Source organism: Vulpes vulpes, chromosome 1 (assembly GCF_048418805.1).
Source record: "Vulpes vulpes isolate BD-2025 chromosome 1, VulVul3, whole genome shotgun sequence".
Classification (NCBI taxonomy): domain Eukaryota; kingdom Metazoa; phylum Chordata; class Mammalia; order Carnivora; family Canidae; genus Vulpes; species Vulpes vulpes.
In genome coordinates, this window is record NC_132780.1 from 64645884 (window position 1) to 64717972 (window position 72089).

Here is a 72089-nt window from a genome sequence, read left to right on the forward strand (position 1 = left end):
GCTAACTGCTCCTTATTCAGACTTTTCAGCAGACTATTCCTCTCTTCAGGCCCAGTTTTAGTACGTTTTTCAGGAGTATCTAGTCTTTAATTTCTGAACATTTCCAGAATTCTTTTGTATAAACTGATTAGTTTTTGTTGACTTCTTAGCCAAATTAGTTACTACTCATCTGTCCTTTTACTAGCTTTTAAATGTTGCTAAAATCTCATTAGCATTTACTTTTATTATTTTTATTCTTCTAAGTCATTTTAGTAGATTTTGAGAGACAGGTAATATAAATGTACATGGTTAGCCTGCCATATTGAAGCACAAAACCCCAAATACACTGTGCATTATCAGATTATGCCACTCTCCTATTTAAATATTCTAATAGTTTTCTACAAAAGCCTACATTATTTGGCCCCTGCCCACAACTCTGACTTCCCATAGTAACCACTCTTCCTTCTAATTTTTTTTTAAGATTTTATTTATTCATTCATGAGAGAGAGAGAGAGAGAGAGGCAGAGACACAGGCAGGGGGAGAAGCAGGCTCCATGCAGGGAGCCCGAGGTGGGACTTGATCCCGGGACTCCAGAATCACGCCCTAGGCTGAAGGCAGGCTCTAAACCGCTGAGCCACCCAAGGATCCCCACCACTTTTCCTTCTAGAACATTACACTTAGGTTACAAATGTTCTTTTTCCTTCAGTCTTACAGCCTTTGCTCTTATTTTCTTTGCCATGAATGTTCTACCTTCAGTTGGTGCAAAATTTAGCAGCACACTCAGCTCCTCAGACAGACCTTTTCTAACTATGTTAGTACTACCTATAAATAACCCAGTTTTATTTTCCCCATAGCACTTATCACGATCAGTTCGTTTAACTTGTTTTTTTCTGCCTCAAGAGCGTGTAAGCTTCAAATAGCCTGCATTTTGAGTATTTTGGTTACTGCTGCAGCCCTAGTTCCAAGCAAAATGCATTTCGAATATACACTCATTATATATTTATCGAATGAAATGACAACTGAGGCCTAAAAATAAGATGCATGTGATCTTGTAACCTGGAGGCAAGAACTTGTCTTAGTCATCTTCCAACTACAGCAGTTTGGACTTTGGCACATGGTAGCATCACAAGCCCTTTATTGATATACCGTGGTAGTCAGGCCCTAAGGCATTGTGGACTCGTGTAATGAGAATACCTCAAAACCTATTAAAAAGAGACAACTGCTAGTAATATTTGGGAGTATATGCCTTCAGCCTTCTTTATTCACAAAAACACACATACACTCAAAGGCAGTTTTACATAAATAGAATTGCATTAAAGATATTTTTTTTATTTATGATAGTCACAGAGAGAGAGAGAGAGAGAGGCAGAGACACAGGCAGAGGGAGAAGCAGGCTCCATGCACCGGGAGCCCGACGTGGGATTCGATCCCAGGTCTCCAGGATCATCGCGCCCTGGGCCAAAGGCAGGCGCCAAACTGCTGCGCCACCCAGGGATCCCCGCATTAAAGATATTTTTGATTTAAATGTTTATTCAGAAACTTGACATAGATATATTCGCCTATCAACAAATCTAGAGGTACAAAATCATCTTAAGAACTCTAAATTCCTTTATAGGAAAATATCATAATATATCCAGTCTTCCGTTGTGGATATTCAGGTTATTTTCGGCTTTTAACTACTGCATGGTACAAAAAATTTAAGGAATAGTGCCATGAACTTGTGCGTGTGTATATATATATATCCTTGCATTTGTGTGAGTCGTGTAAAGTATGAGGGTGAAAGTGCTGAGAGGATTGGATACTACCAAGTTTAATATGCGGGAAGGAGAGCATATTTGTCATTTTGGCTAATGCGTTGGTAGGATAGTGGAGAGAAGAAGGATGACTACATTTCCAGTGCCTGAGAGAAGGCGATTCCCTTGCAGTCTACAGGAGGGGGAGTCAAAGCCACCTGAGATACACGAGAGCCTAGGGGGGCTTCTAAACACCATCCTCCCGTGGTCCTTGCAATCGTTCTAAACAAACAAACAAACACACAAAAGAAAACAAACAAACAAACAAACAAACAAACAAACCGTCGTAGGATTTCATTCTGGAAATTCTCAGAGCCTCCTGCGCCTCTCATAGTACATTAGGAGTCAGCATCCTGAACGGAGGATGCAAAAGACTACGACTCCCAGAAGACACCACGACCCCGAGAAGCGTGGAGCAGTGCAGGCTGGGAGGCTTTTCCTTCCGGGAGGCGGGGACAGAGGAAAAGGCTCTTTGAATGTGGTGATGGAATTTCGAGTGTTTTGGAGGCGCTGATTCTTTTCTTGGTTAACTGAGAATCTCTGGGTGTAGGGAGGGCCTGCGTCAGTTCTTCCTTGGACGGGCCCTTCTGTGCGGGAGAGCCGGACGGCGCCGGCGGCGAACCCGAAGAGGAAGCTAAGCCTGGGGCAGTGCCGCGGCGGCCGGACCTTCGGGCGGGTAGGAACCTGCGGTCCCGTCCCCCATCCCCCATCCCCCATCCCCCATCCCCCATCCCCCATCCCCTATCCCCCATCCCCCATCCCCCATCCCCCGCTCCCCCATCCGCCGCGGCCGGACCTTCGGGCGGGTAGGAACCTGCGGTCCCGTCCCCCATCCCCCATCCCCCATCCCCCCGCTCCGAGCCCGCCGCTGTCTGGCCCCGGGAAGAAATGAAACTGGGCGTGACGTTCTTACCCCTGGTGGGTTGGGAGAATTTCCTTCTAGAGTCAGAAACTTGTTTTCACGTTTTTTTAAAAAAATTTTATTTATTCATGTGAGACACAGAGAGAAGCAGAGACACAGGCAGAGGGAGAAGCAGGCTCCATGCAGGGAGCCCGACGCGGGACTCGAACCCTGGTCTCCAGCATCAGGCCCTGGGCCGAAGGCGGGGGCTAAACCTCTGAGCCACCGGGGCCACCCTTCCTGTTTGTTTTCAAGCAGCCCTTGGCTGAACGATGTAGGAAGTTTGTGGCTGTGGTTGCTTTCTAAGGATTCTTAACAAAAATCGCCTTTTGTCGGTACCCAGTGCTTTCTTAGTCCATAAAACCCTAAAGTGCTGATTTTTGGTACAATTCATTTTATAGACCGAACCTCAAAGACGTGGATGCGATTGTCTTACGTAACATTTTGAAACCTGAGTTTGTAATCCAGTTGGTTCTAGAATCGGTGCCCTTTTCTACCATGGTTACTCTGTTTTGGTTTGTTTGTTTGTTTGTTTGTTTTTTCTTTCTCTCCGTCAAGAAAACAGCGTTTGGAGCCCAACCAAAGCCCAGCGTTTGGGTTAGCATTTTGGCTGACCATTTTCTGGCTTTGGTGACCTGACAAATCCTCCGTATAGGATGACGATAATGTTACTTAAATTACTTTGATAAATCTGAAGCTCTTTTTTTATTTTTTAAGAGTTTATTTATTTTTTGTGAGAGACACAGAAAGAGAGAGAGGCAGAGACACAGGCAGAGGGAGAAGCAGGCTCCCTGCAGGGAGCCCGATGTGGGACTCCTGGGACTCCAGGATCATGACCTGAGCCAAAGGCAGATGCTCAACAACTGAGCCACCCAGGTGACCAATCTGAAGCTCTTTAACTCCTGTACCAAGATGTGTTTATTTACACTCCCCATTGTTAACAACTTTAAGTTTCGGTATTTAGATCAGTTAATAAGATTTCTTATTACAGTTTTCTCATAACTGACTTGTCTTACTTGGGAAATTTTATGAACATTATTTTTTTTTTCTCTACCTCAGACGAGAGACACTTTTCTAAACATTTTAAAAGCTATTTATTTTTAAGTTGAACTATTATCGCCTTTATTTTGTTGAAACCATAAACTTAAAATTCAGTAGAGAAAGTTTGGTTGAGATTTATAAAATGAGGTGTGTACATTTGAGGAATAGTTAAGTACATCAGACTATCACCTAAATAATCCAGTTTTAAATATTTGTTAAAACTTTGTTTCAGGGGATCCCTGGGTGGCACAGCGGTTTAGCTCCTGCCTTTGGCCCAGGGCGCGATCTTGGAGACCCGGGATCGAATCCCACGTCGGGCTCCCGGTGCATGGAGCCTGCTTCTCCCTCTGCCTGTGTCTCTGCCTCTCTCTCTCTCTCTCTCTCTCTCTGTGTGTGACTATCATAAATAAATAAAAATTAAAAAAAAAAAAACTTTGTTTCAGGGGCAGCCCTGGTGGCGCAGCGGTTTAGTGCCGCCTGCAGCCCAGGGCTTGATCCTGGAGACCCTGGATCGAGTCCCATGTCAGGCTCCCTGCATGGAGCCTGCTTCCCCCTCTGCCTGTGTCTCTGCCTCTCTCTGTGTCTCTATGAATAAATAAATTAAATCTTTAAAACAAAACAAAACAAAACTTTGTTTCAGATTATTTTATAGAATGCATTTCTCTTCAGCCTTTCAAACTTAAAATAATGTTATGTTCTTTTCTAGCTACTGATGTACTATGCTTTCTTGTGATATTTGTGGTGAAACAGTAACCTCAGAACCAGACATGAAGGCTCACCTTCTAATCGTGCACATGGAAAATGAAGTTATATGTCCATTTTGCAAGTTGTCAGGTGTGAATTATGATGAAATGTGTTTTCATATTGAAACTGCTCACTTTGAGCAAAATGAACTAGAAAGAAGCTTTGCAAGGATCAATACGATACAAATTAGAACTTCAGATAACAGGAAGGACAACACCTTGCAGTGTAGAATGGAAGTTAATTCTAGTGTCCATTCAGCTTGTGCATCTAATCATCCAAAAACTTCACCTCAAACCCTGCCTAGTGATGACACTTTAAAACATAAAGCCTATTCGGAGAACTTAACTGAATCTAGAAAATTCCTTAAAAGTAGGGAGAAAGAGTGTGACCTATCTAAAATAAAAGGATCAATTTATGAAACAGTGTATAGTCCTCCCGAATGTCCATTCTGTGGAAGAATAGAAGATTGCAGTCAAGATATGGAAAATCATGTGAAAACGAAGCATGCCAATCTTTTAGACACTCCATCAGAAGGTAAGATGTTCATTTTATGTAATAAAACCGTAGTCTCAGTTTAATATATGGTGTCCTAAAAATTGGTTTGTAAATCAGATTACTGCAAATGTGGTTTTTTTTTTTTTTTTAAGATTTTATTTATTTATTAGAGACAGAGAGAGAGAGAGAGAGAGAGGCAGAAGCAGACTGCACGCAGGGAGCCCAATGAGGGACTCGATCCCGGGTCTCCAGGATCACGCCCTGGGCTGAAGGCGGCGCTAAACTGCTAAGCCACCAGGGCTACCCTGCAAATGTGTTTTTTAAATACAGTTTATAACATTGTTCATTTGCTATTATTGCAATCTAAGAATATAATTATGGAAAAGAATTTTGATTCAGTTAATGTTTCAACTACATTGAGAATAGTTTTAGAACCTTTCTGAGGAGGAATACACTCAGAGTCCATTTTTCAGAGGGCATGCTTTAACTTACCCCCAGCCCAATGGCATCTGAACTGTATTGGACTCTGGTTTTCTGTGGTTCTGAGATTGACTCTCTTATGATCAGAAAACACACTCTATGATGTTAGTTATTTTGCAAATATTTCTTCCAATCTGGATCCTGTCTTTTCATTCTCTTAACAGTATTTTTCATAGAGCAGAAGTTTTGACTTTTAATGGAGTGCAACTTACTTGATCTTTCATGGATTGTGCTTTTGATGTCATATCTAAAAATTCATCAAATCCAAGGTCATCTTTCCTATGTTATCTTCTAGAAGTTTTGTAGCTTTGAATTTTACATTTAAGCCTGTGGTTCATTAGAGTTAATTTTTTTTTTAAGTGTAAGGAGTATCTAGATTCATTTTTTTTTTAACTAATGAATGTCATTCTTTTAGAGCAGTTTCAGGTTCACAGTAAAATTAAGTAGAAAGTACAGAGAATACCCACGTGCCCACTGTCCTCATATATTCACAACCTCCTCCACTATCAATAACTGTCCAAGTGATAATCTTTTTTTTTTTTTTTTTTATAATCAGTGAACCTACTCTGACCCATCATTGTCACCCAAAGTCATAGTTTCCATTAAGGTTCACTCTTGGTGTTGTATGTTCTATAGGATTTAACAAATGTGTAATAACAATTACCCACCATTTTAGTTATCATGCAGAATAGTTTCACTTCTCTAAAAATCCTCTGTGCGCCACCTACTCACCACTCCCCAACCCTAACTTCTGGGGCAATCACAGATCTTTCTACTATCTCTGTATTTTTGCTTTTTTCAATGTCATTGGGAATCATGCAGTATATAGCTTTTTCAGATTGGTTTCTTTCACTTAGTAATATGCATTTAAGTTTTCTCCATGTCTTTTCGTGGCTTGGTAGTTCTTTTTTAGGGCTGAATAATATTCCATTGTCTGGACGTACCACAGTGTATTTATCTATTCACCTACTGAAAAGCATCTTGGTTGTTTCTAGGTTTTGGCATTTAGGAATAAAGCTGCTTTAAACATCCATGTGTAGATTTTTATACAGACAAATTTTCGATTCATTTGAGTAGATAGCAAGGAATGTGATTAATGGATTGTATAATGTGGTGTGTTTAGTTCTAATAAGAAACTGCCAAGCTCTTTCAGCAGTGATTGAGATTTCCTCTTGCTCCATATCCTCACCAGCATTTGGTATTGTCAGTGTTCCAGATTGTGGCTATTCTAATATTTGTAATGTAGTATCTCATCTTAATTTATTTTTTGTCTTAATTTAAAGTGCTATCTCATAAACGTAGCATGAATCTCTTTTTGTATGGTTACTTAACCATCAGTATATCTTCTGTGGTAAAATATCTATGAAGGTCTTCAGCCACATTTTAATCTGGTTTTGGTTTTCTTATTGTTGATTTTTAAGAGGTTTTTTTGTATATTTTGGATAACAGATCTATAGTACATGTATTGCATTTTCAAGTCACTTTTGTGAAGGATTTAAATTCTGAGTCTAGATTCATTTTCTTTGTATTTTGATGTCCACATGTTCCAGCACCATTTGTTGAAAGATTTTCTTTCCTCCATAATTCTGCCTTTGCTTCGTCAAAGATTAATTGGGCTATAAGTCTATTTCTGGGCTCTCTGTTCTGTTTCATTGATCTCTTTGTTCTTTTTTTTCAGTACTGCAGCTTTATAGTGTCTTGGAAGTCAGGTAGAACCAGTCCTTTGCTTTATTCTTCAATAGTAAGTTGGTTATTCTACATAGTTTGCCTCATTATATACATTTTAGAATCACTTTGTTGATAGCCACCAAATAACTTGCTGGGATTTTTTTTATTGGGATTGCCTTGGATCTATAGATCAAATTGGGAAGAATAGATATTGTGGCAATATTGAGTCTTCCTATCATGAACAAGAAATATCTCTCAACTTAGTTGTTTACTGATTTCTCTCATCAGAATTTTGTATTTTTTTCTCATGTATATCTTGTTATATATTTTATTAGGTTTTTACCTGGGGTTTGTTTTTTGTTGTTGTTGTTGTTTTTGGGGTAGTGGTGGTGGTATTAATTTACCTGATTGTGTCTTTCAAGGAGTTGGTCCATTTTATCTAGTTTACAAATTTGTGACCTAATTTAACTAACCTAGTATAACCTAATATAACTTTAACCTAATATAACTTTATTATATTTGGAATGTACATAGGACATGTAATAAGGTTCTCCTTTTTACTTCTGGTGTTAACAATCGGTGTTCTCTTTTTTCTTCTTAGTTTGGCCAGGGTTTCGTTGGTTTTTCTCTTATTTTTTGTTATCAGTTTCATTTATTTCTGCTCATTTTTAAAAAAAACATTTGGTTTCGTTGGTTTTCTCTTGATTTTTTGTTTTCAGTTTCATTTATTTCTGCTCATTTAAAAAATTTCTTCTGCTTTCGGTTTTGTTGGTTTTCTCTTGGTTTTTTGTTTTTGGTTTCATTTATCTGCTCATTTTTAAAAAAAATTTCTTCTGCTTATCTTGGATTTAACTTGTTCTTTTTCTAGTTTCCTGAAGTGGAAACCTAGATGATTATCTTTCTTCTTTTCTGATACATTCATTCAGTGTTACAAATTTCCTTCTAAGCAGTGCTTTTGCTGCATTGCATAAATTTTAAGTTGTACTTTAATTTTCATTTAGTTTAAAATATTTTAAAATTTCTCTTGAGATTTGATACATTAATTAGATGTGTGTTTAATTTCCAAGTATTTGGGGATTTTTTGGCTCTTTTTGTTAATTTTTATTTATTTCCTTTGTAGTCTGAGAGCAGACATTGTTTGACTTTAATTCTTTAAATTTCTTAAGGTTTAATGGCCTAGATTATGTTTTATGGCCTAGAATGTGGTTTGTCTTGGTGAATATTTTATATTTTATATGAGCTGAAGCAGAATGTGTATTCTGCTGTTGTCGTATCAGTTATATCCAGTTGATTGATGGTACCGTTGAGTCAAACTATATCCTTATTTTCTACCTACTGGATTTGTCCACTTCTAAAAGAGAAGGTTAAAAATTCTCTAACTGAAAAAAAAATTCTCTAACAGTATAATAGCAGATTCATCTGTTTCTTCTTATAGTTCTATTAATTTTTGCCTCATGTGTTTTAATACTCTGTTACGGGGATCCCTAGGTGGCTTAGCGGTTTAGCACCGTCTTTAGCCCCGGGCCTGATCCTAGAGTCCTGGGATTGAGTCCCACATCGGGCTTCCTGCATGGAGCCTGCTTCTCCCTCTGCCTGTGTCTCTGCTTCTCTCTCTCTCTCTCTCTCTCTGTCTCTCATGATTATATAAATAAAATCTTTACAAAAAAACTCTGTTAGGCTCATATACACTGAGGATTATTGTGTCTTCTTGGAATATTGAACCCTTTGTCATTATGTAGTAACATTATCCTGGGTAACATTCCTCATTCAGAAATCTGCCCTCTCTGAAATTAATATAGCTACTCCTGGTTCTTTGGTTTTGGTTTTGGGTAGTGTTAGCATGATGTATCTTTCTCCATCCCTTTACTTTTAATCTGTATATGGTTTTTTTTTAAGATTTATTCATTTATTTGGCAGGGGGGAGGGGCTTAAGAAGAGAATCTTCAAGTATATCCCCCCCCGGAGTGTGGAGCTCACACAGGGCTCCATCTCAACAACCCAAGAGATCAAAACAAGAGTTGGACGCTTAACCAACTGAGGCACCTGGGCATCCCTCTATATGTGTATTTATATTTAAAATAGAATTTCTTATAGACAGCATATAGGTAGGTCTTGTACTTTGCTCCACTCAGATAATCTGTTTTTTAATGGGTGTGTTTAGACCAGAGATGTTTAAAGTGACTATTTCTATAGTTGGATATTTGTTATTGTTTTCTATTTGTTGCCCTTGTTCTTAGCTTCTTTTTTTGTCTTCTACTTTTTTTCTGTCTTTTATGGTTTAATTGAGCCTCTCATATGATTTCATTTTCTATTGGGAAAAACAGTCATGCGTGTAGTCTTTTGACCCTATTTGGCTACATAGGAATGAGCCTTCGCCTGGAACACTTCCTTATCAAGAGATAGAGTCCTCACAGCCTGTGTTTGGAAATATTTTTCCCTGTTTCAGGCAATAACGTATACTCCTTTGTTTTGTGTAACCACTTGTGTCATCTGGCACCCGAACCAGCCTTACTACTGGATTTATCTTCTACCAGAGGTGGGATGGCATCCTCTGCCAGAAGGGGATGACATCCTTCATTCTGTGGCACAAGAGAGGTGTGTACAGACCAATTGCCGTATATTGGCTGCTAGAAGAGACCTATTGGTCATAGCAGGCTAATGTCTAATACTGAAGGTTATCTTGTTCTTTCTCTTCTGTGTGTGTTTCTCTGTGTTTACTTTGAGTAAAGGGTTCTCTCCAGTACTTGACTGCATTATGTTTTCCTTGGTGATTCTGATATCAAGATGCATTTGAACTTCTACTCCTGATACTAGGCAGGAGATGTCACTTGCTCACTACTCTTCCTTTCTTAACATATCAATTATACTTGTTCTTACTTTTTTTAGTGCTTAGCCTAGAATTTGCAGTGTATGTTAACAACTAATCCAGGTCTACTTTTGAATAACACTGTATCACTGTAGGAGTACAGACCTAGTAATAAGATATTTATTCCTAATTCCTCCCCATCCCTTGTGTCATTGCTGTCATTCATTTCAAGTAAATGTAAGCACACACACCCCCACATAATTGAATACATTGTTTCTATTTTTATTTGAATAAACTTTTATATCAATGAGAAAAATAAAAGTTTTTATTTTACTATTTCCTGTTTCTTCACTGATACTCTTCCTTTATGGATATCCATGTTTCTGACCAATACCATTTTCCTTCTCTCTGAAGAATTTAACATTTCTTGCATGGCAAGTCTACTGGCAACAATTTCCCTCAATTTTGTCTGAGAAGTTCTTTCTTTTCCTTCACTTTTGAGGGATAATCTTGATGGGTATAAAATTTTAGGTTGATGGGGTTTTTTTCCTTCTGGAAAAGTGAAATATTTCACTCCTCTCTCTTATTACCTGAATCACTTCTGAGAAGTTGTATGTAATTCTTATCTTTGTTCCTGTATAGATAGGGTGTTTTTCCTTCTGGCTTCTTTCAAAGTTTTTTATCCTCGATTTTCTGAAGTCTGAATATGATGTGCCTAGATGTAGTTTTTTTTTTTTAATATTTACTGTGCTTGGTGTTTTCTGAGCTTCCAAGATCTATAGTTTGATGTCTGACATTAATTTGCGATATTCTCAGACATTATTGCTCTAAAACTTTTGTTCCTTTCACCCTTCTGGTATTCCCATTTTGTGTATGTTATAACTTTTGCAGTTTTCTCACAGCTTTTGGAGATTGTGGGTTTGGATTTTTATGTTTAGCAGGGGGCTTTGGGAGATCATTTTCTTTTTACATTTCATTTTGGGAAATACCATTAAGAACTTAGTTGAAGGCTGCAATGTTGACACCATGACAAAGCCACGTGTAGGGTCGAGTCTGGTTTTGTTTTGGTTTTGTTTTCAGTAGCCAGTGGGGTATGTTCCTTGAGTTGGCTGCTAGAGGGTGTGGTACAGTTTTGTGGGGCCCATGTCAACTGCCTACTAGTCATCAAGGTAAAAAAAAAATTCATTATCTCCTCCTTGGTATTCCATTCCATGGAAATCAACTCAGTATTGCAAGATACTTGCAACTCCACTGAATGCTTTCACAAACTGGGATCTTTTGTATGACTTACCTGTGACAATTTCCAATGTAGCTCCAAATTTTTTAGAGTTGTGAGCAAACCATTCTATCAGGGACATATTTTTAAGCAGTTCATGTTCCTGTCCTGTCAGTGAAATGAGATTTATCCTTCTCCTATTCTACAGTTAGATAGAGAATGTTCTCCTCTTCTGTGCCTTGGCAATGAAGAACATTTCTCATTGAATCCAGATTTTCATAAACTGTTAGAATCTCTACAGCTCCCATCCCAAAGCCTTTAGTGTATCGTCAGCTCCAAAACAGTACTTGTCTGTGTCCTGGCTAATTTTCACCAAAGTGTTGAATTAATTTCTCTTTTTGAATGAATTTTACCTTGAAAGAACAACAGTAGATAACTCAATGGCTTGGTTTCCATTTTCACCACCATAGGATATATCAACTCATTTTAAATCTTTTGATTGTAGCCTTTCACCAAACATATCAGATTGACTTAGTTCAATTTTAAGGTCAGCCAATCCACCTAAAATGAGACCAGTCACATTCACTTTGTAGAAATAAAAGCTACATAGCAGTCTCAGCTACTTTCTAAATATGGTTATTCCATTTCCAGACCAGGCCTTACATGTATGGCTTGCTCAGCTCAGTGTTCTGTGTCGCTCTTCTGTGCACAATATCAGTTAATTCTTGGTCATGCAGAGGGTGCAGCTTCTTTCCTGTGCAAGCTACACCTGTCTGCTTACAGTGCTGCTTGGTGAATACAGCACTTTGATCTCCTGCTCCCAACTAGGCAGTGTGATCCCAGTTCCAAGCTTTATGCTGAAAGCTTTATGCTGAATTTTGCACCTCACCACTCAGTTTTGAAGGGAGGGTGCTGACAATTTAGTCCCTAAAATTCATGCATAGACTGGCCCCTACTTACCATTTTAATTTTCCTTTATACTTTTCTTGCTTTGACTACAGATCCAACTGTTTATTATTAATTTTTTTCTTTTACTATAGTGGTAAGAGATTTGTGCTTATATTCAGCCTTCCATTTTGACTCTAGAAGTAGAAAATAGCTTTAAATCCAACTATAAAGAGCTTTTACTTATTTAATTGGTTATTGGGCAGTAGACAATCTTTGACTTCAGGTGAAAAAATCTTAAAGTTTTAAAAAACCAACTAAATTATATCTCCAAAACAGACCATGATCAACCTCTGTATGACTGTCCTATGTGTGGGCTCATCTGTACAAATTACCATATTCTTCAGGAACATGTCGACTTACATTTAGAAGAAAGCAGCTTTGGACAAGGTATGTTTATGTGTTTAAAAATAAGAATCTCGTGATGTAATTTCTGCTGCCTAGAATATATTGAATCTTTAGAGTAGTGATATAGAGAGAACAAAGCATATCAGTTAAAAATAAATTTGTACCTTTAAAGAATTCTAATGTCCCTTCAACTTTTTTTTTTTTTTTAAAGATGTACTTATTTATTCATTCAGAGAGAGCAAGAGAGAGGCAGAGACACAGGCAGAGGAAGAAGCAGGCTCCATGCAGGAAGCTCGATGTGGGACTCGATCCCGGGTCTCCAGGATCATACCCCGGGCTGCAGGCAGCGCTAAACCGCTGCGCCGCCGGGGCTGCCCTCCCTTCAACTTCTTTTTAGAAGTTGTTTCACAGAAAAGTTGTATAGAAATTGCTGTGACCAGCAACTAAACTAGTGGTGTGTACCCCAGAGTTTTGCCCCAAAATACCAATATTTAGAAGACAGTGATATATGGTACAATTTAAGAAATATGCTTGATGAAGTTGAAGCTATTTCGGCAGCTAGAAGTTACTGAATTTAGCATCAGGTCAGCAAAAGTTGATGAGCTAGGAAGCTGCCATATGACACATATAATTTTTTTAAAATACGTGAACTTTATGATTTAAATGTTTTTCAAGTTCATTTCCAGTTTTCCCAGTATCTTCTATTTGCCCAGATATTATATTATCACTTACTAGTTTTGTAAGTGACTCTGTACAATTTTTTTCTCTGTCCTCTATGTCTTTGAGTAGTGGCATTGATTAAAAAATCATTGTGGTGCCTTAGAAGTGGAAAGATCCTGTGAGTTTCAGAGTCCCAATGAAACAATATAAAGTAGACCCTAAGAGAAACCAATTGTGTTCTACTGGGCTTCATTTTCTTAAGGTACATTGAAATCTCCTAATAATTCAGGGGTCTTGAGTGTCCTCTATTACTGATCCTAGTACTTACTCTCAGTACAAGGAATAGGATCTTCATGGACAATATTCCTTGCTCACTCAGCCTAATCTCAAAATAAGAATCCCTGGAGCAAAGATGAACAGTCCTCTGCTCCAGTGATTTTCTACTAACTACTGTGGAAAAAATAACCCTCTGAAGCTGAATGTCTGATAACTCTTCTTTTGTTTATGATAGGCTTTGTAGGGGTACATAAATTATTCTAAAGCCTATGGTAAATAATGGAAGGTATGGCCTGAGTAAATCACTGTAGATAGCGTCAGAAGTACGCTAAAAATCAGTTGTAAATTGCTTATCTCCGGCAGTGGAAATGGGGACCAATAGGAAGATGTAGTATAGACTGAGAGATTTGGAAGGAAAGAAAGAATATCCAGATACATAATTCAGATATCAAATTAGAAGTCAGGGAGACAAGATCCTGGCCAGAAGCCACTAGCTAATGGATCTGCAGGTATTGAGTAGAGAGGAAACAGGGCAACATGTGGCAAAGTTGTACTATTTGTTTGAGACCAGACTATAATTAAGCTGGACTTTGCAAACATATTTTTATGCCCTCTATTATTTTCTTTTCTCCCACCGGTTTATTTTAAAAGCCAGTTTTCCTTTTTTGCTAATTAAGAGTATTACTTAATATCTCAAAGTTCTGGTTTCCTTAGTACATAATACCTAACTTCCTAAGGTTGTTATAATGATCAAATGAGATAATTAATGAAAAATGCTTGTCACAGCCTACCTACTCAGTGAGTATTAGTGATTTAAGTGAAGGTGGTACCATGATAGAAACTGTTCAAGTTCTGCTAGAAACCATATTTTCATGACATCATAGTCATGAATAAATACCAAAATAATGACATTTACTTCATTTAAAAAACAGGAGTTAACGTATAATGGATTTGAATACAGTTGTTATTTTATTCTAAACTGATATCTAATAGGCATAAACAGAGTACAGTGTTCTCGAGATCTGGAATTGGCTCACCAACTTCAACAAGAAGAAGACAGAAAGAGGAGATCTGAAGAAGCACGACAAGAAATGGGAGAATTTCAGAAGCTGCAGGTACAAAGATTAAACAATTAAAGTATTTTGCTTTGGTAGAATTCTTATTTTTCAAACATGCTGTCAGTACTGCAGCCTATTAGTTTTGTCATTGTTGGTATATAAAATACTTTTTTTACATTTACATTTTATAATTCATAACAGTATTTACTCTGGTCATTTCCTGGGATAAGAACTTCATATATAGTATCTCAAAATCTTCACAACAACTCCCTACATGACAGATGAGGAAGTAGAGACAGAGCACTAGTAACTTGTTCAGGTTCGGGCTGTATTAAATGGTAAAGCCTAGATTCAAACCTATGTTAAATTGATAGGGCACATTAGGAAACCAAGATTCAGAATTTAAGTGTTTGTATAGATACTTAAAAGAGAAACTTTGAATTAATTTCTCCTGACTGATTCTTTTAGTGATTGCAATTCAGGAATTTTTAAAGACCCATTTTTAATGGAAAATGCATTTTTTATGATATTTGAGATTTTTATCTTAGGTTGATGATGGTATCTGCTAAACTAAACTGGCAGCACCTAATATATTTTTAGTGCATTTAAATTTCTAATAGATTTTTCTACTTTTCTCAGTCCTAATTTGCTGTGGACTATGGTGTTACCTGTGCTAATAATGCTCACAGTTTCTAAATACTCTCTTTCTATGTGCTAATAGGATTATGTTTGAATAAAAAGGGTTTATGATTAAGTTTGAAAATACTCAAACAGGTTTGTATACTTCAAGATTTGTCAAAACCTTTAATATACTAATGTGCATTGTACAAATAATTTTCTCAGGCCTACTTCTGAGTTTTTCTTCTCCGATATGTCACACATGACTAATTCTCATTTTGGAATATCTAATTTAGGCTATTTTTCTCCTTGGTGATTCATTTATTTGCAAAATATTTTCCTACCAACTTTCAGAGGAAGAAAAAAAGTTGTCTTTTCCTAAATTTTCCCTGTCTTGCATAATTTTGAACATCATCAATACAAAAGATTTCCAGTATTTAAATAGGAAGTTTGTTAAGTAACTTTGCAAATTGTTTAGATCTCAGAAACTTTTTCCATAGAGGCTGTGTTACACATTTGAGATTCTCTATCCAGTATACAAAAAAACAAAATTTACTGTGTAGAGTTACTGCCTGAATGAATTATGGATTAAGTAGGACTTCATTGACTAGCCTGGGAACCAAATAAGAACTGACAAGCTTTCTTAAATAAATCAGTGATATGTTCAGAACTCATCTGCCTTTTTCTGTACCTTTAGTAGAAAGACAGGATTCTTTACTTTGCCAACTACAAGGAAAACAAATCTCTTGCTATGGTAGTAGTTTATAGAGAAACGCTCTTATTAACTCAGGGTTTCTGTGTGTGTGTGTGTTATTTAGCTCTAATAAAAATCTTGAATTGACTTGTATAAAAGTCTATACACCAGAATGTTTCAAATTACATTTCCAAATAAAATTGTAGTAAGTTTCCATCTTTCCATCTTCACTGAGGTAAAGGGACATAAAAATTAAGTCATTTGTTTTTATGTTTGATAGAGACAATATGGTTTAGATAACTCTGGAGGATACAAACAACAGCAACTACGAAATATGGAGATAGAAGTCAATAGGGGAAGAATGCATCCATCTGAATTTCATAGAAGAAAAGCTGATATGATGGAATCTCTAGCTATTGGTATTGATGATGGAAAAACAAAAACTTCTGGTAAGTACTTAAACATCAAAATTGTTATTTTAGTACTTCATGTAACAATGAGGTAATAATCAGGATTATTTGAATTTTGCTTAATTTTAATAACCCATAGTTTTTATACTTTTAGGTGACTGTTCAAATAACTTTTTAATGTATTTTTTGGAAACTTCTGCACTTCTATTTTTAAATTAAATAGGTCACCTAAAAATAATTTACTTTTATATTGTGTTCATTTACTTGACATTTGAAAATGAACCTTTTAGAAGTTTTATTGTTTACTATGTTCTAGATCAATGCTGTGTAATAGAAGTATAAGTGAACCAAATATATAATTTTAAATTCCTATAGTCACTTGAGATGTGCTTGCCCAGATCTAAATATTCTGGAAAGTATAAAATACACATTGAAATTTGAAGAATGTACAAAAACCCCATATGTCCATAATATTATTATTTCAACATATAATCAATATTAAAAACTATTAATGAAATATTTTGCAATCTTTGTACATTCTTCAAATGTACTATGGTACATGTACAATGGTGCCTCACCATTGTCTTAGTAATTGTCTTAGTAATAAGTATGCCAATGTATATTAGAATGTTCATTACTTCTTTTTTGGGGGGGGCGGGGAGGTTTCCCTCTCATTCTCAGTGATCTCTCTCAAATCTTGTTTTCTTCATCAAAGTTTCTGATACTGAAGTTCACATTTATTTTCTCTGAATTCTAGAGTATCCATTCCATGCTACCATTTTTAGTTAATCAATTACATAGTCTTTTATTCTTTTTCTTGATTATAAATCTTACCTTTCAAAATTCCTTGGAAATGGTTATATATATATTTCTATCTTTCATATGCTAGGCACAGCTACAACTCTTGGTTCATTTAATTGTTTTGACTTACTTGCTCTATCTTGTTAAGGACAAAACTGATTTTCCCATAGTTACCCTCATTCAAGTGAAGAGTTCAGTGATTGTCTTTTTGGTACCACATACCCTGTTGAGAAGGTATGGGTTACCCAGTTCAGACCTTCCTGCCCACAACCTTCACAGAGTCTGTAGAGAAGTAAAGTATACACAAAACTGTTGTGTTCTCTTGTGACAGAATATGGCTAGTACCTAGGAGCACAACAAATAAATGAAGTGTGTGTTCAGGGAAAGAGGACCGTTTTGTTTGGGTTTTAGAATCAGGGAAAGGGTCTATGAAGACATGAGCATGTGATCTGTGGAGTATCTGTAGGATTTCAAAATACAAGAAGTGTATACCAGAAGGAGGCAAAAGGACAGGATCACATGTACTCTGTCCTAACACCTTGTTTATCCATATTATAGTACTTACTATGGTCTGAGTCCATGAGATTTCAAGGAAAATGTTATATATATGTATATACATATATGTGTATATATCTTTATTTATATATCTTCATATATATATTTTTGCATCTTAGCACTTAGCATAGTGCTAGGTATATAAAAAGTGCTTAGTAGACATTGTTAGTAGAAATTCCATGGGCAAAATAACATTTAATGTATTCAGTTAGGTGACAGCCAAAATTATGGCAAGAAGAATGGTTGGAGAAAAAGATAAATTAAAGGATAGCTTGCTGTGGGGCTTCATATACCATGGATTATAACCATTCTATAGGTAATAGGAAATTACTAAAGGTTTTATTTTTTTTTAATTTTTATTTATTTATGATAGTCACAGAGAGAGAGAGAGAGGCAGAGACACAGGCAGAGGGAGAAGCAGGCTCCATGCACTGGGAGCCCGATGTGGGATTCGATCCCAAGTCTCCAGGATCATCGCACCCTGGGCCAAAGGCAGGCACCAAACTGCTGCACCACCCAGGAATCCCTTACTAAAGGTTTTAAATTGGGAGCAAATTGATGAGCTTCAGAGAGCATAATGTCCAACACTATATATAATAATAGACAAGAATAACATTCAATAATATACTTTTATGTGCACCTTGCAGGTGCAGAAATGAAAGATGTAAACCGCTTCAATTCTGTGTAATAAGTAAGTAGCATGCTAGTGTCAGGAAAACTTGCATAGTAGTAACAAGAAAGACATGAACTAAGGTTATAACAGTCAAAAGATAAAGAAGATGGAATTGACAGGATTTAGATGGGGCACTTGAGGGAGGAGAGGGGCTGATACTAGAAATAGATGAGACAGCCATAGAAGAGGATAGCTTATCCATAAGAGGATAGCTTATCCTTCTAAATCTTCTTTTTTTTTTTTTATTTTAGGAATTATTGAAGCACTTTATAGATACTATCAGAATGCTGCCACAGATGTGAGACGCGTGTGGCTTTCCACAGGGGTGGATCACTTTCATTCATCTTTTGGTGACAAAGGTTGGGGTTGTGGTTACAGAAATTTCCAGATGCTACTTTCATCATTACTGCAAAATGATGCTTATGATGATTGCTTGAAAGGTATGTGAAATACAGTTCCCTCAATTTGTCCACTGATAACATAGGCCCTCTAAAAAACATGAGTTTGAACTACATATACATGGATTTTTATAAATGGAGTTTTTACAGCCTAGTATTTTATTTCTCTTATGACTTTTTTCCTTATGAGTTTCTTTTTCCTAGCTTTATTATAGGAATACAGTATATAATATGTATAACATAAAATATATGTTAATCAACTGTTCCTTTTATATTTATTGGGGAGGCTTCTGGTCAACAGTAGGTTATTAGTGAAGTTTTTGGGGAGCACAGGGTGCCTGGGTGGCTCAATTGGTTAAGCGTCTGCCTTCGGCTCATATGGTCCCGGGATCAAGCTCTGCAAGGAGTCTCCCTCTCCCTCTGCCACTTTCCCTGCTTGTGATATCTCAATGTCTTTTTCCCTCTCTCTAATAAGTAAATAAATAAAATCTTTAAGAAAGTTTTGGGGGAGCAAAACGTATGCAGATTTCTGACTGTGTCAGAGGTCAGTGCTCCTAACCCTTGCATTGTTCAAGGATCACCTGTACATATAATATGGAATGAATTCATATATAGTACATACAATTAATAGCTGTAACGAAGAAGTGTTTTGGTGGATAATTACGTTAAAACCTGAATTCTGGTTGGAAGAAGAGAAAATGATACAATAGAAAATGTCAAGAGTAATGATCTTAAAAACCGTGTTATAGGTCCTCTAGAGCACATAGTGTACTACTAACTGATACTATTTAGTACTTTAGTAACTGTCATGTAATGTGTTTGCTTGTATAATTTTAGGTATGTCAATTCCTTGCATTCCAAAAATTCAGTCTATGATTGAAGATGCATGGAAGGAAGGTTTTGATCCACAGGGTGCCTCTCAACTTAATAACAGGTTACAGGGAACAAAGGCCTGGATCGGAGCATGTGAAGTATATACACTCCTGACCTCCCTACGGGTAAAGTATGTACCACAAAACCCAAGTTAAGGTTATTGTCATATCTGGGAGGTTTTCTTTGTTGTTTTTTCTTTAATCAAAGAGACATTTAAAAAATAAAATTTAAGAGACACTGAAAGGCTTATACTAAAAATCAATAATTCAGTCTCTAGCTCATCTTCTTCTCTATTCTCAAGTCTGATTTCTCAGAGGCAGCTGTTAGTTACTTCAGTTGTTTCTGAATAATATGCTTTTTCTCTCAGGGCTTTTTACGTTTTGTTTTTTGTTTATCAGTTTTAGACATCATCTCTTGAATTTCCCTCACATTTCCTACCTATGTTCACCCTCAGTCCTTATAATTTGATTAAATCTCACTTTTTTATTTAAGTCAGAGTTTACATCATGACTATAATAATAATATCATTCATTGCTGATTTTATTTCCTTTCCTGAAAACCTTTTAAAAATTTTCCTTGAGTTAAGAATTGTCTTTTCTTTTCCCTATTACTATTTGGGTGCATCATGGTCTCATACATTTTTACACACTCCACTTTGTAATCTGAGGCACTCCTATTCCTGGACACTTCTTCCTTGAGCCCTCTATTGTCTTTGCGCTCGCTAGTCTCCTGGATCCCCTTCAAAGCTAATCATGTAGCATTCCATCATGGTTTCCTTGAAGCGGAGCCTGGAATTTTTTCTGGATTCCATGTCTTTATCTTTTTTGGACTACACTTCTGCTTAAACACATCTTTCATTAGCTCCCTAAGGAAAGGTGTCTAATGATAAACTGATAGTTTGGGTGGCTATATTATTCTAAATTCAAAATCATATTCAGATCAAATTAAGTTTTTACTCTGTTGACTTCTAGCAATCAATGTTCCTATTGAGAACGTAAGATGTCGTCTGATTTTCATTCCTTTTATATATAACCTATTTATTTTCTCTGAAAGTTTTTTGCATCAACTCTTAGTTCTGCTATTAAGAAATTCCACCATGAATGTGGGGCTTTAATTCATTATATTGGGCATTTGTTTTTCCTTTTGAATCTGGAATTGTGAGTTTAAAGATCTCGGGATAGAGGTAAAGAGCTTGGACTTTGGAGTCAGACTGCCTACAATTGATTCTAGCTTTCCTGCTTATTGGCTGTATGACTTAATTTGTCTATAGCTTAGTTCCATTTATTGATAAAAAGAACATGTAAGTACTAACTGCTTCACAGAGTTAGAGTAATATTAAATAATAAGGTGCTTAGAACTGTGACTACAATATAATAAGAACTCAGAGGTTAGCTGTTGTTTGATAATTATGATCCTTCCCTTTTCTTTATTTTTTCTGGAATTTCTGGTAGTTGGCCACGTAACTCCTTTCACTTTTTAAGTTTATTGGTCACGTTTCATTTTTTTTTTTTACCTTTGCTTTTGTTTTACTATGTAGACTTTCTCAGTTCTATCTCCCAATTACTCTATTGAAATTTGTATCTTAGCAATCATGTTAATTTTAAGGAGTAATTTCATAGCATCATAGTCTGTTATGGTGGCAAAATTTTTCCCCAGCATTTATTTTCTTTCTATTCCTTGGATTTTGTGGGTTTCTTCCATGTTAATTTGTTTTCATGTCTATTTATTTTAGTCCTTTGCATTTTGAAGGCTTTCTTCTAACTTTTGTAAATCCTTAGTCCATTCCTAGAGTGAAGATGAGGCACTAAAAAGTTGATCAGAGGGTCCTGTAAGATTTCATGGAGCTTGAAGATGAGCAGGCTTCATTTACAGTTTTAAGTGGAAGCTTGCTATTTGAGGAACTCTCAAATTTCAGTAAAGGACCATTCAAAGAAGAGTTCTCCACTTTCCTGCCTAAGCTCCTACGTTGATGGAGGGAATAGTTAAGCAGTGATTTGCCTTCCTTGTGGAAGCTTTCAATTTGTTTCATATTGTATAGTCTCCCCAATACCTAGTGCCTCTAAGCTTCCAGCCTCTCTGGGATTTTAAGACAGTTGTCTATTTTTTTGCATTTGCTTTTATATTTCCTTTTCTTGCTTTTGTCTCCATTCTTTTGTCTTTACTATCTGAATTATTTTCTCCTTCAGTACTATGTTGTTGGGCTTTCAAGAGGGAATAGAGATAGATGTTTGTCATCTTTAATTGAAATTTTGCCTTTAAGCTTCATGGCTCTGTATTTTCCTTTATGCTTGTTTTACATTGTTTCTACTCTATTAATATTAATTGATTGGTTTCAGAGGTAAAAATATTTTTTAACTTTTAAACGGCAATAGAAAAACTTTAAATAGAACTTTAAATAGAAAAACTCGTGCTTTCTCAAAATAAATAAAAATTTATTTAAACATTTTTTTAAATATTTTTTTTTTATTTATTCATGAGAGTCACACAGAGAGAGGCAGAGACATAGGCAGGGGGAGAAGCAGACTCCCCGGAGGGAGCCCAATGTGGGAGTAGATCCCAGACCCCGGAATCACGGCCTGAGCCGAAGGCAGACACTCAACTGCTGAGCCACCCAGATGTCTCTATTCAAACATTTTTTAAATTGAGGCACAGTTGATATATAACATTATATTAGTTTCAGGTGTACAGTGTAATTATCTGATATTTGTGTATATTAGGAAATGACCACCACAATGTCCAGTTAACATCCATCACTGTACATAGTTACAAAATCTTTTCTTATGGGAACTTTTAAGATTTACCTTCTGAGCAGCCTTCAAATATGCAATACACTATTATTTTTTTTTTAAGTTTTTAAAAGTTAAATTCAATTAACGTATAGTGTATTATTAGTTTCAAAGGTAGAGTCAGGGATTCATCAGTCATATATAATAAATCTATAAAAGACAAAGACTTTAATAAGTATATTAAATTATTTATATTGAAAGTACTATTTTAATGCCCTCTAAATTTATTTTTTCTCTTTTTCTTCTTGCCAGTCTGTTGACACTTTAAGACTACATATTATACCATGTACTGAGTTTTCTTTTTTTTTTTTTTTTCCCTTTATTTATGATAGTCACACAGGGAGAGAGAGAGAGAGAGGCAGAGACACAGGCAGAGGGAGAAGCAGGCTCCATACACTGGGAGCCCGACGTGGGATTTGATCCCGGGCCTCCAGGATCACGCCCTGGGCCAAAGGCAGGCGCCAAACCGCTGCGCCACCCAGGGATCCCCATGTACTGAGTTTTCAAATAATGTTTAAGCAAAGGAAAATATCTAGAATACCTGATATGTCCAGCTTTTTTCTTGGTGCCTGAAATAGTTTAGTTTTTTAGTAAAGCCACTTTAATACTATACTCTGAATTTGTTTACTATTTGTTTAAATGTCTTCCTTTCTCTAGGATATTATTCAAATTCTAAATCTAAACATGTCATCAATTTTTAACCTAAAAGCAGTGTACCTACTTTTTAAAAATTTAATCAGAAGTTCAGTGTTTAAAACTTAGTAATCATTTGGAAGTTATCAACAATACACTTGCTGAGGCTAAGAATAGCAACCATTGCAATTTTGGTGTATTTGGAGATTTTATTGTCCAGAGAGACAAGGAAAGGGTATCTGTGCTGTACTTTAAAGTGACAGTAAAGCTCTTAATTAATTTTGCTTATAACCCAACCTTTTATTTATTTTTTTAAGATTTTATTTATGTGAGAGAGAGAGAGAAAGAATGACTAAGCACAAGCTGGGGGAAAGGCAGAGGGAGAAAGAGAATCTCAAGCAGACTCCATGCTCATCTCAGAGCCTGATGTGGAGCTCGATCTCAGAACCCTGAGACCCTGAACAGGAATCAAGAGTTGAACACTTAACCCATTGAGCCACCCAGACACGCCTTGCTTATACCCAACCTTTTAAAAATAGTTACTGAGAAGTGTCAGTAGTGCTTCTGGTTAAAATAATTTTGTTTATTCAAGGTTGACTTCTCTTGAAGAAGGAACACCACTGTGGTCTAGTGCCAAATAGGGGATGGGTAGATGTATAGGTAGGAATATATACAGAGTTTTTCTAACATCTTTACAGGTATTTTCTTGTCTATTATTGGAATGTAAGAGCCAACAGGAAAAATATTCAGGATATTTTTAATGGATATGAATGGCTGTTGTGGAATTAAAATTAGAAGTCAGTTTCTAATTGATCAGGTTTAGAGATTTTATTTATTTTTTAAAGATTTTATTTATTTATTAGAGACAGAGAGAGAGAGAGAGAGAGAGAGGCAGAGACACAGGCAGAGGGAGAAGCAGGCTCCGTGCAGGGAGCCCGACGTGGGACTCGATCCCGGGTCTCCAGAATCATGCCCTGGGCTGAAGGCGGTGCTAAACCGCTAAGCCACTGGGGCTACCCAGGTTTAGAGAGTTTAGAATGAAATTTGTGTCTCAGATTACATGTAGGTGACTTTTAAAAACCAAGTATGGTCCTCATTTACTATTCATGGAGATTCTATATGTCAGAAAATGTTTGTAACTTTGAAATCAGCCATCAACCTTATTATAAAGTTATTTAAATAATTATTTTTTCTTAAAATGATACTTTTCCTGATACATAATGAAATTTATATGTATTTTCTTCTTAGGAAAATACTCCTGGGATAAAATTAGTTCTAAATTAAATTTTTTTGTATTTGATAACTCCATTGATGAAAATGTTTTAAAAAATATTCTCCAAATAATCCATTTTGTCAAATTTTTTATAGATGCCACATTGTTGATTTTCATAAGTCAACTGGTCCTTTGGGTACCCATCCTCGCTTATTTGAATGGATATTGAACTATTATTCTTCAGAGAGAGAAGGGAATCCAAAAGTAGTGTGTACATCTAAACCTCCTATCTATCTTCAGCATCAAGGTTGGTATAACTCATAGATAGGAAGTATAGCTTATAAGATAATACTTTTATAGGACAACTGATTGGCTTTTGCTTTAGGATAGATTAAGATTCAGATACAAGGGAAGAGGGGAGTATTGTGACATTAGTCTGATTTTCAGAGCTACATTGTCATTATGGTAGCTTCCTAGGTAATGAAAGATGCTGTGCCTCATTCATTCAGGGCCCCTGGGTTCACTCTTCCTTTCTTATTCATCCCTTCCTTTTTATAGGTCTTCATGTACGTTACTTCAGTGAGGCTTTCCCTGATCACCTTATTTAAAATTCCACCTTGTTAACAGCCCTCAACACTAGCATCTTCTCTCTTCCCTGCTTTTTTTTTTTTTTTTTTTTTTTTGTATGTAACGTAATATATGCTTACCTATTTACCTTGTTTATAGGGTATTCCTTCCTTTTAGAGTAAAACTCCACGAAGGCAGGAATGTTTGTTCTGTTTGCTTCTGTACAGCTAACTGCCTGGAATAGTGCCTGGCACATGGATACTTGATACATTTTGTTGAATAGATGATTTGAATCAGTAGGAGTAGAAGAAGTAAGTGTAGGGAATTTTGTTACTTAGGAATACAAGCTGTAAATGTATTGAGCCCTCCCTGTTGAAATTCTAGTATATATTAATTTACTTCTGTTAACCTTTTGGATTCATGAGTTTCTGTTTTGTGGTAATTTTCAAATGCTTTCATGTGAGATGATTTGATTCAGAAGGATCAAGGGATTAGGAAAGAAAAAATAAATATATGCCACAGTAGACAATTTTTTGTAATGAAGCCTTTAAGAAAAAAAAACTGAAACTAAAGGTTTCAAAAAATGAAAAGTAAAGGTTAGGAAATAGAATTAAAACTATTTTGTCTTTAGAATGAGAGACTGGTTAGAAGGACTATTTATATTCCAAAGACACATGTGCACACACTGCATACAGAGAGTATATAGTGTATGTGTATGTATTTAGTAACATATCTATATGTGTAGCAATAGATAGGACATACACATATATACAGCTGGGTATGTTTTGTTTTGTTTTGTTTTGTTTTGTTTTTTGATAGGTCATAGTCGAACAGTTGTTGGAATTGAAGAGAGAAAAAATCGAACATTATGTTTACTAATATTTGATCCTGGATGTCCTTCTCGGGAAATGCAGAAACTATTAAAGCAAGATACAGAGGCTAGCAATCTCAAACAACTTCGGAAATTTGTGGGAAATTTAAAACATAAGCAGTACCAGATAGTGGCAGTAGAGGGTGTTCTTTCTTCTGAGGAGAAAATTGTAAGTATTTACATATTTTCTTGTGTGAAGCTTGAACAAATTGAATTTACGGGCTTAAAATTTTTAGTTAAAATCATCAGTGTTATCCCTTTTTATCTCATTCTGTATTTTTCAGTTGGCAAAGATATTTTGGTTTTGTATCATTTAATTTCTGGAGTGGACATCTTTAAATTTCAGGTGCTACCTAACTTGACTCAGAGCTTCAAAAAAATATTTAATCTTATACTGTATAACATAATTGTTAATACCAGGCACATAATGAAAAATGGCAACATATATGGTAAAAAGACCTAACTTAATCCAAGGACTCCTAATGCATGTTGGTCTTAACAATTATGGTTTATTAAATGTGATTCTTGTGATTATTGAGGATCTGTGTTATGCACTTGGGTTTACTGGATATACACAGTTCTAGAATTTAACTTCAATACAGTTGCCTCTTTATCCCGTACAGCTAAGTGATGACTGGTACGTTACAGAAGAATTTCTAGAGGTTGAAAACCCTCCACTTAGTATAAACTGAAGCTATGTATGTAGTGGCATATCAAGTCTAAAAAATGCACAGTTCCCAGAATCTTAAAAGGAAAAAAAAAAATGCCTATTTGAGTATTCCACATGGATTTGTTTTCCCCTAAGGAGAAGAGAGACAGAGGCCTAGAGAGGAGCATTTATGAAGAATAACAGGATTACAGGTGGAAACACTAAAATTGCTTTAAATGAGAGAGAATTAGAGTAATCTTTTCAGCCTCACAACTTGGGATATAAAGGCAAATATTTCAGAGGTTCTTCAGTTTAATTAAATCTTAAAGGTTTCCTTGGAGTGAATTACATGCCAAAATTGCATTCATTTTTTTCACCTGTCATATCTTTGGCTGCATAAAGTTAGAGATTAATTTTATTTATTTATTTATTTATTTATTTATTTATTTATTTATTTAGACTTTTAAAAAAATATATTTTTATTTTAATTCCAGTGTTAACATACAATATTATACTGGTTTCAGGGATATAATATAGTGATTCAGCAGTTCTGTACATTACCAATTAAGTGTATCTTAATCCTCTGTACCTATTTCGCCCACCCCCCACCCACCTCCCCTCTTGGTGGCCATCTGTTTGTTCTCCATAGTTAAGAGTCTGTTTTTTGTTTTGTCAGAGGTTAATTTTAATTGTTATAAAATGCCAAGATGCTTGTTCATCAGTATACAGGTAACTTATGAGAGCATAAGTGAGGTTAAATATTATCATGGAACCTAGCTGAACATTTTAGTTTGGTGTTATGTTAACTTTCTGATTGTAGGAACTGAGATGTTGTTAGAATAGTAGCTTGTCCTTTTCTTTTTTTTTTTTTCTTTTTTTTTTTTGAGTCATAGAGAGTAGCTGTGTCTTTAACTTCTTTAAAAGAATTAGAACTTGCCTCATTATGTACAATACTGCTAGGTGGAAAAGAAATAATATGATTATAATTGTAATACTAATAAAGTATTACTTTGTAATGCTTGCTTTGCACTAGGCACCACGCTAAGCATTTTTACACAGATATTAACTAATGTAATTACACAGTTGCCCTATAGAGTAGGCTCTATTATTCCCATTTTACAGATGAGGATGTCTAGGCTCAGAAGAGTTGTTACATTTCTGAAGTCACACAGCTGCTAAGTCACAAGAGGCAGGATTCCAATTCAGTCAGTTTACATCCAGAGTTCTGCCCTATGTGGCTGCTTCTGGGAGGATACAATGTCTTGTCGTTTCATATTTGTTAATTAAGTTTATATGTGAACAATTCACTTTTAAGATAGGATACTATATTTTGAAAAATGAAAAAAAATCAGTTAACGTTATTTTTACATACCGCTTTCAAGCCTACGTTTTTGTTTCTTCCTTTTTGTTTTAAATCACTGTGTCTTATAGTTATTCTGCCATTTTTAACAGTGCTGTCTACCTTGTAGGAATTCAGCAAATACTGCCATACTGATTGATCTGTGTATCACCAGATAGACATCTGCAGCTTCAACTAATGGCTCATTAATGACTTTACTTTTTTATTTCAGAGTGGTGGTTTATTTATAGCTCATTTTATTTTATTTTATTTTTTTATAGCTCATTTTAAAATGTGTTTTTCCTCCTAAGTGATAACTATAATTTTAATTGTAGGAATTTCAGAACATATTTGGTATTTTAAAGTATCCCAAAGTGTAGATATTTGTAACTGCATTTTATATTCTTCATATTTGGAGTTTAGTTATAATATTTTAATAATCATGCAGCTCTTATTCAAGGAAAGGAAACAGGTTTCAAAAAATTGTTTTTATCCTGGCAGCTGTCCTATAATTACCATAATGCATTTCTGCCATAAGTATATTTTGAGTAATAATTCCAAACTGTTACAGATGTTGGAGCACTTGGTTAAGTGAAAGAATTTATGTTGGCAAATATCTCCTAATGCAATTCAATTAAGTAATGCATACACACCTACTTAATAGCCATTTTCCTCAATTCTTTTCATACATTGACATGTTTTAGTTAAATTCTACAAAGAAGCACTGCATTCTGTTTTCCATTTTGTAATCCTTGTACTCTTGATTTAACTTCGTTTTAAACTGGCTTGGTATAATATGCCTTGATTCATAACTCAAGTTGTAGAAATAGAACAAATGCTTAAAAGTCTTTTAAAGTGACATTTAAAGCCATAATGAAGGAGATAATTTTCTTAAAGATTCTCTGCTCACAGCCCTCTCTGTTTATACGTGTCTCTCTGACTGTGAGCCATCATTTTTATTTTTGACTCATTCCTTAAAATGGTGAATTTTCTTTTTACTCTTTTCTCTTTACCTGGTATTTTGTTTAATTTCCTTTTTTGGGTTGGTTTTAAAAATCTTTATTACTAGAGCACCTGGCTGGCTCAGTTAGTTAAGCATCCAACTTGATCTCAGCTCAAGTCTTGATCTCAGGATCCTGAGTTCAAGCCCCATGTTGGGCTCCACGCTGAGTGTGGAGCCTACTTAAAAAGAAAAAATGTTTGTTCCTAATTTCCTAAGTTTGAAGTTGTAATTTTTCTTAAGGAATTTTCATTATCTTAAAAAAAGTCCAGATTTTATTTTTTATGTTAGGTAATTAATATATATTCTAAATAATGGACTTCTTGCTTAAAATTAACAGTTTTTTAAAATTCCTTTTCAAGGCCAGGAGACAAGCTTCTCAAGTCTTCACAGCTGAGAAGATTCCTTGAAGAATTAAGCATTGCAGTGGTCATGGGATTTTACTTTCTTTTCCAAATTCAGATACTATAAACTCCCTCATAGTGCTTACGAATCTGAATTCTCTAAATACTCAACTTACAATTTCTGAAACATCCACATCATACCTCGAGTACCTCACTGTTTAGAAACTATTTCAATAAACTGTTTTGTTTGCATTATGAGTTCTGTATTTCCTCTTAGAATTATGTGTTAGAAACTGGTTTTGTATGATAGTCATATGTAATATTTATTGGGTCCTTGTGTTAGGTATTCTTAGTACTTCCCATGTATTAATAAATGTAATCTTTAAAATAATTCTGTGAGACCAATTCTGTTAGTCCTGTAAGGAAGCTGAAGCTCTGCCAGGTTTGTAATTTGCCCAAGAAAATGATTGTAGTCCAGGGTTTGAACCCAGGCTGTCTCCCTTCCAAGCTCTTAGCACTTGAGCATTATGCTTTCTTTCATTATAAAACATATATAATGAAATTCCCTCCTTATCACCTAGAAATTACCTTAATACTTAACAGGTATAACTCTAAAAAGAGTTATTTATAACTCTAAAAAGAATATTTATACTCTTACCCATACAACTGTGAATTAGAACCTTGTGTTTAACATGGCCTATAGGAAAGAAACTTTCAGATTCATGTTAGATGTGTCAAGTAAGGTTGTAAGCAGGAATCCTACTTTGGCCAATTTGAGCAGAAGGGAGTTCATTGAAAGACTATCAGAAGCTTAGAGAATACCAGGTAACTAGGAAATAGTGCTGGGACAAAGACAAATCTAGAGGCCAGCATGTGATCCGATTTATAGCAGAACAATCAGATTAGGAGCTGAGGTCAAATGTCTCTGCTCAAAATTCAGTTTCTAGAAAGGGCACATCTGATTGGCATGAGACTATGCCAGGGGACAGAGGCAGTTTCTCAAAAGGAAATCAGGGTAGATAAGGAAATGGATATAAGACAACAACAAGCAGCACCATGAAAAAAAGGAAACACATACTTGAATAAGGTTTTATAAATATTAGCTACTCCATCAAATAGTAAAAGGTGCACTCCAAGAATGAATAATACTGCCAATTGGAAAATTCTGGAGTCATCCTTCCTAATATTCTATCCCTCAGACAGCCAGCCAGGTTTCTACTTTATCCCATTTCATGCCATCATTACCTTTTATCTAGATAATGGGATCATCTAACTGGTCTCCCTGTCTTGATCCTCTGTCGGTCAGTCTCCCACATGGAAGCCTAATGTTCTGAAATACAGATGTGATTTTGTGACTTCCTTGTTGAGTCCTCTTCATTGCTCCTAGATAAAGTCGAGACATTCCACACAATCTAGGCCCTGCTTACCTCTCCAGGCTCATCCCTCACCACTCTTAAAATTCTGCTCCTTCCAGCCTAAAGTCCTTTGCCAAAAAACAGTGGTTACTGCCTAGCACCCTTCTCCCCTTAGTTCTCCACCTCTTAGAAGTGCTTTCTGCGAAGCTCCAGTCCCAAGTCCAGATTAAATGCACCTTCTAAATGTTTGATAGCAGTGTTTTTCAAAGTGTAGATAGATCAGTGATCTGAGAACTGCCAGTCTGTGACAAGATAATTTCAGAATTTAAAATTGCTGTGATACTTTATTTTACAAAAATAATGGCATTGGGTTAGAATTTTTATTTTTAGGGGTTCCTGGGTGGCTCGGTCAGTTAAGTGTGAGCTGTGCATCTTGCTTCTTGCTTATCAGGGAGTCTGTTTCTCCCTCTGCCCCTCCCCCTGTTTGTGTACTCTCTCTCAAATAAAATCTTTAATTTTTTTTTTAAATTGGTGCTTCACAGAATTTGAGAAGCACTGTTCTGTGGTACCCTGTGACATTTATATTACAATACCTGCTAAGTCGCAATCTGTTCTAATTTTCAATTCCTCTTTTCATATTCCCTTCCTTGAATGGAAGCTCAAAGACTTCAGGAGCAATTGCTACTTTTTAGCAGTAGTCTCAGAGTGCCTGGCACATAAAGGACTCAAAAATACTTTTTTAGTGAATGGAAATAATAAACTCATTTTTAGAGAAATAGGAGTAGAAAAGTAGTAATCTGAAGCCTGGATGTTCCAGCCAGCCATGTCTGTGCAGATGATTTTCCCCCAGTCAGATCAAACCAATTTCTGTAAGGTAAAGGAGTCAGACTGACAACCTTTTTAAGAAGTTAACAAGTAAAAGTTTTGAGTGTTCCCATCTTTGAGCAGGTGATAAAATTATAAATCCTCTCCCCAACAAAACAAAACAAAACAAAACAAAAAACAACCCTCCCCATACAAACTCAAACACAATATTCACATACAGTATCACAGGCTAGTTAAAAACACATGCTCTAATTCAGGGATTATCAATATTTTTGGCCCCAGTACCCACCAACAAATATTAAAGTCCCCAATATTTTGTGGATTACATCTTTCCATGTTTCCATATTAGAAAATAAACCTAAGACTTTTTTTTTAAGAATATACATTCTACTAGCTGTAACCATCATAACAGTGATATAAGAATGTCATTTAAGCCTCTGGAAAACCCATCAAGCCTCTCTTTATAAGTACATATTAATAGTCGCACATAGAAAATTCCAAATGACATTTTCAAGCAATGACATTTTGCACATGAAGAGTTGCCAATTTTTATGTAACTGTTACTACATATTATATATGTAAAACTGGTTCCACACGTGGTGTATGTGTACCAGTCTCACACAAGACTGGGCTGATTTTATTCTTGGTCCTAATCATCTTCCTCATCTTCATCTTCCTCAGTTTCTTCCATTTCCTCAGGAAGAGCAGCTGCTTCTTGAGCGGCTCTGAAAGCCTGCTCTTCCTCCACACTAGGATCATCCATTTCTGTAATTTCTGCTCCGCTGGGGTATTCTTGACAAACTGGGGGTAGAGCTGGAGGTGTATAGTTGTCTGGACTATATTTATGACCCCAGCCTATGTAGACATTTTCAAACTTTCTATAAAGTTTGAAGAGAAAGTAGATGATCATTATACAGTTTTCAGTAAGAAAGTTGATCCTTCTGTAAAAGCTGATCACTCTCTCTTAGACCATCATATTCCCGTAATTTTAAAACAATACATTTTAAGTGCTAGGGATGAAATCGCCCTCTGATTCTTCTACCACAGGAAATGACTGATGCAAACTGCTTAAGCTGGTTAAGAGGCTGGCCAGACCCTCCTCAAAATGTACCCTACACCTCGACCACAACCTTTAATCATTACTATTTTCAGAAAAACAAAACAAATAAGTTTTAAAAAAAAGTTAATCCTCTGTAGAGTTAGGAATAATTAAAAAGTTGCCAACCTAGCAAATTGTTGGTATGACAGAGGATGCTTGCTATTGGTTACAAACCTGTGTGTGATTTTTTTGTAGGCCCAACCGTGCAGTTGTCAGGTGCCACCTGGCAGGCCTCACAGGAAAACTGTTTCCATGCCAGACTTGATGCCCAACAAGACTGCACCACAGTCTCTAAGGAAAGTGGTCGTCTGACCCATAGGGCCCATCATGCTCTCCACATAGTTGAGTTCTTAGCATGGGTGCCTTCATTCTAGGTCTTATCTGAGGCCTTCAGCAGAGGTCTTCAGGTGCTTCTGCCAAAGCCTCCTTATGGGGTTGGGGAAGGGTGGGTACCTTAGAGACACTGCTCCGTCCTCTGACTCAGTACTCCATACTTTTTCACCTCTAGCCTTTCCACCCACCCTCCACTGGCTTCCCGGGCCCCCGAGACCGTAAAACTACAGCAGCCTGATATCTGGGGACTCCTCAGTGAGATGGCCCCCACATCTACACTGACCCACTGACCTTCCATCGTTGTGTCATTCCATGAAGGAAAATAGGACAAGAGTAGTCAGTTTTCTCTTGTTTATATCATCATGGTAAATGATCAAAAGCTTAACTCATTTAACCTGTTGCTTTAACAGCATCTCTGACATCTGGCAGCCCAGCTCTCTCTCCAGCATAGCTGAGCTTCTGACAACTGGGTTCTTAGATGAGAAATGGAAACATAAGACAAATGGAAGTGTATGTTCTGGGTGAGGGAGAAAAGGACAGTGAGTATTCTCTTGATCCTAATTCTCTTGGAAGTGATAGCTTAAATAATACATACTTTGAATTATTTTTTATCAGGATACTCAACAAAAATTATGTGAGCCTTAGACTAAACACTGCACAGAACTACCTCCATTAATGCTAGAAAATGAGTAAGTCTTTTACTCAATCAGAATAAAAACCATATTAGGACAGAAGTCTGAATTACTCTTGTATTCTGAATCTGATGCTTTACTGTGTAATGGAGATGTTATTTGAATGAATCTTACAGCACACACTCTTGACATGCCAAGATGAGTTAAAACAAGTCACCCCCCCCCCTTTCCTCCTTTATGAGCATTCCTGGCACCAGACTTGGCTCCAGAAACAGATACCACTGAGAAATTCATTCCAGTTTAGAAAATAGCTTAACAGATTGTGGTGGTGTAGGTTCCCTGAGAGTGGTCATCTTGGCAACAGGAAGAATTTTATCCCAGGCAGTGACACTACCCACTATGGAGTCCAGGGACTTCATCTGCCTCCAGCCTCTTGCTCCCTCTTTATCTCAGCCAATTCCCTAAGCTATGAAATGAGGGACCTCTCTTCCCAAAGTTGTGATAAGAGCTGATGAGGAAGATGTAAGTACAAGTGCTGAACATGACATCTGGCTCATGGCCTGGACCTTCCTAGGAATCCACCTCTCTACCAGCTATCTGGATAGACTGCCCCATGCCCTTTTTTCCCTCCCATCCTGGTCTGAGATCTCACCCTAAGGTTATTGTGAATGGCTGCCCTGAACAATCACCCAGGGCAGCCTTATCTGTTACTCTGGGGTTGCTCTAACTCCTTTGCCCAGGCTTGTACTTTACTTGGGGAAGCAGGTAAGGGAGAAGAAAAAGAAAAAAAAAAAAAACTGGAACATAACATTCTAGCAATAACTATAATTTCTAGCATTTAAATAGTCTTAATAATGGCTTTGTAAGCCGTCAGATACTTACTTGCCATTGGAAAAGGCATATGCTCCAGGCCAAAGGTTGGATCTAAGGACTGCAATAGCATATTGAGGAATGAGATTTGAGGACAGCCGTGTTGTCCAAGGTGGTATATTCTGGATTTCTGTAAACCAAAGAGAAATTCAAAAGCGTAACTTCTAAACAGACAAGGATCTGTTGTATAACAGAAAGTTTTTAGAAATCTTAAAACTCATACTTGACACACAAAGAAAAAGTAAACATCGGCAACTTAACATAAAGTCAAAAGGATAATTTATGAACATTGTGGAACAACAAAATTCAATTATTTATATGCATGTATGTGTGCAGGTGTGTGTCCATCTGTGCAACAGAGAAGTTTTAGAAAAATTATCTAATGACCAAGTAAAAGATCAAATTATTATTATGAAAGAGAACAAGAGTTATAAGCAAAGATGCTCCAGAACTGAATAGGAAGAAACAAGAATAGAAGGACAAAGGTAGATTTAAAAAGCCACAGTATCTCATCTAATATTTTACTGTAACTATGTTGGGTATTTATGGCCATAGGTCTTGGCTGCAGAATGCAAGACAAGAATGAAACACAAGACAACTGTCAGCATTTCCAAGTAAGAGCTTCAGCCAATTTACATTTCTTCCCTGCACCACTCGTCACCCTCTGTCCGAGGAAGTTGGTGGTGGGGCCAGCTATAGTCTCTAATCTCCGCTATGCCAAGGCACGTGAAGGGGAAAGTGGATGAAATTTAGGTTCCTGTTCACTTTTTATTGGTTTCCAACTCCCATGTACTTACTCTATAATATCCACAGGATATTATGTATACATGAAAAATACACTATAGTGTGTATATATATATATGTATATATATATTATATAGTGTATATAATATGGTGTATATATATATTATATAGTGTATACTATATTATATATACATAGCACCTGTATAGTGTATATAATACACACGGGGGATCCCTGGGTGGCGCAGCAGTTTGGCGCCTGCCTTTGGCCCAGGGCGCGATCCTGGAGACCCGGGATCGAGTCCCACATCGGGCTCACGGTGCATGGGGCCTGCTTCTCCCTCTGCCTATGTCTCTGCCTTGTGTCTGCCTCTCTCTCTGTATGACTATCATAAATAAATAATATTTAAAAAAAAAGATTTAAAATACACACGGCATATTATGTAGTTTGTGTAAAATTACCTAAATCTTCAGAGATCGGTGTCAAAAGAGGAGGGCCCACTTCCTGTTCTATATAGTCAGGCTCTTCTCCTTTTTCTTCTTTTTCCTCATCCTCCTCCTCTTCCTCCTCCTCACTCTTTTGTATGGGGTTAAACCAATTACAGCGACCCTGGGAATGAGTGTTGCAACATTTAGTCGTCTAATGAAGACCTTAAAATATTGAAATATTTATTCAGATTAAAGCAGTTACCTGCAGAAGGTCCTACTATGTGGGAATTTAATCAATCATTTATTCATTCAACATCCCTGGTGCTAGGTTTTTGATCTAGCATATTTCAAGCAAAAAATGCTATAATTTATTTCACAAATTTGCCAACTGCTTAAAGTTACCGAACATTTATATTTTAAAATCAGCAAAATCTTAGTGAGAAAAATATGTACTTTACTGATTTGTAATAAATAATTTATGTGAAAATGATAAGGTGCTGTTATTATTAGCAACAACGAATTTTTGAATGCGATAATAAAGTTAGGTAAGGAGGTTTGGGGTTATTTCTCATTTAAGTGACTCTTATCCAGAGACATATAAGAGTACCTCTTCCATAGATCAGATGCAATGATTTTTGACCTACAGATGAGACAGTACAGCAGGGTGATTAAGAGGATGGATGCTGGATCCATTCTGTGCATTCACAGGTGACCCTGTTGCCTATTACCTATAATCCCCTTTTCATATTTTCTAAACTCTCTGCCTTGATTTTCTCATCCGTAAAATGAGGATAGTATTAGTCTCTCATACAGTTATGAGGCTTACATGAGATAATATATATAAAGTGCTATTAAGAGCACCTGGGAGGGGATGCCTGGGTGGCTCAGAGCTTGAGCATCTGCCTCTGGCTCAGGTTGTAGTCCCAGGGTCGAGTCCCGCATCGGGCTCCCTGGATGGAGCCTGCTTCTCCCTCTACCTATGTCTCTGCCTCCCTCTCTGTGTCTCTCATGAATAAATAAATAAAATATTAAAAAAAAAAGAGCACCTGGGAGAAGAGGTGCCAAATAACTGCCAGATAGCACTGATTATTTTCATGTTTGTTATATTTTATTTTTCTTGGTATAAAAGCTCCATGTATTATAGAATAAAAAGAACTGCTCCCCAAACTAATGCACCTATCTATATTTGACGTATAAAACATAATTATAATTCATTAAAACGATAATTAAATCACAAATTATAATTAAAATATAATTAATTAATAATTAACCTAAATCCTTACATAACTTGTCAAATTCCCCCTAGACATATTTATTTTATTTCTGTTTGGAACTAAAAATTCAAAGATCCCAGATCTAGACTACTCGGCAATTTTGTACTACTCTGCTTTTATTTGATTTTTCAATGGTTTCTTTGTCTAGGGTCTGGAGAACATTGTTTTGTATATATTTGTGCATTGTAGAGAGACTTTAATAAAAATTTGCTGATTGGCTGATAGATCGAGAATTGCAAAACCCCTACCTGAGAGAGAATGTGTTGCACATGATGAACCCAATTGGATAGAGATTCCACGAGATCAATCACTTGGATGCCTTCAAAATCAGGGTTTTCTTCAAAGCTGTCTCGCCTACCTTCCACCTCCTCCTCCTCCTCTCCTTCCTCTTCGCCAAACTGATAGAATCCCAGAGGGCTGACATGGGTCCCTGCTGAAATTCTGGCAATTTGTGCTCGTAAGTAATTGCTCTCATTGCCTGGGAAAGGCGGGTAGCTCACAATGGGAGCATCTAAACGCCCAGTGAAAAACTTCTTGATTTTTCTTGCAATGACTATTTGTGCAGGTGTCACCGATGGTAACTTCACCCACGGTCGGCCTGGTTCATTGCAAACAAAATACACATACTTGTTGGCCCCTGTTCTGCTTTCTTCTTTCGGGGTAGCCTGTGGGGTCTTGTAAAACGCCCTGGGTAATTCATCTTCGTCGTCTTCGTCAGCTCCACTGTCTCCGTCATCCCTCTCTTCAGGGACATCTTCGTCTTCTATGTCCTCTTCATCCTCGCCCTCCCGGAATTCTACTTCAGCCACCAGGTAATTCATTTCCAGACCCAAGATCTTGCCCCAGAAGCGGCATCTTTGGATTGGGTGGGTGTCAGTAAGCTGCTTGAGTGCGAGAAATATGCGATAAGTCTCATCTGTGCCCAAGCCAACTCCAGCTTGTTCAAAATAAAAGGCTGACTCCATTAGGTTTGGGAGAGAGTTTTCTGCCTGGGGATACAAACGCGGTGGTTAATGCTCTATCTCTAAGGGAACTGCTTGCTTCCTTTTTCCTTTATCCACATCTTGCTATGAGCTCTACTTTCCTCCTTCCATCACGTCTTCGACATTCCTTGCAAGGCTTAGAGCAAACTCTGATCATTCCTGTATTCCAATTTTTCTCTCGTTACTTACAGATCTAACTTTTACTGTTGTGTCTTATACTCACCAATATGAGAGTTGCCTCATTGTATGTGTGTGTCTTAAGGATAATTGAATAGCTACTAGAAATAATAAAAATTCAACATCCTCTTTTCATAAAAAAAAATACTTAAGTGGTCCCTTTCCTATCCTGAAATAACAAAATATAATCTACCTCCCTACCTACATTTAGACAAAGTTTATATCTGTTCGTATAAATTACCACTTTTTCTAAGAAAGCAGTATTTATTGTGTACATCTGATCATAGATAGGGTAAATAAAAATCAATATGGCCCTCTATATAGGGGAATATATAGGATAAATAACAAAAAAATAGAAAACAAGTGCTCAGACGTGACTGCCGTTGAAAACATAATTCAGTCAGGTATTTGCCCCTACTTATAATAAATACTTTGAGGTTTAACATAAGGAAGAAAATAAAAAATGATATTATAAAGGGAATAGAAATGAAAAAGCAAAGCCTCAAGTGGACTCTAAGAAAACATCTGTGAGAAAGTAGAAAGTAACTTTAAGTAAGATAGGGATCATGTGCAAGTTTTAAATAAAGACAAATTTTAGACCTTGAAGATGGAGAAATTGAGAGCACTTTGCTAATTCTTACAAGTGATCTGCCCTTGTTTATGTTATATTTTTGGTGTCAAAATAAGCACAATGACTTTTTTACAACCTTCATCACTTACATGTTTGGCATCTGTCGCACCCTTCACCTTTTTTTCTTTTTCTTTCTTTTCTTTTCTTTTTTTTTTTTTTTTATTTGAGTGTAGTGGGCACAAAACATTGCATTAGTTTCGGGTGTATCCATAGTGATTAGACAAGATTATACACATGCGGTGCTCACCACAAGGGCACGATACTATTACAATATCATTGACTGTATTCCCTACGCTACATCTTTTATTTCTGTGACATTCATTTCAAAACTGGAAGCCTGTATCTCCCAATCCCTATCACCCATTTTTCCCATCCCTCTGCCCCTCTCTCCTCTGGCAAACATCAGTTTCTTCTCTGTTTTTACAGGACTGATTCTGCTTTTTGTTTGTTTATAAACCTTGTATCTTTTTAGATTCCATATATGAGTAAAATTATATGGTATTTGTCTGTCTCAGTCTGACTTATTTCACTTAGCTTATACATTCTAGGTCCATCCATGCTGTCACAAGTTCATCCTTTTTTATGATTGTGAAATAATTCATTATCCTTATCCATTTGTCTTTCAGTGGACATTTAGGTGGCTTCCATATCTTGAAATATTGTAAATAATGTCCTGCAATAAATATAGGGATGCATACATCTTTTCAAATCAGTGTTTTTGTTTTCTTTTGGTAAATATTTGGTAGTGGAATTATTGGATCATATGGTATTCCTTTATTTAATTTTTTTAATTTATTTTATTTATTTATTCATGACAGACACAGAGAGAGAGAGAGAGAGAGGCAGAGACACAGGCAGAGGGAGAAGCAGACTCCATGCACGGAGCCCGACGTGGGACTCGATCCCAGGTCTCCAGGATCACACCCTGGGCCGAAGGCGGCACTAAAGTGCTGGGCCACCAGGGCTGCCCCTATATTTAATTTTTAGAGGAACTTCCCTACTGTTTTCCACAGTGGCTATCACTCTTCATCCTATACTGTCCTTTAAAACTATTTCTTCTTAGTATCTAATTGGCTCCTTTTCCTTTATTGAGCCCTAAATATTCATGTCCTCAAATTTCAGTCATCATTCAGTACTTTATGCTTGGAAGATTGCTTCCACACACTTCAAATGTTATATTGTTGTTCAAAATCTAGCTCTCTCACTCTGACTTTACTCCCATGTTCTACACCTGTGTTTCTAGTCATGAGAAATTTCAGTTGAATAGTCTGCATATACCTCCAATTAAGATTGCATTTCATATTTCTCTCAAAATCTTCTCTTTTTACTATATACCCTCTTTGCCAATAATATCACCATTCACTCAGGTTCCCAAAGTAATTCCATCACCCTATTTCTTCTCACTCTCTACACTTTGATATTTAATTAGAGTCCTATTGATTTTACCACCTAAAAAGCTATGCCCATTACCCCTTCCTCTTTAGCTCATTTCTTCCATACTAGTCTCCATCCTGACTCCTTATCCTGTCACAGAAGGCTTCATATGCTCTTCTTGCCCTGTTCTAATCTTTCTTCTTTCATTCTCCTCCACATTATTTCCAGAGTTACCTTTCTAAACCAAAAGTAAGATCATGCTATTTTCTATTAAAAGCTTCTATTGACTTCCCATCATACAGAAGAAAGAAATTTCTTATCAGTGCACAAGAACAGTCTGGCTTTAAGCACTGTTTGCTTTGTTTCTATCACTTCCTCAATCCCAGGTTTCACTTTCCCAAACATTACATAATGTCTCCTGACTTTTTATTGCTCCTTTTGCTCAGAATTTATTCCTTATATAGTCTTTGTCTCATGAACCTCTACTTCTCCTTCACGACCCAAATGAAATATCACCTCCAGTACAAAGCCTTGCCCAATTCCCGGTAGTGGGAATTAATGGAGTTAGTCGCTCCATTCTGTTTAATGGCTTGTAAAAACAATGTAACCATTCATTAAATTCCCAGTATGTGCCAAAGCTATCATATATAGTACTCTACCCCTTGAGTTGTTGACATGTGATTATCCCTGAGGCTTGGAAAGTTTCAGTCACTCACTCATAGTAACACAGTAAGTTAAGGGATTGAGCTATGATTCTAATTCAGGTGTAACTCCAAAGTTCACATTTTTTCCCACCAAACAAGGCTATCTCTATTTTTGCGCTGATCAAATAGTGTTACAGCCTTTTCTGCTTCTTTCACTAGACTGTCCTGACTTAAGTTGGGCAGTCTTTTTTATGTGTGTATCATTTCACGTGTATGTCTTTCTCACGTGTAGCTGGCATGCAGTGGGTGGTCACAGGGCTTTTGAATTACTGGGTTAACAAATAAATGAAAGCTGAAAACTAGGAACAGGAATTCTCATGTGGTCAAAGACAGGAATAGAAACATGAACACTCTCCATCTTAAGTCTGAGACAGAGTTGGTCACATAGCTCATATTTCAATGCTTCCAAAACCTATGCGTCTTCCTGTTCCTGCATCTTCCTACTGCCTGAGGTAGAACTTTTAATCTTCATCTGATGGCTCAGCTCTTCTTGGCTCTAAAACCAATGCTACTCCTCAATAGGAAGAATTTATGAAACCTGATTAAGGGGTTCAAGTTCCAGGACCAAAACACCTCATTTTTGTTTTCAGCCCTAGTTTTAGGATGCAGATCTCTACCTTTAATACTGTACCAATGGAGGGCCCAATGCCCTATTCTTTATACTAGAGACTGATTTCTCTTTGATAAACTCCTCCATGAGAGTGTCTGCCTGTTTGATCCCCACATGCTGATTGCCCCCAGACTTGTCATCTCTCTGTGTGTGTGGCTGTCTAACCACATGTTTGAAGTAAGATATTTTCAGAAAAGTTTCAGCTGATGTCAACTCCTTGGCACCTAAGACCTGTTTCTTCCGAGTACTCTGTATTCCACTGTGTCACAAAGGTTGCGGAGCACCTTACCCTCCTATCTTTTTCTTGACTGAACTCTCCACCCTTCTGAAAATACCTTACACCAAACATCAACTTTGCAAGCATATAGGCAGATTTTAAGGATTCTAGTGGTACTATAACGGGAGCTCAGTAGATATATAGTATAAGTTACTCAGCATAAATTATAACCATATGGGCATCCAAGAAACAGAATACTTGATGCTATTTTAAAAATATCTGGAGCAAAAATTTCTGTGGTACAATAATTTTATTCTTTAATGATAGCTTTTTTATCTCTGACACCAGCTTTCTCTGTAAATATTTTCAAAACACATTGTCTATAGCTATTAAAATAAATATTTTATCTCTCTCTAGTTGTATTATGTCCCATTGATGTAATATGCATACTATAAGGAATTCCGTTGCCTTGGAAAATAACGCAAAAAGAGGTACTCCTAATTATTCTAGTAAATTAATGGGGAAAATAGGCAACTTGTTTTAGAGCCCAACTTTTAACTATCTGTCATTAATTCACTCATTCAACAAATATTTAATAAGAAACAGCTTTAGACCTATATCTATACCAGGTACTTTGGAGAATATGAAAGATGAAGGAATCATTTTCTCTTATAACAAGAAGCTCAATGCCACAAACATAAAAACTAAGCCTATGAAATATTAAAACAGAATGTGAAAAAATAAGAAACTCTAAATAAAGAAATGAATGGTGTGAAATGAGATTGCAAATACTATTCAGGAAACTATAGAAGGCAGTCAATATGAATTTCAAGCCACACGCACTCATCTCAAAACCCGAAGATCGCACTATTCAAATTTATAGCCATGACTCACTATTTCATCTTCCAGTTCTTGGTCGGCTCCCTCCAAATTTCCCTGGAGAAAAAGAGCCTTTTGCTTCTCTGCTATTTCATATGTTGGAAGCATCTCATTCTCATTTTGGAGTGTATCTAATTTTTTCCTAAAATGTGCCATCTTCACATCTTGGCTGATACTTTCAATGATGTCCACAGCATTTTCAGGACGTTCATCTAAGACCTTCGTGAGCATATCAGAAAGATGATCATATCTACCCGAAAAGAGAAGATTCCAGGTAACATCCATGTCAAAAAGGCTTTGAAGAAGCATTACATGCAGACTCAATTAGTTGGTTTCTAGGAAACTTCAACAACTCAAAGCCTTCAGAAATTTTAAGTGGATAAACACAGTAACTTCATCTGCCACAAAGATTCTACCCTAGAATCTTCCTTATTTGATATGAATATTTAACTTATTTAAAAAACATATTACAGCAATTAGAGTCTTGATTTGCTCCAAAAGGGGCCATAAATGCCATTAAATTGAGGACTCTACATCCAAATTTTCATTTTATTTTTCCAGTTTTAATATGTTTACATTTGATTTATTTATAGTTCTTCAGACAAGATATTGTATCAGTGTGTCTTAAGAAGTCCAAACCTGAAAATGCCTTTCTGTCAAATTATAAAATATGTTTATTAGATTTTAATTCACAATTATAGCTTTTTCAATTTGGAAGCTATAATTAATATATAATTATATATTATTATAATATGTAATAATATAATTAATAACTTAATAGAATGACAGAAAAGGAGGAAGCAATTCTTTTTGTAGGCTTTTTATTCAACAGAGTAAAACCAATATCAGATTTTGTGTTTTAGTAAAAGACTGTTTTAATCACAACAGCAAAAAATATTTTTCATGGCTGTCAAATAAGATCTGCAGATAAGAGAGAATTAAAGTCATCTGTTACTGAGCAGTTTTTAAATGCAGGCTCTACCGTACTTAGAAGATAATAGTGAATATTATAAGAGATGTCAATTTATGACCTCAGAGACTTAGCATTTGAAAATAAAATTTAGATATTTAAGTAATGTCAGTTACAAAATAATTCAGTAAAAGAAATTTTTCCATTTCAATGTTTTATGTTCAGTTTTAAATTGTTAGTGAACTCTCAAGTATTTATAATGAGTTTTTCTGGAATTTTAACACTGTTTGTAAATTCATACTTGTTATTTAACCCAGAGAATTATGACTATAAGTTTATATGAGAAATTCAAATAGAATCCACTACTTCACATTCTTGAAGCTTAGTAAATAAACTGTAGCTTAAAACAGTATTTTAGAAAAAAATCTTTTGAATTGTCAGTCTAGGGTTTTGTGGAAGATTTCTCACATTAAATATTAACTTGAAAAAATTCTTTAGACCTTAAAATTATTGTGACCAATTCTCCTAGTTTGCCCCAGACTAAAGGGTTTCTCAGGATGCAGAACAATCAGTGCTCAAATCAAGACAATTCTGGGTAACTGAGATAGTGACTCACCCCCTCACTGGCCTGGTGAGGCAGGGGACTCAAAACCAAGCCAGACAAGCACCAGGATGCCATGCACTCCCTATCACTGGTAGACAATTACTTTTTATAAGCATCTAGGAGAGATGCTTGGACTTCACTGTTTTCATGATCTATTTTAAACCCAAGATTCCATAATCCCTACGTTTTATTTCTGTGTGCAAAGGGTCTTTAAAGAAGTTAAAGGAATCCCCATCAAAGATCTGTTTTGAGTTCTGTGATGCAAAGAGTTACTAAGTCACTCTCTCCTACAAATGCAGACTTTTCAAATATATTTCCATTCACACACTTTCACACAAAGATACTCACACTCCCCTTTTTCTTTTCCTCCTCCTCCCTCATTTTTCCCTTTAAGACTTACAAATTTAAGCCAGACTTGCTACTGGTCTTCAGTAGGTAAGCCTTAGCACTCTGAATGGCAATCTCAAGCAGGCTGGGGGCCACTTCCGAGACCCCAGGCTCAGCACAATCCAGATCATAGTTACTGTTTGAGTCTTCCTCCTGAAAGATGTTAAATCTCAGCTCTTTTTGTTTAGAGTTGTTCTCACTCACATCTTCTGGGCCATACAGGTGGTGTCCGGTTTGCTGAGACTGTTGAAAGTTGTTTCCTTCTGACTGGCACGTTTGAGGAGCAGTTGATTCTCCTTTATCAGATGATTGTTCCAAATGAGGGGAACGAGGTGTCCCAGCTTTGGGATCCACATCAGGGGTTTTGTCCGACTGCCAAGGTGTGCCAAGCTCCTGTCTGGCCAGAGTCAGGATAGAAGGAGGGGAAGGGGCCTCCTGAGGAGGGGAAGGTGCAGATGATGCATCTGGTCCTGTGAAGTCATCCAGAGGAGTGCTGGTTCTAGACTGTGGGCTCCGAGGAGGGCTGCTCCTGGGTTGGGGTCCTCTTTCTGGCCCCTGCTCCAACTCCAGGGGCTCAGATAAACCAGACTCCGGATCTTGGGAAGAAGCCACTGTTATTTCTTCCCATGGCCGCCCTACTTCCCCCACTTCTTGGTCTGCCTTTTCTTCCTTTGCGGATGTCAAGTCTTCCATGGAAGGAGTCGAGAAAAAACGACGTTGTGGATGAATGGGGCGTGCAGATATGGAAAGAGGCAACGCAGGGCAGTTACCTTGTTGAGGTCGGCTGAGCGATTCCTGGGTCCCAGCGGCTCTGCAAGTTGCAGCGTCCTATCTCCATAGCAACCCCAGGCTAGGGTTCCTCGAAGGGCAACTACGCACACCTGTTGCCAGGATTCCAGGGAGGAGACCAAGTAAAGTGAAAATCCTAGATTTGTGATTTGGTGAAGTCTCTGCTCCTCTTCTTACCGCAGCCAATCTGACCTGCTAGTCGACCAGTCTTGGCTGGAAACCTGAGAACTGGAGCCTGGAGAACAAAGGAGGAGGAGCTTCAGGATCCAGCGCGGGGTGGGGGGCTTGCCGGGTCTGATGGTTTGATTCAAGTTGGCACAAAGGGGCGAATCAAGCATTAATGGAGACATAATGCATTTATAGATTGAGTGTGTGTGTGTGTGTGTGTGTGTGTGTGAGAGAGAGAGAGAGAGAGAGAGAGTGTGAGAGTGACACAGGCACAGACGCAGACGCACCTTTGGAGCCACGAGGTGTGGGTGCCAATGAGATGCCAGTGTGCGGACCAGTGTGCAGACCAGCGGCATCTAAGACTTACCCTTAGAAGGCAGAGCTGTCTCATCTGCGCCCTCCAAACTCGAGAGACTCGGAGGATTAACAAGGAAGTCCCGATTTTTGTTCTTCCCCCCTCTTAGGGAATATGCCAGAGGGGTAAGCAGAGTATTACCTTGATGGTGAAGGCAATGCAGAAGGTTATCCTATACATAAATAATGCAGCTCATAGGTTTACTTGTTTTCTAGTGATTGAAATTCAACTTAACCCTGAAACTATATTGGCATAGCATAATCCTTTTTTTTTGATCATATAAATGTGAATTCATAATTTTGCAATATTTAAGGTCATTACTATGACTATTAATTCGTATTATTCATGAAGAAGGTTTAAAGAATGAGACCATATATTAATTAGTCCTTAATCTTTGTTTGTCCTTGTATCTCTCTTTTAATAAACTAATACTTGGTTTTTGACCCTTTACATTGATATAACTTTCAATTAGCAAGATGTTGGTCATTAATTTTAACTTCATGAAATAACATAATACTTAGCTCTTGCTCACTCCCAATTTAGTGGGAGAATTACAGGGCTCTTCCATAAAACTGTGGACCTTTATCCTTCACAAAATACACATGTCTGTGCACACAAAATGTTGCATATAATTTCTGCTGGTTCAGGAACTCCTTGAAGTGAAACTCCTCAGAACAGAACCCCTGGAATAGACTTAAAATGAAAGAAAAACTAGGGGGATCCCTGGGTGGCTCAGCGGTTTGGCGCCTGCCTTTGGCCCAGGGCGCGATCCTGGAGTCCTGGGATGGAGTCCCGGGATCGAGTCCCGCATCGGGCACCCAGCATGGAGCCTGCTTCTCCCTCTGCCTGTGTCTCTGCCTCTCTCTCTATGTGTGTCTCTCATGAATAAAGAAATAAAATCTTTAAAAAAAAAAAAAGAAAGTAAGTAAGAAAAACTAGAATGATGAATTAGGGGAGGAAGGCAACTGAAAGGAATAACCTTAAGAAAATGTCTGTTATTTTTCCTGCTTCATTTCCAGCCCAAACATCTGTCTAGGCTTCGACTCTAATCCTAAAGTTTTTTCTCATTATTCTTAAAATAACTATCAAAAGTCTTGGCCTACTAACCTTTCCATTTTCATCTGGAGCCACTCTTCCCTTCTGGATCGGCAACTTAGTCCCCTGATTTTTCTTTCGTTCACTCAAATGTTCCATATTCCTTCTTACCTCAGAGCAATTGCACATGCTGTTTCGTTTGCCTGAAAAGTTTTCCCCTGTTGTTCCACTTAGTTCTTTTCCTTAGAAAAACCTTCCTTGATCCCATAGACAATCTCAGTTTCCCTTATTATGTGCTATCATCATACCCTGTACTTTTCATTCTTAGCATTGATCACAATTTGCCATGGTAATGAACTACTAGTGAGTTTTACCTCCAGAGGCTTCCCCAGGTTCTTGAAGACCAAAGGAAAAAAACCTTTTCTACTTTGAGCAGGGGACAGGGGAAAGTAACCATTCCCAGAAATACGACCAGAGCTTTCTGTTCTCCTTAACAAGGTTTGCCCTCTAGGGAAGGCATTTTACCAGAGCCTAACTAATTTTTACAAGGGTTTCTCTGGGCTTTTTTCTGAAGCATAATTGATCTGAGAGATATCCAAATCTAGCACACCCTAGCCTTCCTATATCACCTGAGGTTAGAGAGGGGGAATAAAGCTGAGAAGCAGTTGTGAAGTCCACACCTCAGCAAAGATATTTACAAAGAACTGAGACCTAATTATAGGATTATGGAATGCTTCCCCTTTCTCTACATCTTACCACCCATTCAGTGGGGCTTCTGTATAATAACAGGGGGTAACACTGGAAAAACTGCAAACCTGAGATCCATTTAAGGAGGAGTCTCTGGAGAAACCCAAAGACAACAGAGGACCCAAAAACAAGGACACTAGAGGAAATTTTATCCTCTGAAACTACAGCGGCAGCAAACAGTAAACACATCCTAACTCTTAACAAGATAAATATAATACCTCACACTAATGGTCTGTGTATCTCAGTTCCTTTTACCTAATAGATCCTTCCAGCTTTCCATAAAAAACTTACAATGCATGTTAAAAGACAATAAACAGTCTGAAGAGAAAAACTAGCATCAGAACCAGAGTCAGATATGGCAGTTTTGGAATTATCAGACTTGAATTTAAAGTAACCATAATAAACAGGCTGAAGGCTTTAATGAAAAAAAGTAGACAATATGGAAGAACAGATGAGTACTCTAAGAAGAGAGATGGAAACTGTAAAAATCAAAAGGAAATGCTGGAAACCAAAATCATTGTAGAAGAAATGAAGAATGTATCTGCTGGGCTCATCAGTTTAATGGACATGGCTGAGGAAAGAATCAGTGAGTTTGAAGATATGTTCATAGAAACTTTTCAAGCTGAAAAACAAAGAGAAAAAAGAATTAAAAAATAGAAATAAAATGAACAGAATATCCAAGACTTATGAGATAATTATAATAGGTGTAAAATAAACCTAATGGAAATAGCAGAAGGTAAAAAAGAAAAGAACAGAAAAAAATATTTGTAGTAATAATGGCTGAGAATTTTCCAAAATTAATAACAGACACCAAACCACAAATCCAGACAATTAAGACAACATACAGGATAAATACTGAAATATGTACATCTAGGCTATATAATATTCAAACTTCAGAAAAGCAAGACAAAGAGAAAATCTTGAAAGAAGACAGAGGAAAAGAACACTTTACCTATCCTACAGAAACAAGGATAAGAATTACATCAGACTTCTCTTTAAAAACCATTCAAGCTGGGGCACCTGGGTAGTTCAATCAGTTAAGAGTCATGGTTCCAGGGTCCTGGGATTGAGCCCCAAGTCAGGCTCCCTGCTCAGCAGGGAGTCTCCCTCTCTCTTTGTTCTTCCCTCTCCCCCTACCCCACCCCTACATTCACCTGCTCTCTCTCTCTATCAAATAAATAAGTAAAATCTTTAAAAAAAAATTCAAGCAAGAAGCGAGTGAAGTAAAAAATGCAAAGATTTGAAAGAAAAAAAAACACAAATCTGGAATTCTGTATCCAATAAAATTATCCTTCACAAGTGAAGGAGATATAAGGACTTTCTGAGATGAAGATTTGCTCCCCGATGACCTGCCTTGCAAGAAATGTTAAAAGATTGTTCCTCAGAGAGGAGAATGATACAGATCAGAAAGTCAAATCTACACAAGGAAAGAAAAAGTGTTAGAATACATAAATGAAGGTAAAATCAAATCTTTACTTTTATTACTTTTAAGTGAGTAACAGATAACAGTTTGATCAAAGTAATAAGAAATGATTATTGGATAAATACAGCTTATGCATAAGTAAATTGCCAGCAGATGGATTTGGGTTCAGTTACAGAGAAAGGAAAAATTCTCTATAGGTGTTAACAAGGTATGCTACTTTGGGTTATATATTGATTGACTGCTGGTTTTATCTTCAGAATGTCCACAAATATGAGTCTTTTTTAAAAAGACTATATTTATGCATGAGACACACACACACACACACACACAGAAAGAGAGAGAGAGAGAGAGAGGCAGAGACACAGGCAGAAGGAGAAGCAGGCTCCACACAGGGAGCCCGACGTGGGACTTGATCCCAGGTCTCCATGATCAGGCCCTGGGCTGAAGGCAACACTAAACCACTGAGCCCCCTGGCTGCCCCACAACTATGAGCCTTATGATCAGATGTCTGTTCTGCTGACTTCTCAATAAATGCTTAAAAACAATTGCTGTTTTGCCAAATCCAAAGGTTTTGGCCCAGTTCAAACAAAAGTAGGTAAGGTGGTTTCTCTACAATGGCCGTCTCTACTCCCTATTAAAATGGATTGTCAAAAAAAAAAAAATGGATTGTCACGTCAATTTTTCACATTTCCCCCTTTTGAACTAGATCTTTCTCTGATCTATTGCTGATCAACCATCAAGCATCAGTGATCCCTTGTCACCAGGCAGGCTCATTCTCAGTGTGTCATGTCCACATAATGAGTAAAGTGACTTTCTTAGGCTCCCTAGGCCACAGCTGAGCAACATTAGTGCCAAAGAAGAGAAAGTCTTTACCATCAAGTCTTAAGGCCAAATACCTCCTGCAGTTTCTGGAGCTTCCTCATGTAATGCTCAAAGCCTTAGAAATCATTTCAAAATGCTGAGTGACATTTTCCTAGGTGACACCCTTATAACATTAAGCTATATAGAGGACACAAAGTTTTATAATGAGAAAAATTCCAATAATAACAAACAAAATGCTGAGTCCAAATTAGAGGATTGATCTGAACCAGAAAGCAATCAATTTCTGAGGGCAGCCAGCTAAAAAGAAATCAGCAGGCACTGCATTTGACACTTGGATTGTCCAGATTTTATCTAGTTCTGTTTCTTCACCAGGAGTGTTTATACCCAAGTACAACCAGAGGTGTTTAGCCCAGAACAAACCCCATGTTGTTCTGCTAGCAGGCAACCGAGAACAATTCCATTAGTGAATACAACTGTGCAGGGGAGTTCAAAAGTTTTTCTTGGATGGCTATTGCTTTAGCAACAGATTTAACAATACCCCTCAGGATATCAGAGAGATTTCTGCTGGTGTATTCAGTTATGGCAGTGTCTACCAAAGGAAGAGTAATCTTCCAAGCCTGGCAGCTTTGCTGGGGTTGACACCACCAGTCATTGATCACCCTTGACTGTATGCGCTGCCAGTGTCACACTTTAGCTTGTGAAGTAACTTTAAAGATGATGTCTAATGCTAAGTTTCTGATTGGTTATGCAAATGAAATAGGTGTGACAAATAATCCAATTGCACAGCAACCCTTATTTTGACAGGGGCTTAAACAGTGTGTTCCCTGTAAGTCCTTTTGCCAAATACAAGTCAAAGTATATCCTGAGGAAGCATAAATTATGGAGTCATTAGACACTGTAGTTCGATCAATAAGGTGGACCTATTTTAGTAGGGAAATTAACTTAAGAAAGGAAATAAGGAGTAGCAATATTTTAAAAATATCAACAATCTGAGCATGTCAGAAGTGTTGAGTTATCAAAAGCTAAGAAGTTTGCCGGTATTGTAAAGCAGGTCTAATGTGAAATGGATTAAGAGCAGAGTCAAAATAATGTTCATGAGTATACAGGCCTGGTCCAGTCTTGAGTTACCTGTCCACGTTAGGTGCCATCTTCATTTTCCTAGTAATTTGGTTCAGAGGTCTCCAGCATTTGTATAGAGCCAGATGTCAGGTGGCACCTTCTTTGGATGTGAGATGTGTTCCCAAGGCTCAAGTCCCTAAAGTTTGGCTGCCATGTGGGCAGTGAAGAGGACCTGATATATTCTCTTGCAAGGAGATTTGAAGGCAATTATTGTTCTTATTCATTTCACATCACAAGGGTGGGAGAAAATTTTAAATGTTAGTTTGGAGAGTCAAAGCCGGATATTTGAAGGAACTAGAAGAATTTAGGATTCAGTCCAGCTTCCAGGTATATAACAAAACCTCAAAGACAATTAATAGGACTAGACTCTAATACAGACAAAGATACAAATATAACTTCTCTTTCTACAATTACCCTTATTTAAAAAAAAAAATCAAAGATCATGACAAAACTAATTTGCTTAAGCTTGGCCTGATTATTTATATAAAAACAGCAAAAAGAGTGATTAGCTATATAAACTTTTTAAAGGATTGTTTTGTTGGAACTTTGTAGGCAAGGTACTAGGCCAATTTTTACAAGCAGTTCTTTAAAGCTATCTGGTCATACCTGAGTCTATGCACCTATCTTACAAATCTGTTCTAGTCAAAGCCTTGGCAAGGCAGCCAATTTTTTAAAAATTGTGTCCTGTAATAAGCAGAACAACTTCTCATTGAATTTATGTAAACAACTAACAATATTGTTTGAATTCTAGAGGGATAAGGTAGGGAGGGAAAGACAAATATTTCATCTTTGTTTACAAAGGTATATCTTACCAAATGGTTGACATATTAAGAGAAAAGACTTTCCTAAATCTGGAAAAACAAAAAATTAAAAACTGGTAACACTTCAGTTAAAAAGTTATGAAAATTATAATCCATATTCATCAGTTTGTTAATTACTTCAGTCCTATGTCATTAATACTTGTTCTGCCTGAGTACATTTTTTTCATTAGTTTTGTTGACCTTGCCTGATAATCAACAGTGATAATTTTAAGAAATTTGTAAGGTTTTCATTAAGTCTTACATAATTTGCCTGATGAAGTCGGTACCTGGATATTGTGGAAAGTATACCTTACATGGGAAACACATCAACATTTTGATAACCCATAGTAGGTGGCAGTTGAATGAAGTCCAACTGCAGATGTTCAAAAAATCCAGAGAGAGGAGGTCTGAGGCCTCTGAGGAACAAATTAGCTTTTCTTAAATGCACTAAGGTTAGTAAAACGCAAAAACCAAAAATGGGTTTTGCCAAGGAGCTAGGGAAGGACCATGGAGCCATCTTGGGTTTCCCATAGCCCTGACTAATCACTTAATTTATAGCCATTGTTTACCTATCTTAATTTCTGTGATTCAGGAGTAGACTGTTGTGATGTTACAAGGACACAGGATGGCAAGAGTGTGTGTGGTAATGAGGGGCCATTTTTTGTAGAATCAGAATGTACTTTACACACATGTACCACAACCTATAGATTGTATTGTCCGTTGTTAAAGATGACTGCAATGGTATTGACAAGAAAGTTTGGTTATTTTTGAGACATATTACATTTTAAGATAATACCTGAAATTGTAAGTAATAAGCTGATTCGGGGAATCTTATTAAAAATATTCAAAAGGCTTTGAAATACTTGGTCAAATAGGATCATAAGCCATTGGGAAACAATAGTTATCCATTTAGCTAGCCATGGTGACGATTAAAGACTTTGCAGGCAAAAACACAATGTTAATATTGGGAACCATAGCTCTTTCAGTAGAAAAGACTCAGTTTTAAGTAATCAAAAAACCTGACAAAGCCATTTTTTTTAAGACTTTATTTATTTATTCATGAGAGACACAGAGAGAGAGAGAGAGAGAGGCAGAGACACAGGCAGAGGGAGAAGCAGGCTCCATGCAGGGAGCCCAATGTGGGATTCAAACCCGGGTCTCCAGGATCACGCCCTGGGCCGAAGACAGGAGCCAAACTGCTGAGCCACCGAGGGATCCCCTGGTCTTTTTATTTTAGAGATTTTTTTTTTCATGAGAGACACAGAGAAAGAGAGAGGTAGATACACAGGCAGAGGGAGAAGCAGGCTCCCTGTGGAGAGCCTGATGTGGGACTTGATCCCAGGACCCCAGGATCACACTGTGAACCATAGGCAGTGCTCAACCACTGGGCCACCCAGGCATCCCAAAAATTGGTCTTTTTAAAAGTAAACCAAATCCTAATTTTGCAACAGTGTACTTTTGTTTTACAATAAATTCATTTTAATCTTAGCCAGCTTGACCACACATTAAAATTCCTTTTCAACAAACATTATATGGTCTCATTCATTTGGGGAATATAAAAATTAGTGAAAGGGAATAAAGGGAAAGCAGAGAAAATGAGTGAAAATATCAGTGAGGGTGACAAAACATGAGAGACTCCTAACTCTGGGAAATGAACAAGGGGTAGTGGAAGGGGAGGTGGGCAGGGGGTTGGGGTGACTGAGTGATGGGCAATGAGGGGGGCACTTGGCAGGATGAGCACTGGGTGTTATGCTATATGTTGGCAAATTGAACTCCAATAAAAAACATTTTTAAAAAATTCCTTTTCAAAGATTTCTTTTCCACAGATCTTCTTAAGTTTCCTTTTACACTTAGATTTTGTCCTCAGTATCCCCTCTTTCTTAAAAAAATTATTTATTTATTTATTTATGATAGACAGAGAGAAAGAGAGAGAGAGAGAGAGAGGCAGAGACACAGGAGGAGGGAGAAGCAGGCTCCATGCCGGGAGCCCGATGTGGGACTCAATCCCAGGACTCCAGGATCACACCCTGGGCCAAAGGCAGGCGCTAAACCGCTGAGCCACCCAGGGATCCCCCAGTATCCCCTCTTTAAATAACCAATCACATTACAGGACAAAATTATTTTATTCTCCCTCAACAAAAATGCATTTCCATTTCTCATACCTTCTTTTACACACATCCTACTTTTTGTGATTTCTAGAAATACGTACTTTTTATAGTATAATCTTTGAATAAAGCATAAAACATGTTTGCTAACAGATCCAAATGTTATCTTTAGTTTCTTTGTAATGAGGGAGCCAAAAGTAGATAAGCCTATACTCAGAAATTAATATTTCATTATTTTATCTTATTTGGAAATGATCTAGACATTTAATACACTTCTATCATTTATTTTAATTTAGCAAAACTCTAAAGTTTCAAGTTACTTGAAACTTGATTTTCAAGCTATTGAAAATTTTGGAAGCCATTTTTTTTAAGATTTTATTTATTTATTCATGAGAGATGCAGAGAGAGAGAGAGAGAGAAAGAGAGAGGCAGAGACACAGGTAGAGGGAGAAGCAGGCTCCATGCAGGTAGCCTGACGTGGGACTTGATCCCAGGTCTCCAGAATCATGCCCTGGACTGAAGGCGGCGCTAAACCGCTGAGCCACCGGGGCTGCCCAGGAAGCTATTTTTAAGAAAAAGCTTCACCATAACAAATTATTGTGAAATTTTGTAAGAGAGATGACATAAGCTATGTGTAGAGGCTGCTTTTAGGCAACAGGCTTGAGCAATGGAAAATGAAGCAAGGCCAAAAGGCCCACACCGACCACCCCAGCTAATGCGAACAGGTTCATTAACTCATTGGCCCCAACCAACCAATGTGCTAACCGAGCACAATTCCTGAGGTTGCCCCTCCACTGGAACCCATTCTTATAATACTGTTTTCTAGCTGGACCTCTTCCTGGAATTCCTCCAACTGGTCAGAGATCCCATATATGCAAACCCGCATGGTAATGTCCCTCAAATCACGACCTCCACAAAAACTGTAGAATGTGCCTTTTTTCAGTTTCATGGCCCATCTGACCCTGCGGACATTCTAGAAAACTCTTCTTTTATTCCACCCAGTTGTCTTTCCCCTCTCCCTGAAGGCCCAGGGGCCCCCATGGACTTAAATTGCAAACTTTAGATTTACCCACCGGTATCCCAGGTAAAAATTGACCATGGGGAACAAACCAATTGACTTTTAGTGGACACAGATGCAGCATATTCAGTTAAAGCTAATCTTCACAGTGTCTTCACCAGGAATAGGTTCCATCTCAAGAAACCACTTTCTTTGCTCATCCATTAGAAGCAACTCCTCATCCATTCAAGTTTGAGCGTGAGATCACAGCAATTCAGTCACACCTTCAGGTTCTCCTTCCCATTCTAGTTCTTGGCTATTTCTTCAGACCTTTAATTTGTACAAAATACGGTACCTGTGAAACACAAAAAAGTGAAACACAGTAAGATAAGGTACGCCTATAACTGCTACTGGAACATTAAAGAAGTAATAAGCCGAGAGGACAGGGAATCTGGATTGGCAGAGGGCATGGGATGGAATGGCGTTTTTAGAATACATGAACAATTGTCCTTCATTTACATAGGCATTTTAAAGATTTCTGCCTCTCTTAATCATTAATTATATAATTGATCCTCATCATTTTTGTTAATTTAGTGAAAATATACACACAGCTAAACTTTTATTAATATCGATATCAGACAAATCAGATATGTGGGTTTACTACACTTTCTATCGTCTTCTGTTGATTGATTATTCTCTTCCTTTACCAGTACAACACTGTCTTTGTGGTAAGTCTTAAAGTCAGGTAATGTCATTCCTCTGATTTTATTCTACTCTTTCAATAGTGTTGGCTATTCTGGGTCCTTTACTTCTCTATATAAACTTTAGAATCTGCTTGTGAGTATCCACAAAATATTTGTGGGCTAACATCTATAAAAGGCTGTGATAAGAATTTCAAGACACTATGTGGTCAAATAAGTGGCATTTATTAATAGTAATATTGTTGTTTTTAATACATATTATTAATATATTAAGATCTTAATCTTATTTTGAATTTTGTATTTAGAGACACTCTCTAAAACACTTATACCTGATTACTTTAATGGCACAAATTGTTATTATTTCAGAATTCTCACTTTACTCTTTTTTATAGATCTACTGAAAGTAGTGTTTTTTTTTTATAAGACACAATTTGATTATTCAGAGTACTTGAAAGTAGTTCTGAACATAAAAACAATATAGTCATAATAACATTTAACTGATACAGGTATAATGTGAAAAAATTAATGCACATAAAATTTGAAATCCATTAATCAAATAGGAATATTACAATAGTGCATATTTCTTTTTTTAAATTAATTAATTATTTTTTTGAGAGACAGAATCCTAAGCAGACTCCACACCCACCTTGGAGCCCCATGTGGGGCTCAATCTCACAACCCTGAAATCATGACCTGAGCCAAAATCAAGAGTCAGATGCTCACCAACTCAACCACCCAGGTGCCCTAATTGTGCATATTTCTAAGCCAATTGGTAAAAATGCATAAACTTATTTAGTATGAAAAAAACATTTCCCCCATTTAACTTACCTTTTTTATAGGAGTGAATATGTGTTTTTTTTGTTTGGTTTTTCATTTTTGGGGGGTGAAGGAGTATATATATATATATACACATATATATGTTTTATGAATATATATTTTAAAGAAAACAAGTGGAATATTAGGTATTGTTCTATAACTTACTTTTTTCACCAATAATCATTCAACACCTTTCTAAATTTTGAACATATATATGTGTATGTATATATATATATATGTATTTTTATTAAATAAATGCCATAATCTACTTTGTCCTAATGGCTATTGTGCTAAACTTAGTTTTTAATTTCCTATTTTTTAAATAATGTAACGCTAAACATTCTACTGTAGTTATATATGTTTAGTTCTTAAGGTAGATACTATGTGTTTGTGTGTGTTTTTACATATATGCAATAAATTTCTAGATGTGAAACTTTTGGGTCAGCCGCTATGCACATTTACATTTTTAATTTGTATCGCTAAATGGTAATTAATTGATAATCTGCCATAATTACTACATATTTAAGATGAAAAACCTGGTCCAGCATAATAATTGGCGAATTATTTCAGTTGTATAGCTATGAAAGGATAATGCTAATACTTATAAATTAATCTCAGTAAGGTAGTTGGTTAAATAATATCCTACCTGAAATATTTTGATTCTGTGTAAGGAATTTTCTGATAGGATCCCTGGGTGGCGCAGCGGTTTGGCGCCTGCCTTTGGCCCAGGGCGCGATCCTGGAGACCCGGGATCCATTTCCACGTCGGGCTCCCGGTGCATGGATCCTGCTTCTCCCTCTGCCTGTGTCTCTGCCTCTCTCTCTCTCTGTGACTATCATAAATAAATAAAAATTAAAAAAAATAATAAAAAAATAAAATAAATAAAAAAATATAATGTGATATGTTTCAGTATTTTGGCCATTCAAAACAATTTTGAACTTATGCATGTGCCATATGATACCCTCTTTATGACTTAGCACTTAGATAAAGTACATAAACATGTAATAAACAATTTAATATTGGAAGCTACTGAATGGAAGAATATATTTGCAAGCCATATATTTGATAAGGGGTTAATATCAAAAGTACATAAAGAACTCAGACAACTCAGGAGCAAAAATTCAAACAATCCAATTAAAAAATGGGCTGAAGGGCAGCCCGGGTGGCTCAGCAGTTTTGCACTTGCCTTCGGCTCAGGGCATGATCCTGGAGACCCAGGATGGAGTCCCACGTTGGGCTCCCTGCATGGAGCCTGCTTCTCCCTCTGCCTGTGTCTCTGCCTCTATCTCTCTGTGTCTTTCATGAATGGATGAATAAAATCTTTAAAAAATATATATTAAGAAATGGGCTGAAGATCTAAATAGACATTTTTCCAAAGAAAGCATATAGATGGCCAACATGTGTATGGCCAACATCAATAACCATAAGGGAAATGTAAATTAAAACCACAATGAAATATTACCTCATCTTATTAGTATGGCTACCAGAAAAACAAAAATAACAATAGTGTTGATGAGGATGTGGAGAGAAGAGGACCCTAGTGCTGTGTTGGTGGGAATGTAACTTGATGCAGGCCCGATGGAAAACAACATAGCAGTTCCTTAAAAGTAAAGCTACCATATGATCCAGTAATTCCACTTCTGGGTACTTATCTGAAGAAAATGAAAATATTGACTTGAAAAGATATCTGCACCTCCAATGTTTATTGGAGCATTGTTTACACTAACCAAGATGTGGAAGCAACCCTAAGTGTTTATTGATTAATGAAAAAAGAAAGAAAATATAGTATATTATTTAGCCATAAAAAAGAATGAAATCTTGCCATTTGTGACAGCATGAATGGACCTTGAGGGCATTATGCTAAGTGAAATAAGTTATACAGAGAAAGAGAAAGCTATATAATCTCTCTTATATGTACAGTCTGTATATTTTTTTAAAGATTTTTATTTATTCATGAGAGACAGACAGACAGAGAGAGAGAGAGAGAGAGAGAGAGAGGCAGAGACACAGGCAGAGGGAGAAGTAGGCTCCATGCAGGGAGCCTATTGTGGGACTTGATCCAGGTCTCCAGGATCACACCCCAGGCCAAAGGCAGACACCCAACCTCTGAGCCACCCAGTCGTCCCGTAAAGCCTATATTTAAAACAATAAAACAAAAAATTAAAACTCAAGTTCATGGATGCAAAAATCAGATTGGTAACAAGGAAAGAAAAAAAGGGACAGTTTGGTAGTTGCCATAGGAAGGGGATGAGGTTAGGGTGGGAGAAATGGGTGAAGGGAGTCAAAAGATTTTTTTTAATTAATTTAATATTTTTAAATAAAACAAAAAAGAAGGGGTGCCTGGGTGGCTCAGTCAATTAACTGTTTGCTTTCAGCTCAGGTCATGATCCCGAGGTCCTGGGATTGAGCCCCAAGCATCAGGCTCCCTGCCCAGTGGAGAGCCTGCTTCTCCCTCTCCCTCGGCAGCATCTCTTGCTTGTGCTCTCTTAGTTCTCTCTCTCAAATAAAGAAATAAAATCTTAAAAAGAAAGAAAGAAAAAGACGGGACTTAAGACCCATTTCAGACTTCTGACCTCAAGAAATGTAAGAGAATAGATTTATGTTGTTCTAAGCAATTAAATTTGTGATAATTCATGATAGCAGCAATAGGAAACTAATACAGCTGGTAAACAGTAAACAGCAGCTTTCTAATAGCTCCTTGAATATCATTTTAGAATAAACTCAGCATGGGTATGAAAAAATGGCCCCTATTCCTCCCGGCATTTTATAAAAAGGAGAAGAAGCCACCTTACCAAATAGGTTAGGGGATAGGGACCGATTTGTGCAGGAGGAGGTTTCCTACAATTTCAAAAACAGTCAGTTGGAAAAGAAGTGGGTCCCATAGTGCTTCTTTTTTTTTAGGAACAAGCGTCTTAAAGATTTTCTTTTTATTTATTCATAGAGACACAGAGAGAGAGAGAGAGAGAGACAGAGACACAGGCAGAGGGAGAAGCAGGCACCATGCAGAGAGCCTGACGTGGGACTCGATCCAGGGTCCCCAGGATCACGCCCTGGGCTGCAGGCGGCGCTAAACCGCTGGGCCACCAGGGCTTCCCAGGAACAAGAGTCTTAAAAGGGAAACACAATTTCTTACCAGGTGTATCAACCATCTAGAATAAATAAAGCTCTCCTCTGAGTCCTTTAACCCATTTTGTGGAGGATATATGCATTAATAGTCCTGTCTTTATCCCTTCCTCTCGATAGATGATGATGATGATAGGTGATAGATGATAGATAGATGACGATACATAGATGATAGATGATAGATAGATAGAAAGAAAGATAGAAAGAAAGAAAGAAACTTGGAAATTCAATACAGCTGTGTAAGAACATCAGGCTGTAAGCACCTCATGGGTTGATAGAAGTGCCGGGATCCCAATCTTGTACTTACTCCCCATAAGCTGCTATGTTAATACTGAATAGGTAGAGGAATCAAGCTTCTCACTTTTCTAAAATAATACTATACCTTAGTAGCAGATCACTGAATAATGGCAGAACAGACCAAAACAGAGGAAGTTGATAACTAGTGCTATACTTCAAAGACTTTTCATGCCTATTTGTTGAACCAAATTTTCTAGATATGCTAAAAGACTTTGAAATCTGACATAGATTTCATAGATTCATACCTTCATTGTTTCTTATCCAAAATCTAGTAAGTTATATAATTATTTTGATTTTTATAGCATATGTCAATGTATATATTAATAATCACTAGAAAGTATTATTGGAAATTTGGAAATTTGGCCCAAAAAGTCCCAAGAGAAGAAGGGTGTAAGAATGTATCCTGATCAGTTTTTTTTTTATCCTGATCAGTTTTAATGGAATACATCATTTCATTTTAAAATTCACAAACCATTCTTTCTTAGCTTTAAGGGAGCCCAAGAATTTCCAATCATTGATTATTGACTTAAAAGATCTTACCCTCACGGACTCTGAGACCACCCTGTTCCACCTAGGATTCCACCCCTGCTTCACCACCTGAACCAGGGACTACCTCAGTCAGGGACCTCACTGGAACAGACCTCTAAAATCTCTAATATTGTCCTACTTTGCTCTATCACTTTCCTAAAGTGAGGGAGGCTCCCTCCCTCCACACTTTATCTTCCCATGTATTGCTTCAGGTTCACTTCTCTGCACTTCCTACCTTGCAGATATATACTCATATAATGTCTTCCTTTGCTGCCTGACATGTATGATCTCTGAAGGACAAACACCGTGAGCTACTTCACATAGTTTACCTACTTTGTGTTGTAATACCAAAAATGTACATAAATATTGAAAACCTGCACTCTCCTTTTTCTCAAATCTAAAAATCATCTCTCTCCTTCTTGGCAAAGATGTCTTTGGAGTTGGTGACTGTACAATGAACTCATCCTTTGCATCCATAAGAGCTGTTGATTCATCACTCTTACTGGTTTTACCTTCACTAGGGAATGTTCATGTAGCCTTTTCATTGGGTTTGCCTTAGATCAGTATTTATCCCCATTTTTCCTCTGTTAGCCTTGTTGGCACAAAAATATGAAAGAATGAAGAATAAAAGCTGCAGATGGCAAATACCTCATGCTTTGGGAGATGGAACCCAGGAAACTCTGGAAGCCTTGTTGAACTCCTAGACTATGGTGAGTCACCTACATCTAGTGCAAAATTTAAGGAAACACCCAAATTTCAGTAATTAGGATAAATAACGTTTTCATGCAATAGGTACAAAAATAAATAAAAAATTAATGTAAATAAAATGCTTGGTAAGCAGAATATCCACATTTTATATTGGACAGTGCTTTTAACTCAGGTGACAATATGCTTGTGTATATCACTATTGTTTGAAGTTCTGATTTGGTATCCCTCTCCAATATTATTTTTAAACATTTATTTATTTATTTGAGAGAGAGAGTGAGAGCACATGATGGGGAGGGGCAGAGACAGAGAGAGAGAAACTGAAGCAGACTCCCTGCTGAGCACAGAGTCTGAGGGGGGCTCGATCTCAGCACCCTGATATCATGACCCAAGCCAAAATCAAGAGTCTGACGCTGAACCAACTACGCCACCCAGGAGCCCTGCAATATTCTTGAACTTTCTCCAGCAAAATGATATATCACTTCTTACCTTACTGAGTGGCTATATCAAACAGACTGAAAATAATTAGCATTAGTGAAGATGTAGAGAAATGGGAATCCTTTCCAATGGTGCTGAGGTAAAGGTATGGTCCTTAGAAAGCAGTTTGGCATTACAACTTATAGGTGTTTACTGAAAAGAAATGAAAACATATGCACCTTCAAAGACTTGTCTGTGAATGCTCATAGCAGTGTTATGCATAGTAGCCAAAAATGGAAAATATTCCAACGTCTATCAACTGGTGAATAAACAAAAGGTGGCATATCCACACAATGGAATACTATTCAGGAATAAAAATGAACCACATTTAATACATGCTATAGCAGGAATGAACCTCAATGTTCCCAACAAATGATTAGAGGCAGAACATAGTTTTGTATGTGACTGAGTCGGAGCATAGGAACAGAAATTGGGATGTTGATGGAACTGTTCTAAAATGAATTGTGGTGGTGGTGGCACAGCTCTAAACTACTAAGCATTATTAGGGCATACACCTAAAATGGGTTAACTTTATAGCATAAAAATCATCCCTCAATGTAACTGTTAAAAAATAGCTTAGAGAAAGCTTATCTGACATGCAACTCAGAACATTACAACCATTGCTTACTGCTCCTATGGTCCTATGTTAGGTCAAGATTTGGAAGTAAGTGGGTAGAGTAGAATGATAACAGTCTACTTCAGTTCAGGATTCTCACTAACTGGAAAAATCCCACGATAGCCCATAGTTCTCTTACAAATCTTTGACTTCTTGACAGCTGCTCTCTTTTTTTTTTTTTTATATCCGTCTCTCATATGCTTCAATGGGAGGTGAAAACGACACATTGAATATAGTGAGGGAGAATAAGTAATAGTATCGTAAGAAATGAATGAAGAATCTTTAACTGGCTGTATTCTCAAGGGCAATTAGCCACTTCTGTCTAAAACAAGTCGCCAAATATCAAAGAAAAGATCAAAGTTTTGTTTTCCTAAAACACAAAGGTAAGTACAGTCAGAGCTGTCTTATAAACTAGGCTCAGGCAAAGATTTTAAGAATTGTTGTGAAAATACCTGTCAATTAAACTTGTTTTTAAATTACAAAATCAATTTCTGATAAATACTGAAGAAATATTTTTAAGAATTTTGGACTTTACAATTCCACTGAAAGCCTAATGTAAACGAAGAGAATCCCCATCACCATATCACAGGGAAGTTGATGATTTAGATACAAGATGATCAAAGACATGGGAAGAAGTGCTTGTGCCTGGCACATAATGACTATGTAGCTTGAAATGGCTTGCTCTTATATAATTAATATGTTTAATGAAGTAAATCTTGGAGCACCTGGGACGCTCAGTCAGTTGTCTCCTTCAGCTCGGGTCATGATCCCAAAGTCCTGGAATGGAGCCCGAATTGGCCTCCCTACTCAGCGGGAAGCCTGCTTCTCCCTCTCCCTCTGCCTGCTGCTCCCCCTGCTTGTGCTCTCTTTCTGTACCTGTCAAATAAATAAATAAAAATGGGGGGGGGGTATCTTAAAGGGATTTAGTATCATCCTCATGTTATAATGATATGAAGAGGCACTTGTTGAGAGAGAGGATGAGGCATTGTGAACATCAAGAGAGTTAATTAACTCTTGGTAAAGGTTGAGGAAAAATTGCACAGAATACGATTATGAGAGGAATAGCCAGTTACCACAATATCCTCACATGATTTGATATTGTTAGAAGGTGAGAATTCAATCTTTCATTTATTCATGATTTGCAATGAGTAAGAACAATCTGGGCACTGGTACATTGTCTGGATCTTATCTACCCCAATGTGATGCTTGACTCTCTGTCAGATTGTCTCAGGACCCAAGTAATGCTTGTCTCACCTAGGAACTCATTAAACACACTGGTGGAAAATGAACTTGCTCCATTTCTTGAAATCAGGCAGGAAGCCCTGGTGCATATATGCCACAGACCCTGGCTACAAAGATGCAAAGAGAATTTGGAATTGGAATTTCTGAACATAAATTAAATGCCTTTCCCTAATTATATGCCAAAACAAAGAGACAACCCTCTCCTGAACAGAACCTGAGGAATCCTGGACAATGGAAAAGAGGCCACAGATGGCAAATGATGTAAAGGCAGTATGTTCATATTTATTAATCACTGAGATTTTTCAATAATGATCCAATGAGTGTCAAAGATGAAAGTGTACAATTGGATATATTTCCTTCTGAAAGTGCTTTCTTAAACTATCTGTGTATGGCTTAGCATTCTAGTCTTCATTCACATCCCAGATGAACTTCAGGGGAAAATCTTTCATCTCCCTTTGGAAAATCTTGTCAAACCTTTCATTCTGCTCAACAGTCATGTGATTTTTCCAGTCTCCAATGGTACCTGGGAGGAAAAACAAGGGAATTACATCAGGGAAGAGTCTGAGAAGAGGGGCATTATGCCTTAGCATTGTTGGGAGAAACAGTTTTTGCATTTTGATTTCTCTCCCCACTAAGGCCTCAGTGACTTCTGAATGCGGCCCTGCCCCTTCCCTCTCCCACCTCCTGGCAAGTGGGCAAACAAATTCATCCCCGCAATTATGCTGTAATGTCAGATAATTAGCCCAACTTCTCAGCTGGCAGACACCTGGAAAAGAAGAAAACTCTGGCAGCTTGTTCAGTACTATGCTACAGGCTAGCATGGGCTATGGTAGTTTAGAGAAAGAAGTCCTGCAAAATTTCCATAAAATCAGGTATCAATGAGCTGATTTATAACTGATGAGGACCTGGCAGTTCAGAGAGATGTTTAAAATGTAGCTCAAGGAACTAGAGTTCATAATGGCTGCCCTGTAATGATTCCCTCTTCACCCACTTTAGGTTCACAACAATCTTACTTTAAACTTGTAAACACAGAGTCGTGATGACAGACACAGGCTGATAGAGGGAGAGGCAAGAAAAGAAACACTGATCTTCGCACACACTGAACTGTATACAGACAACTGAAAAAACTGAAATATTAACAAAACTGGAATCATAAACCATAGCAGTGCAGGAGCACTGAATTCCGTGCAGATGCTGCCCGGGGGATCACATCTAAGAGAAAACCGTACCTGTGTGCTCAGTAAACATATGGGGGTGTGCTTCATTTCCACAGGAGATCTGGCTCCTTGTATTTCTTTCTAAGCCCTTTCAGTTTGTCATTTTCGGGTGTAAAGACATAGAAGCACAGAAATTTTTCTTTTTTCAGAGAGAAAGAAATTGCAAGCACAAAGACAATGGCAGTTGAAGAGGGTTTTGTATCTGCACCACAATAGGATGTGCAGGACATAACAGGAAGGTGTTTCCCCACTTCTGGAGGCTCTCAGGTACCAGTGTTTCATATTTTTTAATTGAACAGGTAAATACATATGAAGAGATTAAGTAAGGAAATACTAACTTGAGGAAATCAAAGTGACAATTTCTTGCTACTTGACATAGAGGCATAGCACCCTATGTGCAAAATTGAGGTCTATAATTCCGTTTTATAGATTTTCCGTGTACCAAGCTAGAACATCATAAAATATAATGTAGAATGATTGTATAAAATAAAATAATTTACCATTTTCAAATTTATCAGTTCTATAAAATCTCACTCACCGAGGATATATTATGATAAATGAGATATTCCTATACTTTTTACAGATGTGAAATTCTAGTTTACTAGAGGACACGTGATAGTCCTGCCCAAGAACACAAGCACAGCAAGTGTATATTCTTAATTCAGTCCTGGTGGAGGTTTAGGAAAAATCACAGAGATGGAAGAGCAGCCAGTGACAACCAACAGACCCGTCATTACCTCATCATCACATGCTGAGCCCATGCTAATGAGAGGAAGCAGTCTAAACCTAAATGAACATCTGTTTTGTGGCAGACATTGTGCTAGGTATTGGTAGATTTTCAGAGGCCGTAGAGAAGACCTCGTGATTTTAGGTAACTCATCAGATTCATCCAGGAAACAAATAATACAGTCTCCTAAAGAGCACCAAGAAGAAATTATAGAAAATCATCTGTTAAGAAATGAACAGGCCCAGGAGGGTTCTGTTAGGAAAGTCCACCTACAAGTTTAGAGGATAGACTCTGGTCCTTTTGTACCATAGTACAACACAGCCATTTGCTGTTCAACCTCCTGTTCAAGCTTACCTTTGCGAAGGAAATGACCTTTTACATTCTTTCCATATGCAGTTTTGATTATATCGTCATAATTTGCTAGTGGGTCATACTTCATGTTTTCAAATGTGGCCTTTGTCATGACAGCATCTATATTCTCCTCACTCAATTCTTTCCCCAGAAACTTGCAGATTTTTAACACAGAACCTCTGAGATCCTGAAATACATCAGAGTATGATAAATTATGCACAGTATAAGAAAGAAGACTTACACGAAGGTCACAGCTAAGAATAAAAATAAAAAATGTAGGTGCTTATGTTGGCTAGAAAAATGGACTTGGACCACAAGAAGTGACTTGCTTATTCTTCTTGATAAATTAGTCCTTCAGTGTGCATTATTTTAGAGCACATTTGGCTTCATTACAGACGCTTATTTTTCATTTTATCTGTGTAAGTAAGTCAGCAAGTATTTGGGGAGTAGTTACCACATGTCAGACACTGCCCACATGATGGTGCAAGAGAAGAGAGGCACAGCTGGGACTCGGTGCTGGGAATTCAGTACACAGACCTAGGGGCAGGAGTAATTCCATAACAGAATTTGGAGAAATGTTCAACAAAGATAGGAAATTTGTTTGAGGAATTAATGCAAAAACAGGAAATTTTTGTTATTATCTAGAAATTTCTAGATAGCCCAACTGAAGGTATGGAGTCCAGACAAAAGAAAGAAAATATATGCACTGTTGTGGTTGCATGGAAGGTGTGAGGTTCCAGGTCACAGGACTATCAGAATTTGAATCTCCCTTGTGGAGCTTTATGGGCATGTGCCTAGGAGCAGAAAGATGGGAGATGGGGCTAGAGACAGTGAGGAAGCCATATTGTGAGTAAGGTTACAAGGCCGGCCACATACCTGAATATCTCATTGGTGGGTGGTACAGACTGAACAAGAGAGTATAGGCTTGGTGTCTTGAGCTTGGGGCAGGTATAGCAGAAACCAGTGACAAATACTCAACACATGGCAGCCCTTATGCTTGCCTACCTGTCAACTCTTTCTCTTCTTTCCTGGCTAAGAGATCCCTGATGGTGTTCTGGCAGCAGTGCCCAGACCCCTTCCAGTAATGATCTGGAATGATCCAGATCCTCATGCAATCCCATTGTCCTCTACAAGACATTCACCTAGGGTGGTCACACGACCCAAATTGTGTCAGAAAGATGAAGTCAAAGAGAAGTTTGAAAGAGTGATTGTCCTCCTAGAGAATAGATGGGAGCGAAGCAAGGCAAGAAAGCCCTTCTCCTCCCACTTCGCTCTCTTTCTGCCATGAATTCTATCTTCTGAGGACATGACTTTGGAGCTATAATCACCATCCTGCTACTATGAGGGAAGACATCGTTGTCACAGTAAATATGATAGAAAGGAAAGACAGAAAATGCTTGAGTCATTCACAACATGTTTAAGCTGCCACACTCAACATCAGGATAGGCTGTCTCTGGGTTTGGGTCAATAAGCAATAGAAATTCTTCTGTTTTAAGGCATTTGTAGTATGCCTTAGTATATTATACTAGTATATTGTAGTAGTATTTGACTATAGTAGAAGCTGGATTCTTTCTTTTTTATTATTTATTTTTAATTTTCAAGTCAACATTTAGTTGGCTAAATTCAATAACTCAACATATAGTACATCCTTTAGTTTCAGATGTAGTATTCCAGAATTCTTTCTAATCATACACAGACATTTCATTTAATTTTTCTTACAATACTTAACTACAATACAGACAAGATTAAAGTTTCCCATGAGATGCATCCCAGAATGATGAATATAACATCTAGATGGTTACTAGAATGAATAATGCAGAAAATAGATTTCATAACCCTTGCAAGAGCGACCAATAATCTGGCTCACAATAATCAAACATATGCATGCCCACATAGATAAATAGACAGTGCCTCATGACAGCTGGTTTTTGGAAAGAAAGTTCCAGTTAATTAACTGTAAATGAAAACATGGTAAGCAAACTACAGGAATGATGTAGGAAACACATCTCCTATTATGCTTAATCTGGGATCTCAAATTTGATAATGTTTTTTGGTGTTCTACATATGAACAATCAATCAACTCATTTAGCCAGGCTGAATTGTTTTACAGCTTCTGTGAAGTCACTAATGTCATGTTTCTCACCTTGTTTATCTCCTCATACATCATGAACTGAATGTTGAAGAGGCTTTTGTGCTCATACCAACCTTTGATGTGGTCAAACCAAAGGCTTCCTATAACTGTGGGAAAAACAGATACACCATCAGGCAAATTTGTTGAACAGGTTGAAAATAAGCTATAGTCGTAGGAGGTACAGGAATCTTTACTAACAAAGAAGGAAGAGGAAGTCTGCTGGTAAATTTCAAATTCTCCCTAGAACCTGGTTCTAGGAGCACTATCCACCTTCCCCTAGGAAACAATTAGATTAACTCAAGGAGAAATTAGTCTCTTAAAAATGCATTTTATTCAGGCAGAAAATCATCTTAACATGGGGAGAGAAAAACCAAAACCAGAAAAGAGAGAAAGGAATCCTCTCCTTTTTGCTCCTCCCACAGTGCCCAAAGGCACCTAGAGCTATTTGCCTGCTGCATGCAACAAGAAGTCTTCCTGATGAGTCACTTCAGCTCTCCAGTTGACTCTCCTGTTCCAGATCATCATCTCTACCTCTGCAGGCCTTGCTCCTGATCAACCAGTTCCACTGGCTTCTCAGAACACAAATGTGGGGGGCTGGCTCCTAGGATGGGGGAGAGCATTTTTTTTTTCTTACAAAGCAAACACTTTTATTTTCTATGCAAAGGTGATTCCGAGAATTTATATAAAGGCGGGAAAGGGGCAGCAGGAAGCTCCTGGTGTGGCATCGCCCCTGGGCTCCGTGCCCAGCCTTCTGCTTTCCCTGATGGGACAGTTGGGAGAGCAGAGGGGGCCACCCTGGCCTCAACTGTGCCTGGCCTTCCTGGGTGCCCAGTGAGCTGGTCCCAGGGCCTAGCCTGAGCTCCACCGCATCCGAGTTTGAAGGTGTTAGAAACGGGGGGAGCAGAAGTAGAAGAAAATTGCCTGTGCTGAAACATACATTTCCTTGTTTATTTGTTTTGTTTTGGGGGGGAGGGGGCGAGGTCCCTGCAAGGCCCCTTCCCAGGCTGGGGAGGGACCGAAATGCCATCATAGTATTAGGGACTGGAGCGTCTACAAATATTGAGGGAAACACACAGGCCTAATGTGAGCTACAAGGAAAAAGGACGCCTTCCACGATCGATCCTTGAGGTTTCAAGGATCAAGGATCAAGTAACTCTTGATCTTGAGGATGTGAGTTTGAGCCCCACTTTGGGCATAGAGATGGGCAAAAAATAAAAAAAAAATTAAGAAAAAAATTTTTAAAAAGAAAGGAATATGGAACAGAACTTTGTCAAATAGAGCTCCTGGGAGGTGCCCCTTGCAACATGCAGTGCAAAGCTCCAAACCTGTGATCTCAATTGAGATGCTTCTCTCTGAGCTAGACCAGACAACTGTGTGCTTGTGAAAGACTCTCTTCATGGTTAGATGTAAATATTCTCTGGTGATGTACCTGTAATCTTGACAGTCTCCTGAGAGGGAGCAGGAGTAATCAAAATCTGTAACAACGGCAGGTCATTGTCATCCCAGACAGCCCTACCAACTGGTTCGATACATTGATTACAGAACCCTGTTTGAATCTATTTCATCATTCACTCTCCGTCTGCCCAATTCACTAAGCTTAAAAATTTACTACAGGACACCAAACTTAATACTTACACTATAAATTTTAGTTACCTCTTCCTTCGAGAAATTGTTCCATGAATCTCTCAAAGGTACTTGTAACTTGTAATATCACATTTGTTCCAAAGTGGAAATATGAGCACAAAACATCCTTAGGGTTTCTGTATATGTAAATAATCTGGAAAGAAAGGAGGCATTCATTATTTCTGATGCTTTCATTCTCTCAGAGCTTTACCCTAATAGTTTCCAATTGGATGAAGCCTGTTGTTTTAACTCTACATTTTCCTAGCCACGTCCTGTATATACTCAGCCCTCTTTGTATTTTGGGCTTTCCCTTCTTGGCAATGCCTTTCCTTTCATGATTGGCCTAGTGACTCTCAATTATTCCATAAGACACACCTCACATGGTACCTCTTCTTAACTCACCCTGACAGAGAGCAGCAATATTCTCTTGTCTCTACATCAACAAGCTAATACATGTGAAAATGCCCCATAGCTATAAATTATATAACAATAAGAAAAGCATATTAAGATATTTTCAAATCATCTTAGAAAATTTAGAATGTCTTTTTTCATCCTTCTGTGTACGGTTTACATAGTTCTTATTTATATATCTTCATAGTGTAAAGTACAAGTACTTTGCACAGAGAAGTTAAAGTTACTTCAGGATGTTTGGCATTGAAGGAATATGGGATTCATTCTAAAAACTGTTTATTATAACCAATCAGAAGACTTGCATTCATAAAACAGCTGAGCAACTCAATGACATTAGAATACAAAATATCATCAATCGCTGTCTAGCCCACGCTTATTCAACGTGTATATAGCTATTAGTCAGGGGGCCTGGATGAAACCTAAGGTTTGTATCTTCATAATGGCATGTATATATTTTGTGACTCCTTTGGGAGTCACATCTAGGTTCATAATAGGAAAAGCTTTCATTCACCTACTGCCTCCCTGTACATTGCCTGGAGCCAACCCTTAAGCTAGAAGATGAGCTTGATGCATGTCAGCCCACTGAACCCTTCACCCATGGGATTTACTGATATGAACAAAGTGGTTGATAATACTAAACAACTGTTAACACTGGTTGGTATCTGTAATGAAATAAAAGGTCTTCTTAAACATGGAGGAAGAAGTTCTTTTCATTCCCTTGCTGCTTTGGCTTTGAGAATGGCTTCTTGTCATTAATCCACAGGATTGTATAAAAGTGACATAAGCACAATGGTACAAATGAGTCACTTATGCCACATGTCCTGATCCTAACCCTCTTAGGTAGATGATTACACATTTATGAATACAGGGAACCTGGAAAAGCAGTGGTTTGGAGATAAAATAAAAAATGCATTTGGATATTTGAGTTCCATGTTTAGATAACAGGGGCCATAGATATATTTGAGATCTCTTTAGACATAATAGAGGAAATGGAGTGAGAGAAGTTTTGCTTTACTGTAAAAATGTGACACATTAAAATTTGGTTATGGGCCAAATGCAATGATCCTGTAATCACAAGGACAATGGAAATGAATGAAAAAAGAAACAATATTGCTCAAGCAAAATCTTTGAGGATAGAGCAAATTTTTCACAGTGGGAAACATGGCCATTTTCCCCCAGTAATCTGTTTTTGGGATGACTTTAAGCATCATAGGGCATTTAACAGCATGCTGGAACTCAACCCATCAAAGATCAGTAGCATCAATACCCTAGCCAAAAATGCTCCAAATATTCCAAATATCCTATGGGGACAAAATGTCTCTCATCTGCAAAACAGTTGGATAGATAAAACAGATCTAGAAAGGGATCCAAACAATAAGGAGAGGGCAGATATATACTGAAAACAAAAATGATCAACACATTCCACTCCTCTTCTTAAGGAGGGAAGGCAGGGAGTGGAGATTTGGGATGTGGAGGTCATTGAGTGGGAATTCAGTTTATTGTGACCCTTTTACTGGGATAGGTGGAACAGAATGTTATTGAATTTTGAGAAGATGAAGACAGTAGCAAATGGTCATTTTGGTAACGGTGAAAGCAAAACTTTTTTTTTTTTTAGCAAAACATTTTTTTTAAAAGTAAAATTTGAGCATCAAGGTCATAAAAAGAAAAAGAAGATACAACTTTTAAGTGCGTTGTTTTTTCTTCCCACACTACCAGTTCATGAACACCCCGAATATACAATAATTGGGTTTCACCAGACTTAGCGGTTAGAAGCTGATCATAAGAGTTGAATGGAGCAAGGGAATTGAGGCAAAGGGGATTTGAATGCAAAATATGGGGTCATTGGTGGGTGAGGAGAAATTGAGGATATGTGAGAGAGGGGGTGGGGTGTGTGTTGAGACAGAATGGAGGGGGAGGGAATTGGAGATCTGAATGTGCTGACAGGTCACTGCAAAAGATACCTGAAAGGAGTAGGAGGAAAAGGAGGCAGCACTCAGATAACAAGGTGCTTGAAGTCAGGATTCAAGTTAGAACAATCACTGGTAATCCCTTTGTTCATTTATTCAACTCTAATGCTTGCTGGACACTGTTCTGTGCACTTCCAACTCCATCTCTCTCATGGGTTTGTACTCCAGCCAGAACCGGACAGTAAATAAACAGGTAAGTATGTATTGCATCAGGTGGCAAATGGTATCATAAAGAAAGGCAGGTTTATAACACATTTATAAACCCTGGAGGTTGGCAGAGGAATAGTTCACTGGAGGTGAAGTCTACACCGAGAGGTCTGGTGGGGATAGGGGTATGGGTGGCCAGTGCAGAGCCTAAACATGAAGGAGGCAATCCTGCACTTGCATGACCCTGAGGAGGCTCCTTCCTGGTGACCCCTCAGGGGCAGTTTGGCTCACATTTGTCTGGCACTGCAGAAGACCATTCACATCAACTTTGAAACACTCCCATGAGTGACAGGAGTAGAGGTAGAGAGGAAGGTAATGAGTCAAGAGCTGAAATTATCAATGAGTGGAGGTGACTGATCCAGGGAGAGGGAGAGAAATACACTCAGTAGAGATCAATGATTTGCTCTGAGGTTCCCTTGCAATTCCAAGGAATGAGGTACATTTGAACAGAAAGTAGGAAGAATAGGTGAAGTGTGAAAAGAAAGCAGGGAGGGCACACAGAGCCAAGAAAAAGGAATTGCTAGCATTTTATATATACTTGGTTCTACAGTTGTAAAAAATGAAAGGATATATAATTATATAATATATAATATATATGGTATTTTAATACAGTCTGTCAAGCAAATTAAAAGCACACATATCTATTCTTTCCTTTTTGAATGTCTGTATTACTTTTATAATCGGAAAAGAAATGGTGCAAGATACAAATCAGATACTGTAG

At 37.4% G+C, this 72089-nt stretch overlaps 3 protein-coding genes and 1 pseudogene across 5 annotated transcripts in view; 1 reads left to right on the top strand and 3 right to left on the bottom strand.

Moving 5' to 3' along the window:
- The first annotated feature begins 2176 nt into the window (after positions 1-2176).
- Positions 2177-29090, top strand: ZUP1 (zinc finger containing ubiquitin peptidase 1). 3 transcript variants are annotated; one of them, XM_026002434.2, is made up of 10 exons: positions 2177-2449; positions 4422-4993; positions 12349-12459; positions 14347-14468; positions 16004-16172; positions 18414-18602; positions 19398-19563; positions 24221-24372; positions 25452-25672; positions 28854-29090. In XM_026002434.2, the coding sequence occupies exons 2-10, from the start codon at positions 4435-4437 to the stop codon at positions 28899-28901; spliced, it is 1737 nt and encodes a 578-aa protein (XP_025858219.2). In that variant the 5' UTR covers positions 2177-2449; positions 4422-4434; the 3' UTR covers positions 28902-29090. The 3 variants fall into 3 exon arrangements, with proteins under 3 accessions (XP_025858219.2, XP_025858218.2, XP_072621651.1); XM_026002433.2 differs by lacking the exon at positions 28854-29090 and having other exon boundaries at positions 2194-2449; positions 25452-26034; XM_072765550.1 differs by lacking the exons at positions 2177-2449; positions 28854-29090 and adding an exon at positions 2555-2579 and having other exon boundaries at positions 25452-26034.
- Positions 10935-12087, bottom strand: LOC112922659 (eukaryotic peptide chain release factor subunit 1 pseudogene; annotated as a pseudogene).
- Positions 29091-30506: 1416 nt separating the features above from the next.
- RSPH4A (radial spoke head component 4A) lies at positions 30507-45288 on the bottom strand. Its single transcript, XM_026002431.2, has 7 exons — positions 45194-45288; positions 43883-44893; positions 41984-42218; positions 36642-37382; positions 35153-35300; positions 33962-34079; positions 30507-31893 (listed from the first exon to the last, which is right to left on the bottom strand). Exons 2-7 carry the CDS (start codon positions 44560-44562, stop codon positions 31665-31667), a joined length of 2151 nt encoding a protein of 716 aa, XP_025858216.1. The 5' UTR covers positions 44563-44893; positions 45194-45288; the 3' UTR covers positions 30507-31664.
- Positions 45289-63135: 17847 nt separating this feature from the next.
- The window catches only part of LOC112922650 (amine sulfotransferase-like), a 26404-nt gene continuing 17450 nt past the window's right edge, over positions 63136-72089 (bottom strand). The window contains exons 3-6 of the mRNA XM_026002299.1: positions 68814-68937; positions 67173-67267; positions 65033-65216; positions 63136-63257 (exon numbers count right to left, since the gene is read on the bottom strand). Of these exons, the coding sequence (XP_025858084.1) occupies positions 63136-63257; positions 65033-65216; positions 67173-67267; positions 68814-68937 (525 nt within the window). The remainder of the gene's footprint in view (positions 63258-65032; positions 65217-67172; positions 67268-68813; positions 68938-72089) is intronic.

Coding starts and splice junctions, on each gene's coding strand:
- RSPH4A (XM_026002431.2), bottom strand. CDS start 44,562: ATGGAAGACTTGACATCCGCAAAGGAAGAAAAGGCAGACCAAGAAGTG. Junction 34,080..35,152: donor ACCGATCTCTGAAGATTTAG/GTAATTTTACAC, acceptor TTTGGTTTACAG/AAATCCAGAATATACCACCT. Junction 31,894..33,961: donor TATGCCTTTTCCAATGGCAA/GTAAGTATCTGA, acceptor CAAACTTTATAG/AAAGTTTGAAAATGTCTACA.
- ZUP1 (XM_026002433.2), top strand. CDS start 4,435: ATGCTTTCTTGTGATATTTGTGGTGAAACAGTAACCTCAGAACCAGAC. Junction 4,994..12,348: donor TTTAGACACTCCATCAGAAG/GTAAGATGTTCA, acceptor TCTCCAAAACAG/ACCATGATCAACCTCTGTAT. Junction 12,460..14,346: donor AGAAAGCAGCTTTGGACAAG/GTATGTTTATGT, acceptor GATATCTAATAG/GCATAAACAGAGTACAGTGT.